Below are 53617 nucleotides of genomic sequence, written 5' to 3'. Positions count from 1 at the left end.
AACTCTCCCCTGTCCTGGCTGCTGGGGAGGGTTCATGGGGAGAACACTTCCTGGACTCTTCCTATCCCTGAAAAGGTGGGGTCTGAGGGGAGAAAAAAGAGCTGCTGATAATTTAAGGCAAGTGCCTTTTATCCCATGGAGCTGCTGCACTGGAGCCTTTAAGGAGATTACATTCCCCCCTTTTGAGGGGTCACAGTATCCTGCACTGGAGCAGGGAAAGGACCTGGAGACTTTCTGTGCTTCCCTCCCATCCTGGACCATTCAAATCCCTTCCTCAAGCACCATGAGATCCCCTGCAGCACAGAGAGCCAGCAGCCAGGACAGTGGTGCCTCACAGCAGAGACAGGGGGTGACAGGGAAGCTCCAGACACTGCTCTGTGACCAGTTTGGATGTGACCAAACACGCCTGTGGTCCCTGCTGGCTCCTGACACGTGCCCAGGGCTCAGCTCTCAGGGCACAGAGGAGCAGGTCAGCGCTGGCCACAATTCCTGCTGCCCACAGGTCCCGGGGCCATCAGCACGGGACTGACTCACATTTGGGATTGTGCTAAAGGCAATGAGCTGCTCTCTGGGCACTTTTCCAGAAGGTGGCACAGGGAAGTGGTGCAGCCCTGCTGAGCCAGGTGCCCTCTCCTCAGCCTGGCTCCCTTTGGACAAGGCTTCAGAAGCTGTGAGTTCCTGGCTGGACGAGTTCTAAAATCCATCTCTCAGCTCCTTCTCCCAAACACGTGTCCCTGTAATAGAGGAGTTTATCCTCTGATGGAATGAAGCAACTCAACCTCCCCTTGCATTGCTGAGCCTTTCAACCATCCTTTGATAAGCAGTGTGAGCACAGCTCCCTGGGCATTGCCACATCCCCTGGCGTGCTCTGCCCTGCCAAAGCTGACTTCCAAGCTGGTTATAAATTAGGCACCACGCTCGGCTTTCATCTGCTCCCCGAGAGCAGCGCATGCCATGCCAGGACAGAGGAGCAGGGCGTGGGCAGGGCGTGAGCAGAACCCCCTCAGCAGCCCTGCAGCAGAGGGCTGAGCTCTGGGGGATGACAGCAGACAATCCTGGGGCTCCCTGAGCAGTGACAGCAGCAGGAGCAGCACCAGCACCAGGCAAAGAAGGAGCAGAAGATGGGGAAGGGTCTGGAGGAGAAATCACATGGGAGTGACTGAGGGCACTTCTTTTGTTCAGCTGGAGAGAAAGAGCTGAAGTCAAACCTCAGCAGAGGGGCAGCTCTGATCTCTGCTCTCTGAGCAGGGACAGCACCCAGGGAAGGGCTGGAGCTGTGCCAGGGCAGGCTCAGGCTGGAGATCAGGGAAAGGCTCTTCCCCCTGAGGGTGCTGGCACTGCCCAGGCTCCCCAGGGAATGGGCACAGCCCCGAGGCTGCCAGAGCTCCAGGAGTGTTTGGACAAGGCTCTCAGGGGTGCACAGGGTGGGATTTTGGGGTGTCTGTGCAGGGCAGGGGTTGGATGGTCCTTGTGGATCAATTCCAGCTCAGGAGATGCTGTGATTCTCTGAGGCAGCACCGTCCCATCAATAGGACCACACAGAGAGCAAGGGGCTGTACACAGACAAAGAGGGGAGAAAGGCAGAGCTGTGGGCACAGGGAAAAAAAATGCTGCACAAGCCACCATGTCTGGAACCTCCAACTACTCCAAGACCATCCTGGAGGGAATGGAATTACCCAGACTGGAGCTTTGGGCCGGGTCAGAGCAAGGCTTCCCCGCACAGGAGCAAAGAAATGAGAGGAAATGTCATGTGGAGGGTAACAGAACTTCCCAGGTGAGAGCCTCTAGGTCTGTCATGCAAATCTGTATCTGCTGCAGAGGCTGAGCCTGCCCAGGGCGAGGAGGAGCCCAAGTCACTGGAAGGCTGAGGGAAACCAGTGCGAGCCACTGCAAGCAATGGCAGTTTGCTGCTCCCAGTGACATTGTTCACGTTTCATTTCACAGAATCCCAGAATGGTTTGGGTTGGAAGGGACCTTAAAGCTCATCCCATTCCACTCCCTGCTGTGGGCAGAGACACCTTCACCTATCCCAGGTTGCTCCAGCCTGGCCATGGACACTTCCAGGGATGGGGCAACCACAGCTTCTCTGTGCCAGGGCCTCATCATCCCTACAGCTAAAAATTCCTTCCCAATATCCCATCCAATGCCTCCCTCTGGCAGTGGGAAGCCATTCCCCTTTGTCCTGTCCCTCCAGGCCATTGTCCCAAGACCCTCTCCAGCACTTCTGGAGCCCCTTTAGGTACTGGAAGAGGCTCTAAGGTTCTCCCCAGAGCCCTCCCTTCTCCAGGCTGGATAGCTCCAATTTCAGCATGTTCTTTTCTCTGAGTTTTCGGATACCTCTGCCCCCCTGGGCAGACCCCCTGCCAGTGCCAAGGTTGGACACAGAACAACAAACCTGAAAAGTCCCTTTACACAGCACAAACAGCAGCTGAGTTGCCCAGATGTGGAGGTGGTTTCCTTATCAAACAGCTCCTTGTGGTGTAAGAGGATCTTTTCCATGGATCAAGGTGCTTCCCAAGGCTGCTGTCACACACAGCATCACCTTTCACTCAACTGGTGCTGCCCTCTGTGCCCTGGCTTCAAGGAGAACTCCTTGGACACCAGGAGCTCCACCAGGCACAGCAGGGTTTGGTTTAATCCCACACTGTGGCCCCCATGCTGTGTCCCATGAAGATCCTCACACCGGGGATCCAGCCCCCGCTGCATTCCCCAGATGTGCCCTCAGCAGGGCAGGGCAGGGCAGGGCAGGGCAGGGCTGACACCACCCTGCTGCACAGCCTTGGTTTGCCTTTCATGTCACCAGCCCCCAAGTTAAGATTAGGCAGCAAATCGTGGTCTGGTGGACACCTCCATGCAGCTCTGACAGGTCCACTACAGGGCTGGACAAGCTCCTGCATCCAGACATGCTCCCTGCAGGAAAAGTGCCTTGGATGGGAAGTGTCCTGCGAGCTGCAGCTCTGTACCCACTGCCCAAATCTTGAGAGATTTAGCTGAGCTGGGCCTGGCTGTGTTCCCAGCACAGCTGAGCCACTGCTGGGACACTGCAGACGATTTGGGAACACCTCTCACTTGTCCAGGTCTCCTTCCCTGCTGTGCCAGTGGCAGCACTTCCAGCTGGAGCCTTTGGGGTGCCAGGGAATGTGAGCTGTCAGTGTCCCCCTCCAGCCTCCACAGATCCCCTGTCCTGTGCAGGAAAGAGAACCCAGCTCTGAGGGTTCACACCAGGACCCCTACCAGGGGGGCACAGGGAGGACACCCCCACTGCCATGGCACCCAAACCCGCAGGAACACAGAACAAGGTCTTGGCAGCTGCTAACAGTAGAGCTTCCCCCCCTGGGAGCATCATCCCTGCACATGGAGGGAATGGCAGTCAGTGCAGATCCAGGGCCAAGGGGCAGAAAGAGGCTCCATCGTGTCCCCATCTTGTCCCTTTCTGTCCAGGTGTGCTGGAGGAGACCCATTTCCTGTCACTTCCCAGGAACAAACCAAGCAGGTCTGACCCTGCAGAGGGGGTGCTCCAAACCCTGCCCCCAGCAAGCCATGGAGCAACCCAGGACCCCGCTGGGCTCCCATTCTTCCTCCCCAGGAGGGTCACATTCCAAACCAGCTTCCTCCAGCACAAAGCATCCCTCCCCGGCCAGACATTTCCAGTGTGGGTGTTCCAGGACACTGGGGCTGGGATCACCTCCCTAAGGAACAGACCGTGCTATACAATCAATTAGTTAAATTAGTTCCTCTCGTGTGGCCTGAGCAGCTGCCCCAGGACTGCTCAGGGGCCCTGCTGGGACCAGCGGTGTTTAATGTCTTCACCAGTCGCACAGGAAGGGATCCCTCAGCAGGTTTGCAGCTGCACCCTCAGGTTTATAGCTGCTCCTGCCCGAATCTCCTCAGCCAGGAAAGAAGAGCTCCAGGTGAGTGATGCCAAGGGCAGCTCTTAAACGAGGCTCACGGGGGCTCAGGCGTCTCCAGGCTCTGAAGGAGCTGAATTCAGAGCCTCCCGCATGGCAAAACCCTCCCAGAAGCCGCAGGGAGCTCCGCAGTGCTCCAGCACCACCCCCTGGAGAGGAAGGGGAGGGATGGGCTGTGCAGCCAGGGTGGAGCTGCTCCAAAGGCTGCGCTCCCTGCTGAGTTCTGCGAGATCCGGAGGCACCTGGATCCAAGAGATGGCTGCAAAACTCGGCTGCCATTGCTCCAAATACTGCCGAGGGTCAATCCGGACCCGTCTTGCTCATCCAGCCCAGAAGCTTGGGCTGTGGACTCCTGCACCACAAAGGTGTTACCCTCCCAAAGGGAAAAAGAGCCAAATTCACTCTCATGGACTGCTTGGGGACTGCCACCAACACAGCCAGGCCCTGCCAGGGAAGGACTCCACACTGAGGGATGCACTGAAGCTCTCTGGCACAAAAGGCTCCCCGATGAGCTCACAAAACTCCCCACTCATCCCCACTCCTGCTCCCAGCAGAACCAGACCAGCATCCAAACTCCTCTTGAACGCAGCAGCAGCTCCCTCCAGAGAGGCTCCACCAAGAGCTGAGTCCTGGAGGGAAGGGACAGGGACACACAACTGAACAGGGCAAACACATGGACACGGACATTCTCAGCACATGGAGACCAGGAACCCGCAGAGGGTGAGGAGGCACAGCCGTGGTCACCATGCTGGATGGAGAAAAGCCTTTCCTAAGCAGGGTCTAAGAATGGAAAATTTAAAAGCAAAGAAGGTCCAGTGCATTCCTGAGTGAGATTTCAGCACTCAGAAAACAGCCTGGAAAACCCTGCTGATTCATGGCCAGACTTGACCTTGCTCCCCAAGTCACCAAAGGTCAGATGGAGTCCAAACAAAGGAATTCGGGGTGGGGGGGGACGATTGGTGCAAATGAGCCAAATACCCCAAGCCCAGGAGTTTCTTGTGTTTGGAGCTGCTTCCTGCCCCAGCAGGATCCACCCTCACCACTCAGGGGCTGAGAGGGGATTTTGCTGTAATGATGCTGGAACCTGTTCTCCAGCTTGTCCATGCCAGGCTGGCACAGGCACTGACCTCAGCAGCGACACCAAACCCAGCCCAGGAACACGGGGAAAACTCCCAGCGCTGGCAGAGGCTCAGCACATCACAGCACACCCTGTTCTGCACGGGGTGGGAGCTCCAAGCTCAGCTCATCCCTCCCAACTCTCCCAGCTCAGTCCAGCTCATCCCTCCCTTCCAGCTTGGGTGCATTTCTGTCCTCGGTGCTCACAAACTCCACTAATGGGGCACTGCTGTTCTCTCATGGCATGGGAATTTTGGGGAGTGGCTCCCAAGACCTCCCGAGTGCCAGCAGAGGCTGCAGTAGTGCCACACCCCAGCAGCAGCACTGGGACCTTGGTGACAGGGAGCCACAGGTCAGGGGACATCCTTTGGCCCTTACAAATAGCTCCTGGAAGGAGGAGCAGCCCCCCAGACTCACAGAATCTTAAAAAGATTTGGACTGGAAATGATCTTAAAGACCAGCCAGTTCCATCCCCCTGCCATGAAGAAATACCTAACGCAGCCACTGGGGTGCAGGGGACACCCAGCCCGTCCCTGCCCGCCCGAGGCGGTGCTGGAAGCGGATCCTGATGGGACACACACCTCTGTCCCTGTGAGATTCACGTGGATGCTCCCAGGCCCTCACCCCATCACCCTGGGATGTAGGAGCTGCCCTGCTGGGACTCCCCTGCCTTCTCCCCACACCTCACTGGTTTACAAACCAGGCTGGAAAATGAAGGTGCCGGTGCTGGAGAACAGTGGGACCCTGGGCAAGACCTGACCTCCCTGGGTGAGGAATGAACCCACTTGCTGCTGGGGAAAATTCTACCTCCGTTCCCCTCTGCACTGGCCAAAAACTTCATCCCTTTCCCCCAGCAAAGGGGGAATCTCCGCTGTCCCCCAGGCTGGACGCAGTGCCCAGGACCGGGAGCATCCCCAAGATTTATCCACAAACTGGGTGTGGAGCAGGTCCTGGACATCCGTGCTGGAACCGAAGCCAAGGAGCTGCGCTGGTGCCCCGGCCCAGGGGATGCTGCCGTCCGCTCTGTCCCGGTGCAGCGCCCGCGGGACAGCCGCCGCTGTTCCCCCCGGCAGGAATCCCCGCTCCACCATGAATTCCAGGAGATCCCGAGGGTGCTCCGGCCGCTCCAGCAGCAGCGCGGAGCTCTGGGGGAACTCGGACCGTTCCCGGAGCTGGGAGAGGCCGCAGCAGCCCCAGGAGAACGCCCGAAGGAGCGGCAGCAGCCCCGGCGGTACTCGGGGCCAGTGAGGGAACGGCGAGGGCGGTACCCCGGGCCAGGGGATCCCCGGTGCCCCGTGCCCGGCCCCAGCCGTCCCTGAGCACTCCCGGCCATGCTGGCTCCGGTCTCCGGTGACCTCGCGCCCGCTCCACCCGCGGTCACGGAGCTCCTCTTGCTGCCGCCCCACGCCCGAACCGCCACCTCTGTCCGTTTCTCCTTCTCTTTACTGTTATTTCCCCGCCCTCTCACCCCTCCCCAGCGGTGCTCGGCTCCTCCGGGACCGTCTCGTCCCGCGCTCCCTCAGAGATCGGCCGGTGCCCGCGCCTTTCCCGGGCCCAGAGCAGCGCTCGCTGTCCGAGCAGCCTCGGGCAGAGCCGTGGGACGCTCCGGGGCACAGAGCCGGCACTCCGGGCCCGCCGCTCCCCTCCGTGCCCGCCGCTCCCCTCCGAGCCCGCCGCTCCCCTCCGAGCCCGCCGCTCCCCTCCGAGCCCGCCGCTCCCCTCAGGACCCGCCGCTCCCCTCAGAGCCCGCCGCTCCCCTCAGAGCCCGCCGCTCCCCTCCGTGCCCGCCGCTCCCCTCAGTGCCCGCCGCTCCCCTCAGTGCCCGCCGCTCCCCTCCGGGCCCGCCGCTCCCCTCCGTGCCCGCCGCTCCCCTCAGAGCCCGCCGCTCCCCTCCGTGCCCGCCGCTCCCCTCCGTGCCCGCCGCTCCCCTCCGAGCCCGCCGCTCCCCTCCGAGCCCGCCGCTCCCCTCAGGCCGGGAGCCCCGCGCGGAGCCCGGCAGAGCCCATTGCGCTGCGGGCGGGGGCTCCGTCCTTGGGCCTCGCCCGCAGCCCCGGAGCCGCGGTCGGGCCTGGGCTCCCGGGAGGGACCCACAGACCCAGCCCGGTGCAGCCCCTGCCATGGGCCAGGGTGCTCCCAGCCCCGTCCTGCCCTGCAGTGGGCAGTCACAAACAGCGGCCCTTCCACCCTGGAGGCGATTGGCGGCAGGGGATCCCCTTTGGGCTGGGATCGAAGCTCACAGGGTAAAGCAGCAGCGGAGGATTTGCTGGAATTGCTGCAGACACCTCAGCGGGACCTGCAGAAATCGCAGCGTCCCGAGGTCCCTCAGCTCCAGTTCCAATTTCCATCAATCTTGGCCCTTGTGTTTATCAGTCAAGAAGCAAATCTGCCCTGCAGGTGAGATCCCCCTGCCTCCAGCCCCCAGGAGCTGGACGAGCTGCTGGAGGATTCCATGAGGGATGAGCGTGAACAGCAATCAGATGTGAAACTGCGGCACACAGGGATCCAGGAACTGACTGGGATTCCTCCTCCAGAATAAACACAGACTCAGGGTAGATTTCGCTGAATTGTGGTTTAATTTAATTATCTACTGCTGCTACATCTGTACAACATTGTACAACACGTAATCCGAAGGAACATTCCAGCCCCACAGCTGTGTTTGGCTCTGCTCTCTCCTGTCACAAAGTACCCTTGGTGCCCTGGCTGTGACACCCTCTTACAGCCAGCAGAACGTTTTGCTGTGATGGAAACCCCCGGCCACTGCAGGGGTCCCTCATATTTCTGGTCAGACAGGAAGGATTTTTCACCTCTTTCAGCACAAGGCAAAAGGCTCCCAGCAGTGCAATGAGCGGGGGTATGCACAGGATGATGCTGGGGGCGGTTCAGGACTGGCACAGCCTTTGTACAGCACATGCTGGGGGTTTGGGGAGTTGCTCTGCTCACACACTGCTTGTAGACTTACAGTCCTTCCCACTTTGCAATGGGAATTTCAGCTACCCCATGCCAGGCTGGTCTGAGATTTCATCTCCTGCCCAGACAAAATGACTTAGGGGTTAGATAATCTATTTAGATGCTACTGGTAGTAGAACACATGCAGAACTGCTTCTGCCAGATTTGGGAAACCTGCAGAGAATCACATGGGATCCAAAGTGTTTGTTTTGGCTTGAAAAAGCATATGTTAAAGGACCAGAGACCCCTGATGTCCAGAAATGTCCTTGTTGTGGGTGAGTGGTGTGGCAAGATGATCTCTTCCATCTGTGTTCTCCACAGAAAGTTTCATTTCGGCCAATTATTTTTCCTCACATCTTCTGTGTTTGTGAAGCTTCTAAGCTGTGTTTTAAAGGTCTCATGGATAGCCTGATCATTAAAAAAAAATAAAATACAGTGCTCTTAAAGCTTTTTTCCCTCAGTATTGATGACAATGCAGCATCATGTTCAAAGTACAATTACTGGATCTGAAAAATAATGCCCTCAGTCTATGAAGAACACCTGACCATAAATGCACAGCCTTCATATGGAGGAGTCCTCACCCAAACCTTCTCATCCTGGGAGCCATGCAGGGATGTTCTCAGCAGGGCCATGCTACAGGGAGGAGTCTGAAAGTGAGAGTAAGAGAGAAGCAGCTCAGGGTTGTAGTGAGGGAGATCAGAAATAGTCTGAAAGGCTCCCTGGGAAGGGGAGCTGAAATGTTACAGGGTCTAAAAGTCTGCAAGGGGGTGAGAGGGGTTTAACTGACCCATTTTGCCACTCCTGTAATCCCAGTGAGGTAATTTGCATTTCAAGAAAAATATCTGACTCCAAGTAAAGGATATTTCAGTGGATATAGTCACCAACAATATTTATCCATAAGTATATCCAAGAGTCTATCCCCAGCCTGTCCCACTGCCCTTCCATCCACATCAGGGTCCCAATAGCTCTGACCATGTCCCTCTCTTTCCTCCCTGTGTTTCCTCCCTTGTGTTGGCTTTGGCCAAACATCAGCTGTTCTCTCAGTGTTTCTCAGCACATTTGTCAGGGTCTTTATTCTGCAGCTCCTGCACTGGAGAGAAATCTAATCTTGGTAATATCCTACCTAATGAAGATGGGATTGTTCTTTCTAAAAAATTTACTCAAGCTCAGCCAAAACCTCTGGTTTGTGCAGAAATCAAGTGGTTTTTCCCATCTGCCTTTTCATTTCTGTTCTCTTTGGTACTTGTTCACGAGTACCATAATTAGGAATTCAGTAAGCCCAAATGTAGCATTCTTTTCAGCAGGTGGAGCTGTTTGGGGACCGTGTTTGAGGCCCTGGGCAGCAGTGACTGATCCAGCAGGGAAGCAGCAGTGCAGAGTTACCTTTGATGGCGAGGAAGGCTTTGCTGAAGGCACGGCCCATTTCATTGCTGGCTTCCACCATGTACTCCCCCTCATCCTGCTTGGTGACCCCCAGCACCACCAGGGAGCACACTCCAAAGTCGTTGGTGCAGAAGTAGTTGGGATCTCTGGATAGGTCTCTGCTGTCCTTGTACCATTTGATTTTGGGAGGGGGATGGCCCCCAACAGCGCAGCTCATGCGACACTCGCTGCCTGTCACCACGACATGGCACTTGAGCGGCACCAGGAACCTCGGGGGCTGGTTCTGGTTAACTCCCCTGTACTTCTGTGCTTGCACTCGAAACTCAGCTGTGAAAAATAAACCAAACACTCTCTCAGATACTGCTCCCAGCACCGCAGGGTTTGCAGGGGTTTGTTTGTGCAGTGTCTAGAATTCTGCAAATTGCCAGAGATCCCATGCACCTATAAATTGTAAGCTCTTCTGCTCCTCAGGATTACCCAACATTTAACTTTGAAGTCAGAAATTTTGGTTTCTACAATACTGAAGCCTTAAACTTTGCTGGGAATTCATTTTGGGGCAAATTTTCATGTCATAATGCCTGGGAATGAAGGGTCTGTCTGCACAATGTCCCTGCAGAAAAAGGACAAACCTTCCCTGCCCAGCTGGAATTCCTCAGGGCATCTCTGTGCATTCCTGTGGGCAACTGAATATTCCCAGGAGGAGAGACCCATTTGAGGGTGGGGTGCTAGAAGCAATGAAAGAAACAAAACACAACACAGAGAAATACCTGAAAATGTTTTACCCTTTTTTTTCCAGATCCTCCAGGGCTGCACAGTCTCTGATGGATCACTGGCTCCCAGGTCATTTTTTGCCACAACCCTGAAGTAATAATCCCTGCCTGGAACCACCCTGGTGAAGGTGAACTTGTTGTTGTAGATCAGGTCCCCCAGCACATGCCACAGACCCTTCTGGGATTCCCGTTTCAGGACAGTGTAATAGAGGTTCTTCTCCCACTGCTCAGATGCTGAGGGGTCCCAGGTCACTGTCACTGTGTTGGGCACATTCTCCTCCAGCTGGATGGCTCCAGGGGGCTGAGGGACATCTGCCAGGGGAGGGACAATGTCACAGCTGTAAGGGACAGTGGCACAGAACCCTAAAAACCTGTTGTATGTCTGGGGCTGAGTGACCATCCTGGTCAAAATTCCATTCCTTCTCCAGGCACACAAATGCATTTGCTATGAACTGAGCTGCTGCTGCACAATATCTGCACTTGTTAGTGGGGAGAGGAGGGTGGTACAGCTGAGCTGCTTCCCCTCCTGGGGAAGCTGGGAGAGCTGTGCTGTGTCCCACAGCCTGTGCTGACCTCCCTCCCTCAGTTTTAGTCAGTGGATTGCTCTGTCTGCAGACAAGTGAGATCACAAAGTGCCCAGACAATCTCATAGAAAACTGTACCTTGGTTCTCCCTTTGCCTGCAAGGCCAAACTGCATCAGAGCTCACCCTGCCAAACTCAGTTTGTGGCCTTCTGCCTATTCACAGTAAATAATGAAATCCCAGACTGCTTTGGGTGGGAAGGGAACTTAAAACTCATGCAGTCCCACCCCCTGCCATGGGCAGGGACACCTTCCACTATTCCAGGCTGTTCCAAGCCCTGTCCTACCTGGCCTTGGACACTCCCAGGGATGGGGCAGCCACAACTTCTCTGGGCAGCCTGTGCCACCCTCACAGGGAGGAATTCCTTCCCAATATCCCATCTAACCCTGCCCTCTGGCAGTGGAAAGCCATTCCCCCTTGTCCTATTCCTCCAGGCTCTCATCCCAAGTTCCTCTCCAGCTCCCTTGGAGCCTCTCCAGGCACAGGAAGGGGTTCTGAGGTTCTCCCTGGAGCCTTCTCTTCTCCAGGTGAACACCCCCAGCTCTCCCAGCCTGGCTCCAGAGCAGAGGGGCTCCAGCCCTTGGAGCATCTCTGTGGCCTCCCCTTGAATTGCTCCAGCAGCTCCATTTCCTTCTGCTGCTGGGGGCCCCCAGGGCTGGAGGCAGCTCTGCAGGTGGGGTCTCACCTGAGGGGGCAGAGGGGCAGAATCCCCTCTGCCCTGCTGCCCATGCTGGGGGATCAGCCCAGGGCATGTCCAGCTCTCACCCACCAGCACCCCCAAGTCCTTCTCCCAGGGCTGCTCTCAGTGCCTTCATTCCCTAGGACTGGAGTTCCTGGTAGATTTGTATGGATGGCAGTGAGTTACCTGTAATTTGAAGCTGGAAGCTGAAGGTTTCCCTTTTCCCCAGCCCATCCCCGAGCTCGATGCTGTAGGTGCCGCTGTCACTGATCTCAGCTGCCCTGAGCAGCAGCTGGGCGCTTCCATCCTTGGTGCTCACGGCAGCCCGGCTGGGAAGGGGGAGCCCATCCTTTAACCAGGTCACCACCGTCTCAGGAGATCCCTGGAAACAACATCACAGCCACTTGTTTCACCTCCAGACTGTGTCTTATGCCTTTAGTTTCATTATCTTACCCTAAATGTGTACCTCCATGACACAGTAATGTTTAGAAATATCCACAATGGATCTGAGAGCCCTGACCTGCTCTACGGTTTCTTTAAAGATTTTTTTCCTTTTTGCCCTTTAAGGTTGTTATCACAGTAAAGCATTCAGAACTGTCAAACAAGTTATGCCAGATCAAGGACAGATAACTTCAGGAGTTAATATTTTCTGCTTTAAAAAAAAAAAATCTGTTATTTTTGGAAAGAAAAAACATCCTCTAAGTCTTTAGTTCCATTGTGCCATCTTTGGTCTCTTCTCCCAGAGATCAGGAGAAAGGCCAGAAAATACACACACTTCATCACCCTCCTTTGGTATCCCAGACTTCACAGGATCATGGAATCATTAAGGCTGGAAAAGACCTTCAAGACCATCAAGTCTAACCCATGCCCCATCCCCACCTTAAAAGCACTGAGTGCCACATGCAGGTGTTCCTTGGACACCTCCAAGGACCAGGACTCCAAACCTCCCTGGGCAGCCCCTTCCAAAGCCTGCCCACACTTCCCATGAGGAAAAGCCTGTGTTGTTCCAAGCTTACAGCAAATTTCTGTCAGTGCCTGCCAAGTTCTCGAGTCACAGAGCTCAAGTGCTGCTGCTTGGTGAGACAAGCACAGTGCAGGTGTTGCTGGAAATGGTGCCCCAAGGCCTCCTGAGGGAGTCACAGGGAAATCACTGATTTGGGAAGTCTGACAGAGCAGTACCAGATGATGATAACATTGATAAGGTGAGGTGGACAGCACTGAGCCTTGTTTGCAGAGGTTAAGGAATGACCACATTGTCATAAAACACCAATGCCAAGACTGACAGCTCAATTCTAGCTTGTGTTTTCCTCACCCTGAAAGTCTAAACAGCACAGGCAAGCCAAATTATTTGCCCAGTGACTTGTAGACAAAATTCCATGACAAAAAAACAGTGGCTCAGTTTTCCTGTCTGCTATTGAGTGCATCATAAAACCAGGCAGGGAATTCCTCCAAAGCCTTGCATACCCACCTCAAAGGGAATCTTCACCTGGATGGGATTCCCTGCTTTTATAACCAGGAAGCTTTTCACTGTGTCATCTATCAGAAACCTGGGAGAGACTGGAAAACACAAAGATTACTCCCAAAAGGTGGATGTTGGTGCAGTCACTAGTGACAATCATGGTGTTCCACCCCCTGATGCCTCTTCCAGCTGGGAGAGGCTGGTAAGGAATTCACAGTGGGAAAAATCTCCCTGGTTCAGTCCCAGATTTACACCTTTCAAATTTCATTGTTATTTATTTATCACTATGACTAAACAAGGGAAAATGATGTAAAAATACATTCACAACAATCTCTGCATTCATGAGATGTCTCAGTGACAGAGAAATTGTCTCTTTGCCACACTTTATTGCATCACAGGGATCATCTTTTGTGTTTAAATGGTGTCTGGAAAAAGGAAATTCCAATGGACAATTATAAAATATACATGCAATACACAGCATGGAATAGCCACAGGAGAGCTGTCAGAGTTTATCTAAAATAGTATTTTTTAGCATTTAAAATATTTTCTTTTCTCTTTTCATCAATATACTACAGCATTTAGTATTGCTTTAAAAATACCAAATACAGTAGTGCTAAACTGTATTTAGTGTTTCCAGTATGGAACTGAACACCTGCTTTAGATGGATTTATTTTATTTTTTTATTTACTTTATTGATAAATGGGGTCTCCAGGCATATGCCAACATAGACATTTTCACTTAGGATCCAAGTTAAGGAAGAGGAACCCCTCACAGAATTATCTCATATCTGTAATTCTGCAATGTTCCCAAAGAGCAGGAAAAAAACAGAGCTGCAGATTGTAAATAAAGATGGAAAAGTGAAAATGGTGAAAACTTTCAAACTAAACGGTTAAGAAGTAAAATAAGGTATCCAAAAAAGCATAAAAAATTGTGAGCAAGCAGGAGTAAAGTACATATGGGTTCTGTCTGGTGACTGTGGTGTGGCTCTGCACAGGAGGCAGAATGTAAGTCCAAGGAGAAAGTGGAGTTCTGAGGTTGTTTTATCAAAAGGAGTCTCTAAATGAGCTGAGCACTGTGCACTGCATATCTAATATCAGTTAATATTGAGACTGTCCTGCTGGGGTGAGCAGCTAACCCCAAGGTGAGGAGGAGCACAGCTCATCCCATATCCCACATCCCATATCCCACATCCCATATCCCAGTATCCCACATCCCACATCCCATATCCTGTATCTCATATCCCATCTCCCAGTATTCCACATCCCATATCCCACATCTCATATCCCACATCCCACATCCCATATCCCATATCTCATATCCCATCTCCCAGTATTCCACATCCCATATCCCACATCTCATATCCCACATCCCACATCCCATATCCCATATCTCATATCCCATCTCCCAGTATTCCACATCCCATATCCCACATCTCATATCCCACATCCCATACCCCACATCCCATATCCCAGTATCCCACATCCCACATCTCATATCCCATCTCCCATATCCCACATCCCAGTATCCCACATCCCATATCCCGTATCCCATACCCCACATCCCATATCCCGTATCCCATACCCCACATCCCATACCCCACATCCCATATCCTGAGAGTGCCCCATTCCCAGGGCAGGGCCCCATTCCCAGGGCAGGGCCCCATTCCCAGGCCAGGGCCCCATTCCCAGGGCAGTGCCCCATTCCCAGGCCAGGGCCCCATTCCCAGGCCAGGGCCCCATTCCCAGGCCAGGGCCCCATTCCCAGGGCAGTGCCCCATTCCCAGGGCAGAGCCCCATTCCCAGGGCAGTGCCCCATTCCCAGGGCAGTGCCCCATTCCCAGGGCAGAGCCCCATTCCCAGGCCAGGGCCCCATTCCCAGGGCAGGGCCCCATTCCCAGGGCAGAGCCCCATTCCCAGGCCAGGGCCCCATTCCCAGGCCAGGGCCCCAGACTCACCCACGGGAGCAGCAGCTCCAGCACGAGTCTCGAGCTCCAGGGGCTCCCCGTGGCCGCTGGTGCCGAGGGCCGTCACGCGCAGGAGCAGCTTCTCCCCGGCCTGGAGGCCCTGGAGCCTGCAGCAGGTGCTCTCTGCAGGGAGGGTGAAGCACTTGGTCCAGCTGGAGCTGTTACAGGGCCTCATCTCCACCTCGTAGCCTTTCACATCATTCCCATCTTGTACTTCAGGTTTGTTCCATGTCAAGGTGACGCTGGTGCTGTCACTACTGCTCACTCTAAGGTCCTGCACTTGGCCTGGAGATTCTGGAAGGAGGAATTTTACTTAAACTACTTTTCTAAGATTTCTCTTCCCTTTTTCCAGTCACTGCCTGAGATTCCCCAACGTTCTTGCAGTGCACTGGATTTCCATCCTGCTGTCTTGCCCCACCTTGTGCCAGTTCTTCAGAGCTGGATCTGGCTCCTTGCTCATAGCAGCCCTGCAGTAAATCCACAGCACTCCAAAAACTCTGCAGCCCATCCTGAGTGTTCCTCCACACTGCTCATTACCCACACTGGGATCTGCCAAATCTTGGCTTGGACATCCTACAGGAAATCCTTCAGTTCCTTCCTCCAGCCGATTCTCAGCCATGAAACGTTCCCCAATTACTGATCCTTGTCCCCACACAATTTTACAGAGGAATTAAGAACATCTCCTGCCCACCAGTACCCCAAAAGCAGAGCACAGGGCACTCACTGGTGGGGTCCTGGGCAAAGGCGGCCTCTGAGGGGTCACTGGGCTGTCCTGTGCCTGCAGCATTGACAGCTGCCACACGGAACTCGTACTGCACACCCTTCTTCAGGCTGGTCACCTTCAGCTTCTTGTCTGCAGAGAGAAATGTCTTGCCTCAGGGGAGCTGTTCCCCATCAGGAAAGGTGACACAACAAAGTTGTGCCTTAGTCCAGGCAGAATTATGGACTGAAAAATTCTTAGGAATTGTAACAGCTGTCACTGATTCCCCTGCCACTGATTCCCCACCACTAGGTGATCACCACAGGTGCACGTGATCTTCTGGGATGTGTTCATTGTATTCCTTTCAAAATCAAACAGCCCTTGAACCACAGAATCCCAGAATCTTTTAGCTGGAAAAGACCTCCAAGGTTACCCATCACCACCTCGATGTCAAAGGTGTAAGATCCTAAGCAGCTCCTAAACCTGACACTTTTGCTTTTTCAAATCCCCCAGGCTGTTCCAGGAGTCAGAGTACCCACCTTTGACAGGCACCTTGGTGACTGGCAGCCAGGTCACAGTGCCCTTCTTGCGTTTCTGAACAATGTATCCCATAATTTGGGAAGTGCCAGTTTTACAAGGAGCTTTCCAGGATATGGTGATGGTGTCCCTGCCGGCACTGATGATCTCAGGGGGATCTGGGGCACCAGGGGAAGCTACAAAGAGATGAGGGCTTCGTTATTAGCATGTATGTTTTTATTGCAAGATAAAATAGTGTAGATAAAATTGTGTGTAATTTCTTCTTCCAGATTCCCCCAGGTATTCCTACAGATGTGCTTTGAAAACCTGGCTGAGACCTGAAGTTGAGTATCCTGTTCCCCACACAAACTGAATCCAGCATGGACTCTGTTCCTGAGTTTGGATTTCACAAAAGACCTGCTGTCATCAGGACTGACCATTCCTCTGCCAGTGGGGTGTGTCATTCCTACATGATACAACCAGGCAGCCTCATTCTTGCTTTCAACAACCTGAACTGGTAACAAAATGGATTTTCTTTGCTCTCTTGCTAAAGCTTTCAGGATACAGAACCATGGGAATGAGAATGGAGAAAGAAGACAACTAGAACTGAACATTGCTCTCTCTAGTACTGCATTTGTGCTCGTGGCAAACCTGTTCTAGTATTAAACTCCCTGAAGGATGAAGACAATATTCAGTTGTTTGGAGATGAGGGGAATGGAGTGGTCATGCTGAGAAGTGCTGCACATACAGAGACACTCCTTTGCCTGTGGAGTTGAGAAAAGGCCTCACTTTGCAGGCACAGTGGGAAAAATTCATCAAAGGATGATCTCTATCATTCTGCATTTCCCCCATGAAACTTCCTTTCCAATCCAGAATTATTCTATGACCAAGGAATAATTACATCTCACTCAGCATCAGCAGAGAGAGCCTACAGCAAACTGCTGCTCTTGCTGGGCAACCTCCACAGCTCTGTGTGAAGACTGAAGTTGAGATCTGTAGCAACATCCACAATGCAGTGACTTTGATTTGATGTCAGCTTTGATAATGAATTTCCCAGTTTGAATCATGAATTATGAGAAGTTCTCCTCACCTTTACCAGCAGCCTTGACTTCCCCCGACTCCAGCGCATCACTCACTCCCTCGGCATTCATGGCCCTCACCCTGAAGTAGTAGCTCATCTCTTCCTCCACTTTGCTCGTGGTGAAGGTGCTGCAGCTCCTGGGGGTTTCTCCCAAGGTCTCCCAGTCGTTCCTGCCCACCTGCTGCCTCTCTATGAGGTACCTTTGCACTGGTTTGCCCCCGTCATCCTTTGGGGGCTTCCACTGGATCGTGATGTTGTTGGCAGAGTTTTCCACAATTTTTATGGGTCCTGCTGGGGCCTGTGGCTTGTCTGGGAAGATGAACAGAGACACAGTTGGCTCCAGACCCAGACCTGCTCCTGGGTTTGGAGCAGACACTGTCCCTTGCTCACCAGCTGGGAGACTGTTCCTGATGAAATGCAGGCACAGTTGTAGGATGAGGGTGGAGCACATGAATTGCCCCTTCCAAATCTGCACTTTTTAAACTTTTGATGGAGAAGATGGGAAGCCATGCCCTTGCTCTCCCTTCTTGTCATAAGCATTGCATCTGCTCAGCTTGCTAATACAGGCAAAACATTTCTGGTGTCCCAAAGGTGCCCAGACTTTTATGGGAAGGCTGAATTGGACCTTGATATCTGTCTTGGGGTGCAGTGCAAGATGTAACCAAAAGAATGTATTCTATCTGCTGAAACCCACTGGGGCAGTGCTCTTTACCTCTTCCAGGACCCATCCTCCCTGCAGGGGGATCTCTTCTGCCCATTGAGTCTCACTGCATGGCTGATACAATTCCATCATCCCATGCTGAGATGCTCCACCCAGGGGAAGGAGCCAAGCATTTCCAGCTGTATCTCTTTGGAGACTCAAAACACCACAAGCAGCCTTTGTCCACTGGATCCCAGAGGAGACCGGACCCATCTACACCAGCACTGGACCTTCAGATTAAACTACACCCTTCTGTAAGATCACTGCTCCAACAGAACCACATCTGTCACTCCAGGAGGACTGCAGCCACCACTTAATCACACTGCTACCAACACCCTGACCAACAGGCTGGCAGGTTGTATTCTGACTGTCACTGCGTTGTTGGTTGTTTGGGGATTTTGGGGTTTTTTTTAAGTTTTCTTTTTTGTACTACTGCATTTTTATTTTAATTTCCTTAGTAAAGAACTCTTATTCCTATTCCTGTATCTTTGCCTGAAAGCACCTTAATGTCAAGATTACAATATTTTGCAGGGGGAGTGGGTGGTTTACATTTTTATTTATTTCAAGGGAAGTTTCTGCCTTCCTTAGCAGACACCTGTCTTTCTCAAACCAAGACAAAATCTTGTTTCACATTTGCATGTTGTATACAGTCACATCTCCCACAGTGTGTGAACATTCAAAACTCAGCTGCATAGGCCACGAAAAACCAAACTAGGTTTGTGTTCCCTTGTACTAAAGGGCAAGAAGCATCTTCAACCATCAATCCTGATTTGGGGGCAATACACAGAGTCTTGTTCCCCTCAAAATACCCAGTCACTCCAAATAAGGTTGTCAATGGATTCCCTGGCTAAGCTTTACAGTGAATGCCACAGGGAATGTTACAGCACCTTACCTATCACCACGAGCTTTAGGTTGATCTCCAGTGTCCCACTGTCGTTCTTGAGCCTGACTTTGTAATCCCCACAGTCCCTCCTGCTGCAGCTGGAGATGGACAGTGTGGTGCAGGTGTCTGTCTTGTCCACACGGATCCTGGTGTCATCCCCCAGCTCCATCCTGTCCTTCAGCCACGCTGCCCTGATGGGCCCTCTACCCTTGAACGGGATCCGCAGCTTCACCGCCTCCCCAGCCTTGGCCACCGTGGGGACACTGGTCAAGTTCTTCAGGAGTACTTTGTCCACTTGGGGAGGATCTAAGCAGGGAATACAAGGTCATTAAAAATCACAATTCAAGGAGGACAAGGCTCACCTTGGAGGGAAGGGATCCCCTCATGATGCTGCCAGCAATGTTTAGAAGCTCACCATACGTGGTTCTGAACCTTCAGTCAGTTGTACTTTGCTACAGGATAATTATCACAACATTTTGTGGTATCACACTGTCCTTTCACTAGAGAAAGCTTCTCCTAGGCAACACACTAACCACAAGAATGAAGAATCTGCCCTGATGTGGGGGCAGTTGAGGCAGCCAGCAGTGTGGCCTCTGTCCTGGAGACAGAGCCCAGAGCCTTTTACTTACCTTGCTCCCTTTCAAGGGAAAGCCTCAGCTGAGGACCTTTCTCTTATGGTAACTTGCTATCCCCAGCGTGCCTTTCCCTCATATGTGTATTATTTGTATCCCATTGGCCCTTCCCCCTTGCTCTGCCCCTGAGCCCTCAGATCATTGGCCCTGTTGCTCAAACCCACCCCCTGCCTTTCCTTTATAAACCCCTGCACCCTCTCACTCCCTGCTTCTTTGTCCCTGGACCCCTCTGGAGAAGCAGCAGAATCAAAGCTCCCTGTGGAACTCCATACAAGGACCTGACTGTTCCTTCTGGGCTGCCCAAGGAGCAGCAGCAGTTCCAGCAGCCCTTCTAAGGGCTATTGCTGAATCCCTGGGGCAAGGCAGGTGTGCCTGTGCACCCAAGGTGTCCCATAGGAGACACTTCCTGGGAAGGTAGCGGCATGACACCCTGATACAGCGTTCTGGGCACCCCAGAATCTGAGCTGCTGACAGAAGAGTCCCTAGTTAAATTCACAAATGCAAAATGAACCAACCTGTAAAAAAGCATTTCCCAATTATCTTGTAATTCTCTATTATAAAGTTGTCTCAATATCCATTGACATGTCTCTGAGTAAATATATTACATGTAAAGCCCATCTCATGCTGCCTTGGTGGTTTGAGTAGACTCACCTTCAACAAAAATTGAAGCTTCAGTTTTTACATCTCCACCTTCAAACCTGTATTTACCAGCATGAATATCTTCAGCTTTGTTAATGATCAATTTGTGGACAAGACCTTTCTTTTCAAAGACGACTCCATCCATGCTTGTTAACTACAAAGTAAAAGACAGAGACCTATCCTTTAAAAATAAAAGGAAAAAATGCAATCCAAACCTGAAGCTGGACAGACTACAATTTGAAATGCAGATGAAAAGACTTATGAATGCCATGCATGTTTAATGACAATATTCTGGTATTCTGCTGCCTAGAGAAGCTGTGGCTGCCCCATCCCTGGAAGTGTCCAAGGCCAGGTTGGATGGGGCTTGGGTCTAGTGGGAGCTATCTCAGCCCAGGGTGGGACTGGATGATCCTTAAGGTCCCTTCCAACCCAAACCACTCTGGGATCCTGTGAACCCTTCCAGGGCCCCACTCAGACTGCAGGTGACTGTCAGGGGGAAGGACACCCTTAGCAAGCAGAGCCAGAGAGCAGAGCATTGCCAGCCAAAGCCAGCAGCAAGCTGAAGGAACCCACCTTTAGGCCATCCTTAAAGCAGCAAGCTGAAGGAACCCACCTTTAGGCCATCCTTAAACCAGGTTGCTGTCACATTGTCCTTGCTGACAGTGCAGGACAGCTCGGCTGGCTCGCCCTTCAGCACTCGCACGGTTGCCAGCTGCTTGTTGAGGTAACAGCGTGGGACTGAACAGGGTGAAGGGAGGGAAAGAAGCTAAGTCTGTGTTACAGAGAGACACCTGGAGCTGAAAATGCACGTGCACATGAGGGGAAAAGAGCTTTAAAAAAAAAAAAAAGTCCTCTGGGCAGGAGAGGCTTTTTGCCACCTTGCTGTGAGCCAGCTGGGTACACTCAGTGCCCTGACAGACCTGCAGCCATCCCAACATCAACTGCATCCCAACATCCACCTCATGGGCAATGGATTCATCACAAATCACAGCATCCAGCTGTGGATTTGCTAGTTTATGTCTGTGCTAATTGTCTTGGCTCCCTCTACAGCCAGTGGAAAAACCAGGGTGTGGAAATACTGCTTCATCCTCCTCTTCCTCTGCGCTGACCACACACAGGGCTGCCCAACACATCCCCCTACACAGACCCAGGGACACTGTTCTCCATCCCTGCATTCCTCTTTCCCTTCCCAAATTCTCCATTGTCATCATAATCTCTTCTCTAATATACACCCCACTCCTTCCCCCTGAACCCCAATTTTGATGATTTTACTTCCTTGTATATTTATATTTATGGTTTACAATGATAATTCTTAACTTGTGAACAATCCCATGAGGTGAATATTCCCCTCTGATTATACACCTGAAATTTCTCATTCCTACAATTTTCATCATCATCATCATCATCTTGGTGGTGGAGCCACAGGTCTTACTCAAATGGCTGCAAACACATTACTCCCCTCTCACTCTATGCAACACCTTATTATTCCTGATGTTACAAGAGAAAAGAGCTCTTTGCATTATATAATCCCATATAAGCAGGCACAGAATTGTTCCCAGAACTTGCAAAACACAGTTTTTGCAGTAGGTGTTTGAAAAATAAAATGAAAGGTTCGTTTTTGAATTGGAACAGTATCAAAGAAACATGATGATATTCCTGGAAACTTTATGGGAACAGGTATGCTTGTGAACTGGTCTGTTCCATGATAGGTGAAACACAAATGAAGAGCTGAGACCTAATTTAGATAATTTAGACAAAGAAAGTAATTTAGGCCTTTAAGGCAGTTTGATCAGAGCAAACTGTGTAAGATCAAACAGTGGGAGAATTAGGAACAGATCGTGGGACAACCAAATTTCTACACAGAGTTGTGTTTATCTGAACCATAACATCCCATTTCTTTGCAGGATTAGGAATGTGAATATCAAAATGCAAAGACCAGGAGTCACCGGTTAACCACGTACCTTTGAGATCATCCAGGACACTCCGTCTCTTTTGTCCTGTGCTTTCCGTGTTGTTCAGGGAATCATTTGCTTTAAGATCCAGGTCAGGTTCCTGGTTTCTCTGATTTGCTGAAGGAGGTCCACCAAAAGGACCTGACATCTGGCCATAGCTCAGTGGACCTTGACCAAGCCCACTTGAACTACTCCCATCAACAGATCTGTCATGGGATTTACTCCCTGCCTTTCCAGAGGCAGAATTTGTGCCATAAAGGGAGCCCAACTGCCCGAAATCTCTGCCTTCTGCCCTGGCTCCTCCTGGACCTGACAGGGACCCTCTGTCACCAGCTGAGCCTTTGTTCCCTGGCCCTCGGACATCACCAGGAGTGCCCTTTCCAGTTTCACCTCTCGAAGATCTACCAGGATGTGCATCCAGCCCATATTCACCACGTGATCCACCAGCACCACCTACACCTTCTTTAACGTGGACTGAATCCCATTCATCCCCTCCCAAGTTCCCAACCCCACCTGCACCAGCCATGGCTACAGCTGAACCTCTGTCCTTGCCATAGGCAGACCCTGCACCCCACGGTGCAGAGCCTTCCCCAGAAAAGCCCTCTCCTCCTGCTCCACCTGCATATCCTGGAGCTCTGCTCAGTGTGCCATCCGTGCCACAGCCAGATCCCATCACTTCCTCACCCCCAGGAGGAAAATGAGCAGCTCCTGCCACAGCTGGGAGACCACCCTTTCCATAGGGACCCAAAACTCCCCCTGCACCACCAACACCAGCTCCTGCTCCAGCTGGGAGACCATCCTTTCCATAGAGACCACCTGAACCACCAACACCAGCACCAGCTCCAACTGGGAGACCATCCTTTCCATAGGGACCACCTGAACCACCAACACCAACACCAGCTCCAACTGGGAGACCATCCTTTCCATAGGGACCACCTGAACCACCAACACCAGATCCTGCTCCAGCTGGGAGACCATCCTTTCCATAGGGACCACCTGAACTACCAACACCAGCTCCAACTGGGAGACCATCCTTTCCATAGGGGCCCAAAACTCCCCCTGCACCACCAACACCAACACCAGCTCCAACTGGGAGACCATCCTTTCCATAGGGACCCCCTGCACCACCAGCACCAGTCCCAGCTGGCAGACCATCCTTTCCAAAGGGAGCTCCAACTTCTCCTTCACCACCAACCCCACCAACAACAGCCCTAACTGGGAGACCATCCTTTCCATAGACACCCCCTGCACCACCAACACCACCTCCAACTGGGAGACCATCCTTTCCATAGGGACCCCCAGCTCCCCCAACACCAGTTCCAACTGGGAGACCATCCTTTCCATAGGGACCCCCAGCTCCCCCAACACCAGTTCCAACTGGGAGACCATCCTTTCCATAGGGACCCAAAACTCCCCCTGCACCACCAACACCAGTCCCAGCTGGCAGACCATCCTTTCCAAAGGGACCCCCAGCTGCCCCTGCACCACCGACACCAACACCAGCTCCAACTGGGAGACCATCCTTTCCATAGGGACCCCCTGCACCACCGACACCAACACCAGCTCCAACTGGGAGACCATCCTTTCCATAGGGACCCCCTGAACCACCAGCACCAGCTCCAACTGGGAGACCATCCTTTCCATAGGGACCCCCAGCTCCCCCTGAACCAGCTCCAACTGGGAGACCATCCTTTCCATAGGGAGCTCCAATTCCCCTGGCCCTCACAGGACCAGCACCACCAACACCTGCTCCAAGTGGTTGACCATCTGGACCATATAAAGCCTCTCCAAATCCTCCTGCACCACCAACACCAGCTCCAACTGGGAGACCATCCTTTCCATAGGGACCACCTGAACCACCAACACCAACACCAGCTCCAGCTGGGAGACCATCCTTTCCATAGGGACCCCCTGCACCACCAACACCAGCTCCTGCTCCAGCTGGGAGACCATCCTTTCCATAGGGACCACCTGAACCACCAACACCAACACCAGCTCCAGCTGGGAGACCATCCTTTCCATAGGGACCCCCAGCTCCCCCTGCACCACCAGCCCCACCAATACCTGCTCCAATGGAAAGACCATCCTTCCCATAGGGAGCTCCAAGTCCCGCTGCACCAAGACCACCAAAACCAGCCCCAGCTGGGAGACCACCCTTTCCACATGGAGATCCAAGTCCCCCTTCACCAGCACCAGCCATATCACCAACACCTGCTCCAAGTGGCCGACCATCATACAAAGCCTCCCCAAATCCTCCAGCACCACCAGCACCTGCTCCAGCTGGGAGACCATCCTTCCCATAGGGACCTCCAAGTCCCCCTGCACCAGGCCCTCCAGCACCTGCTCCAGCTGGGAAAGCATCCATTCCATAAGGAGAGCCAGCACCTCCAAACCCACCACCTACAGCTCCACCAACTCCAGCTCCAAGTGGGAAACCATCCTTTCCATAGGAACCTCCAACTCTCCCTGCACCAGAAGCACCACCACCACCTGCTCCAAGTGGCTGACCATCTGGACCATACAAAGCCTCTCCAAATCCTCCCGCACCACCAGCCCCAGCTGGGAGACCATCCTTTCCATAGGGAGATCCAAGTGCACCTGCACCACCAGCCCCACCAATCCCTGCTCCAATGGGAAGACCATCCTTCCCATAGGGAGCTCCAAATCCCCCTGCACCAGCTCCACCAGCACCACCAGCACCTGCTCCCAGTGCCCGACCATCTGGACCATACAAAGCCTCCATTTCTCTTGTGGAATTGCCACGTGCAGCAGGTACAGCCCCATCTCCACCTGGAAAGCCTCCTGGCCCATGCAGTGAGCCAGATCTTCCTGCCTGCCCTAACTGACCACTGGCATGAGGTACCAAGCCATCCTTGCCATAGGGAGTCCCTGTTTGTCCCTCTCTGTTTATACCTCCATACATATCACCCACAGTGGGATGCCCATCCTTGCCGTGGTGGGACCTCATTTCTCCTGCCATTCCAGCACCTGCAGCATTCCCCCCAGCTCCAGTCCTGCTGAACAGATCATTCACACTGGCTCCCACTCCAGCTGAATCAGGATCAAGTCCACCTGGCACAGAACTTCCACCACTCAACCTTCCAGCACCCCCAAAACCAGCTCTGTAATTGGCATCACCTGAATTCCCTTCCTTGTCATGCTGGGAGCCCAAACCTCCTCCGTCATCCATGTCAATGTTAACAGCACCCAGCACACCCTCACCTCTGCCACCCACAGAATTCCATTCACCTGCCCCTCCTGCTGCAGCACCAGGACCTGACACAGAGTCCCTGCCATGGACAGCCCTTAACCCACTTCTGCCTCCTAAGCCTTTTAGTCCAAAGGTGCTGCCACCATTGGCTGCTGAGTCTCCACCTAGACCTGCTCCAGAAAACTGTCCAGACCCCATCTCTCCGTTCATGTGGGTTTTGCGTAGACCCTCTTTTCCCAAAAATCTTTGGCTTCCATCATCAGAATCAATGGAGTGTCCTTGGCCCCTGCCTTGGCTGCTGCCTTGAGTTGTTCTGTACCAGGCACTTTTCTCTGCACCAGAGGATGTGGAAAAGGAAGAATCTTCAGCAGCAGCTTGTTCTTGGCGCCGAAGCTTCCTCGCCCTTTCATTGTCTGCCATTGTTTCCTTCAGCCACTCAGATGTCTCCCTTTCAATCTTTTCTCCTTCATCCTGTCTCCTCTTTCCTTTGGCATCTGAAGTTGCATTGTTTCATTGGAGCAGATTTGCAATTTACAGAAAAAGAGGGGAACAAAATAGCAGAAAATCAATAGGGCATGCAGTGCATCAACAACCAAGAAAATGTGTTAGCACTTTCTGAATTTCATTCTAGGACACACACACACATAATACATTTTAATAAATTTAAAATAATTTCAAATCCTGAATTTTTCAATGCCACATTCAAAGAAATGTTAATTAAAGACAATTATTTTTTAGTTAAAATGCATTGTTTTTTAATGGAACCATGCTCATTATTACAAACAAACAAACAAACAAACCAAAAATAACAGAAAAATAAACTTCCAGCATGGCAGGTCTGATTTAGAGGGGCTGAGATTGTATGTGGGATTTATTAATTCCAGCTGCTTTCACCCTGCAGCTAGAGAGGAGTTACAGAATATTCCAGGCACAGAGGAGCCATCAGTTCCCACCCTGGAATGAGATTTCAGTGCTCTGGAGGCAGCTTGCACATCTGGATAATGGCTGCTTTAGGGATGCCCAACCTGAGGACTAAAGCTTTCAGATTTGTGAATAGCTTTGGATTAATCTGAATTCAGGCTGTTCTGAGAGCAGGTCACTCACTGCTTTGGTTTCCAGCTTGGGTATAATCTATCAGAGCTCACAACTCACTGAAATCCAGGGCCAGTTTCTTTCTTTCAGAAACCTACATTGCTTTGGAGGGGCCTTTGTGGGAGAGACCCCTCCTGCTGCTGCAGGAAGATCCCGAAGGAAACCAGAGTCAAAGGGAACCAAAGGAACCACCTTTCATAAGCAAACACGAGCCAAGTGGCTGTCAATGGGGAACAATGTGATTGTTCCCACTTTCCCAGCTTCCTCTGAGCTCCTTCCAGCATGTCTGACTCTAATTTGGAATGAAAAATATTATCTAGCAAGAAGAATGGCATTGATAGTGTAGAACTGAAAGTATCAAAAGCTCCCTGAGCCCCTTCTGCTACCTGTGATCGCTGGGACAGCTTCCTCAAAAACATGTGGGGAGATAGGGAGCATTTTTTGATAACTGATGGAAAATGTGCTACTTCATCATAGCCGTAGAGCAAACAAGCCAATAGGATTTGTCAGGACTAATTAAAAGTTGGTCTCATTTGAAGAGGAAGGAGGGTCTAACCAGATCTTCATTTTTTCAAAAATAATTTAGAATCACAGAATCACAAAATGGTTTGGATGGGAAGACTGATCTCATTCTACCCCTTGCCATGGGCAGGGACATCTTCCACTATCCCAGGCTGCTCCGAGCCCTGTCCAGCCTGGCCTTGGACACTTGGACACTTCCAGCCACAGCTCCTCTGGGACCCTGTGCCAGGGTCTCCCCACACTCCCAGCCAAGAATTCCTTCCCAATATCCCATCTATCCCTGCCCTCTGCCAGTGGGAAGCCATTCCCCCTTGTCCTGTCCCTCCATCCCTTTTCCAAAGTCCTTCTGCAGCTCTCCTGGAGCCCCTTTAGGTCCTGGAAAGGTCTTCAAGGTCTCCCTGGACCCTCGTTTTTCCCACACTGAACACCCCCAGTTTTCTCAGCCCTAATTTTGGAATTAGAGGCTCAGCAATTCATTTCCCATCAGAGCACCTTCTCCCTGAGCCATCAGCCAGTGAGAAGAATGTTTTGTGCCAACACACCACGGGAACAAGCTGCTGCCAAGCACTCACACTCCACGAGGAGCCAGGCGCTGGAGGAGCCCTGTCCCGCGTCGAGCGTGTACAGCCCGCTGTCCGAGGGCCCCACGTTCCTGACAATCAGCTCGTGGCTCAGGCCATCAGGTGTCACAGAGATCTGGTGCTTGGCACTGTTCTGGAGGGGGTGGCTCTTGTGCAGCCACAGGGGCTCGTGGCAGGGCGTGCACAGCACACACTGGAACCGGGCATCCGCGGCCTCGGCACAGCGCACGTCGGACAGCGGCTGCCGGAACCGTGCCGGGATGGCTGCGGGGAAAAACAAGAGCTGTGGGAAGGAAACAGCTGGCTCTGGGCTCCAAGGAAAACTGTTTCAGCTGAAGGAGGAAAGAACAGGAAGTTGTGGTGCCTCTGAGCATCGTGTTACTGAGAAAAAGGGAAAACTCGGGCGTGCTTCTGTGCCCCGTTCTGCGGAAAAGCAGAAAAGCAGATTTTTGTCTTTATCATTTTCTGAGACATTTGTACCTCACAGCACTGATGTGCTGCCAGTTTGTAGTTATTGATGTGTTCCTGCAACATGATACTTGGATTGGGTTTGTTATTATTCTGAGATTACAGAATAAGATGTAAGATGGGGTATGTTAGGGAGTATCACCCACAGCCACACTGGTGCTGGGACTCAGGTCTGCTCCCTTGGACTGCAAATGCAGCTCCTGAACATTTCATCACCCTCCTGAGTCTGAGACACAGTGTGAGCCCTTTGTCTCTGATGCCTGGCTCTGACATCCAGGAGAACACTGAATTTCACATAACATGAAATTTATGGGCATGTTTTCATGGTGATACATGAAAACAAAAAGCTAAAAGTGTGAGTGTGTAGATTAGAGAGTCTTTTAAGTCACTGGGTGAAAAAGTAAGTTTAGAGTTTAAACTAGTTTAGAAAGCAGAAGACAAGGTGGAGGATTTAGAGTGTTGTCTCTTGTCCTTCTTTCTTCTTCATGTTTTTCCTCTAGAGGTTTTTGGGCAGTGATTGGATAGAAAATGCCACAGTGCAGCACACAGGTGATGGGTCATTGGGTCATTAAGAAAAATAATATATGTGTCTATTGTTAATTGGATAAGAATAAGTATAAAGATAAAAAGGCTGCACAGTCTGGGGCCATTTTGTGCCATCAGAGCAAAAATGTGCCAGGTTGTAGCGATTTGAACTTGTGCAGAAAGTCTGGAGAGACCTGCCAAGTTTTGTGATAACATCCTAATAAACACCAGAAGCAAGATCCTAACGAGCTTTGGAGTTTTCTCCCTGACCCAGAGAACTGAGATAAACAGAACTCCCCATGAGGGGGTATTCTGAAGGAGCCCAGCCCAGAAGAGACTGGGAAATCCACGTGGGAGGAGAATTGCAAGCAGAAACAAAAAGAAAAAAAGTTTCACTCCTGCTCCTTTTCATCTGTTCAGACAGGAAGCCCTTGCTGGGCAGCACAAAACCAGCCCACTGTGGAGCTCAGGACTTACTGAGCTTTGCACTCGCTCCTAGACACAATTTTCCAGCACAAAAAACAAACTTTTGTCACAATTGCACATCACGTCCATCAAACTGAATTCCTCACCTTGAGCATCCAGTTCGGTTGAGAAGACAGGGACGTCCTCCACCCTGACCTGGTACACCCCTGCATCCTCTGGCTGCACATCATTGACAGTGAAATAATATCTTCTCCCAACTCTCCTCAGGCAGTGCTTCCTGTACTCATCCCCTGTCCCGTACCTGAGCCTCTCACCATCCTGAGAGAGACAGAGAGGAGAGGAGAGGAGAGGAGAGGAGAGGAGAGGAGAGGAGAGGAGAGGAGAGGAGAGGAGAGGAGAGGAGAGGAGAGGAGAGGAGAGGAGAGGAGGAGAGGAAGAGGAGAGGAGAGGAGAGGAGAGGAGAGGAGAGGAGAGGAGAGGAGAGGAGAGGAGAGGAGAGGAGAGGAGAGGAGAGGGAGAGGAGAGGAGAGGAGAGGAGAGGAGAGGAGAGGAGAGGAGAGGAGAGGAGAGGAGAGGAGAGGAGAGGAGAGGAGGAGAGGAGAGGAGAGGAGAGGAGAGGAGAGGAGAGGAGGAGAGGAGAGGAGAGGAGAGGAGAGGAGAGGAGAGGAGAGGAGAGGAGAGGAGAGGAGAGGAGAGGAGAGGAGAGGAGAGGAGAGGAGAGGAGAGGAGAGGAGAGGAGAGGAGAGGAGAGGAGAGGAGAGGAGAGGAGAGGAGAGGAGAGGAGAGGAGAGGAGAGGAGAGGAGAGGAGAGGAGAGGAGAGGAGAGGAGAGGAGAGGAGAGGAGAGGAGAGGTTGATGCTCCAAGCCCCTTGTTGATATAAATGAGTGAGCTCACAGTGCCCAGGGCTCTTTGCAGCACACAGGCGCTGTCTGGGCAGTGAATCCTGCACAGAGCAGGCCACCAGGTTCTGAAACTCAGCAAAACAACAGCTCTTGGCTACCCAGATGAGAGTCTAAAGCTTCATTAATACACAGTTATTGCAGCTACAAAGACAAGGCACTTTCTTGGCTTAGATTTCAGTATCCTTATAGCTGGATGAGCAGGAGAGTTCATCACTTTCTAGAGCACACTTGGGCTACATTGTCCAAATTGTGGCTCATAGACTTTATGTGATATATTTGATCCAGGGGATTCAAAGTTACTCTGTCCCCCCCTTCAGGGCATTCTGATTTCTCCTGGATTAAAGCCTCTAAACACAATTTGACTAAAAACTATCTTTCAGAAAAACATGCCCAGCACTGAGCACCTGTGACTCCCATCCCTGGGACTGTGGGTGCAGAGGGAATGTTTCACAACCCTGAGATCTTCTTTCACAGAGGGAGTTACAGTGCAAGAACACACTTGAAAAAGTGAATAAAATGTATGTGAAACAGCATAATTTCTGCAGCCTTAAAGACACTGTTGGGGTGATGGTGTTAAACTGAAGGAGGGTCAGTTTAGATATAAGAAAGTAGCTTTTTCTCATGAGGGTGGTGAGGCCCTGGCACCGGTGCTCAGAGCAGCTGGGGCTGCCCCTGGATCCCTGGGAGTGCCCAAGGCCAGGCTGGATGGGGTTTGGAGCAGCCTGGGCTGGTGGAAGATGTCCCTGCTCAAGGCAGGGGGTGGGATGAATTTTAAGGTCCCTTCCAACACAACTGTTCTATGAATTTCCTGAAGACACAAGGATGTCAGTAACTGACTGCATGCTCCATACCTGCATCTACAAACCCCCAGGGATATTGGCTTGGCTTGCAATGCAAGATGTAACTTGCATTCTAATTTATTCTATTAATATCTGTTAAAACCCACTGGGGCAGTGCTCTTTACCTCTTCCAGGACCCATCCTCCCTGCAGGGGGATCTCTTCTGCCCATTGAGTCTCACTGCATGGCTGATACAATTCCATCATCCCATGCTGAGATGCTCCACCCAGGGGAAGGAGCCAAGCATTTCCAGCTGTATCTCTTTGGAGACTCAAAACACCACAAGCAGCCTTTGTCCACTGGATCCCAGAGGAGACCGGACCCATCTACACCAGCACTGGACCTTCAGATTAAACTACACCCTTCTGTAAGATCACTGCTCCAACAGAACCACATCTGTCACTCCAGGAGGACTGCAGCCACCACTTAATCACACTGCTACCAACACCCTGACCAACAGGCTGGCAGGTTGTATTCTGACTGTCACTGCCTTGTTGGTTGTTTGGGGATTTTGGGGTTTTTTTTAAGTTTTCTTTTTTGTACTACTGCATTTTTATTTTCATTTCCTTAGTAAAGAACTCTTATTCCTATTCCTGTATCTTTGCCTGAAAGCACCTTAATGTCAAGATTACAATATTTTGCAGGGGGAGTGGGTGGTTTACATTTTATTTATTTCAAGGGAAGTTTCTGCCTTCCTTAGCAGACACCTGTCTTTCTCAAACCAAGACAGACCTTCCCCACCAAACCACAGCCACGCTGCTACCTAAGCAAGCAAGGATCTGCAGAAGTCAGACAACTTTAAGGCATTTATTTGCTCCCAGCCACTGCCTAGCAGTGCCTGGCCTAGTTCTTTCCTGTAGAACACTTGAGGGGCTGCTCTAGGCTGCTGCTGCCCAGCTCATCCCCCTCACCTTGAGCAGGTAAACGTTGCTGTTGCTGTTTTTCAGCTCCATCTCCAGGCTAAAGGTAGCATTTCCCTCCTTGTTGACTCTGATGTGTTCAAAGTTTTTGAGCCTGTGAATTAACTGCAAAGAAATATTGAAGAACCGAGTAAATGATAAAGCTGCCATGACAGATTCATCAGCATTTTCACCTGCATGAGTAAAGAAATGGAACTTCTTTAAAATATTGTCATAAATCACTGCCATACAACAAAATTTTCATCTCCAAAGCAATTTAGGAAGATTTAGCCTCTTTTCAGGAGCTGCAATTTGGTAAAAACGAGTGGTTTCAGTTAATTTTACCTTGTCTTGTTCACTCTCTGTGTCCTTCCTCATCTCCTGCAGCTTCCTCAGCATCCCACGGAAGTCAACAATTCCATATTTCATACAGATTTTCTCATAATCTCTCTTATCTGCATGCAGCAGCAGCTGCCATACAGCTTCTTTGTCCAGGGGCTTTGGTTTTGGTGCTGCAGCCCTGAGAACCACGGGGGAAACATTCAGACATTTTCACAGACAACAGGATGTCCTGCTTTTCTATCCCTAATTCTCTTTCCTCTCTCCCCATCGTTCTGTAGCTCATTTGGCCCTGGAGATGCAGGCAGGAAAGACTGGGACCCTTCCAGAGCAGGTTTTCTGCATCTGTAATGCAAATTAAATGGTGCCAGGGAACAGCTTCCACACTGCTGAATTATCACCAAAGGCTCTGACAGTTTGGCCCAGGCCAGGTAATTGGCCAGCCCAGCTCAGGATTCTGCACAAAGATCATTTTCAGCAAGGCAGAGCTCAGCCCCTGGGCACCCAGAGCCAGCAGGGCACGAAGAGCTGTCCTTTGGACAGGAGGATGCTCATGGGCTAAACCCAGGGGAGCAGAGAAACAAACCCAGGGGAGCAGAGAAACAAACCCAGGGGAGCAGAGAAACCCAGGGGAGCAGAGGAACAAACACAGGGGAGCAGAGGAACAAACACAGGGGAGCAGAGAAACAAACACAGGGGAGCAGAGGAACAAACCCAGGGGAGCAGAGGAACAAACCCAGGGGAGCAGAGAAACAAACCCAGGGGAGCAGAGAAACCCAGGGGAGCAGAGAAACAAACCCAGGGGAGCAGAGAAACACAGGGGAGCAGAGAAACCCAGGGGAGCAGAGAAACAAACCCAGGGGAGCAGAGAAACAAACCCAGGGGAGCAGAGAAACAAACCCAGGGGAGCAGAGGAACAAACCCAGGGGAGGAGAGAAACAAACCCAGGGGAGCAGAGGAACAAACCCAGGGGAGCAGAGAAACCCAGGGGAGCAGAGAAACAAACCCAGGGGAGCAGAGAAGCACAGCTTCCCTGTCAGAGCCCTGTGGTGCAGAGGAAATGCTCCAGATGAAGGTGGAGCCGTGTGTTTATCTCAGCCCAGTGGCAGTGCCAAGCTCTTCTGGCCTCACCACAACTCTGGACACAAGAAGTGTTGCCCTGAAGGTCTCTGGAGCTGATCCCTACCACCAAGAAACATCCAGAAGTGGGAGCTTGGCCCTGACTCCAGAGCTTTACCTCTTCCTTAGCAGCTTCTTGGAGTCCAGGAGTGTCTTCTTGAGCTCTGTTGCAAGAGTGGGGGAAACAACAAACAGCTGCTTCAAAACAAAAATCCCCAGCACTGTGAAACACACCCTCCCAAAGAAGATAATGCAGAATAGCCACTGACAACAGGTCATTCTGCTGAGGCCTTTCCTCTGGTGTTTTTTTCACACTTTGCCAAAAACTACCATGAAACTTAGTCAGTTCTCACTGCCATGTTCATCCTTTGAGTGCCAGGGAAGTTCAGCTCTCCCTAAGGGGCTTCCCTCCAGAGACACACTGCTTTCACCCATGTTAACAAGTTTGATCCAAATGTGTTTAACATCCCCAGATCCTCTTTTCCTTTCCTAATGATTCCACAATCAGTAACCAGAGCAGCCCAAAACGGTGTCTAAAATGATCACTTTAGCAAAAGGTAACGAGCAAGCAGACAGAGATGATAGAACATTGGATGCTCATTAGTCCTTCTCTTACTCCAGTCTTTACAAGTCTGGGGTAGCAATAGTGTGCCAGAGGATTATTCACTCTGCCCCCCCAGTGATATAATACACATGTAGATCTTTAACTTACCATCAGCAGCATGAACAGGAACATATTTCGCCTTCTTCTTAAAGCCAACTGAGCATTTATAAAAGAAAACAGAAGGAAAACAAGCCTTTGGATGAACAAGATTAACAGCACTGAGCCAACGAGTCATGAAACTGCTGTATCTGTGGGATCAAGAGGGAATCCCAGTTTTCCAGGATTTCCTTGTCAATCTGACATTTGCCCCCAGTAATCTCCACCTATAAAGGTGATATTTCTATTGCCATTGACTCTGTGCTTGCTGGAGACTCCACACAGAGAAGGAAAGCATTTTCACCCCACAATTTTATGGTATAAACAATGGGAGGAGATATCAACACCTTGTTTTGGAGATTGGGAGCCAGGGTGGAAATGGCAGCTGCAGATAGGTGCCTTCTAAACTGACTTGAGAGGCACAGAGGTGACCTGGACACTTCCAATAGAATCCATCTTCTGCTGGAGTGGGTTCCAGGAATATCAGTTGTATCTGAGCCACAAAGTGCCCATTTCTCTGCACTGACTACCAAGGGAAGCAGCAGCGAGGTCCAGAGACAGCTGCAGAGGGATGGATCCCTGCCAAAGGACTGATTTGTTCAACAACATAAAGAAAAGACTGAGGCAGTTCAGCACCAAATCCAGGGTGTTTGATTATGGACCAGTGAGCACAATTCCACTTTCTTCCCCCTTGCCTTAAAGCTCACAATGCCAGGGAGCCACAAAAAGCCCTCAATGAGGGGGATGCCAGACCTTCACAGCAAGAATAACCAGACAAAATGCTGGAGAGCCAAGCCAGGGAACAGCACAGCCCTGCCTGGGGCCCTGGAGCTGCCAGCCCTACCTTGGATGATCCTGAGGCCAGCGGAGCACGAGGCCTCTCCGTAGGCATTGGCGGCACAGCAGCGATACAGATCACTGTCATCCACAACCACGCTCCTGATCTTCAAAGGGAGAGCACACAAACTGCTCACACAAAGGACTGGGGCTCAGTTCACCTTCAGCTTCCCATAAAGCAGCTACTCAGTGGCACCTCAGAGGCTTCTTCTGCTCCCAGGAGGGCTCTAAAAAGCTTTGTTTGCTCATATTTGTGTTATCTCAGAGCTGGGGGTGTGTGGAATCGTGGAACACCCCGAGCCTGAAGGGACCCACAGGACCATCCAGTCCAGCTTCTGGAGAGGACACCCCAAAATCCCACCCTGTGCACCCCTGAGAGCTGTGTCCAAACACTCCTGGAGCTCTGGCAGCCTCGGGGCTGTGCCCATTCCCTGGGGAGCCTGGGCAGTGCCAGCACCCTCAGGGGGAAGAACCTTTCCCTGATCTCCAGCCTGAGCCTGCCCTGGCACAGCTCCAGCCCTTCCCTGGGTGCTGTCCCTGCTCAGAGAGCAGAGAGCAGAGATCAGAGCTGCCCCTCATCCCACTGCAGGTTTTTCCTATGCATTTCTCTCAGTTCCACAAGTCCTTTCTGAAATATTTGATCTTTACCTGCAGAATGAATTCATTTGTGGCACCATTGAAGGACATTTCGTATTTGGCAGAATCATCCATTGCTTTCCGTGTACGTGACCATTTCACCTCAGGAGTTGGGACACCTTTGACCACAGCTCTGAAAATGGCATTTTTACCTTTGAAGAGACAAGAATTTAGTTATTTAAGACAGGCTTGAACATGAGGACTCTCAGGCCTTGCCCTTATTTTATCAAGAGTGATTCCCAGAGTAATTTATGTTATTTAATGCAGAAACATTCTTAAAAGATAGCATCTTCTTTTGCACAGCAATAATTCAGGTTTTGCCTGTATTCAATCATAAAAGGCCTTTAAAATGGGGCATTAACCTGCCAGATGTGGCTGCTGACATCTCTGACCATCACTGAAATCAGAAGCCCAACAGCAAGTTCAATCCAGACTTGCATTTTACCTATGAAATGTCCAAACCCCTTCTCATCACAAATATTCTCTATAAAATCCCACTGTTTCTCCAGTCTTTAATTGGCACCACCTTGCACCCCAAACCCACCAGGCTCTGCTGAGACAAGGGAGGAGAAGAGAAGGGGGTTCCTGTCCTTCATCCCTGCTCCCCAGGAACCTCAGCACCCTGCAGCCCACCACAGAAATGTCTGAGAGCTTTCCCACTGCCCTGTGCAAACCTCTTCTCCAAAAGGCTCCAAAACCACGGGGAACACTGGAAATGGAGTCAGAGGAGTGACTTGTGTGGGTGAGTGGGAATAGAAATGAGGTGAGTTATCCATGGAAACACCTCAGGGTGGAAATGATCACTCTCTCTTATTTTTTAATACTTTTGGCCTTCATGTGACCAACACTGTTAAAGATTCTCCCTGGAGAGTCTGGCAATATTTCTCATACCTTTCTTGGAACAAGTTCCTGCCAACAGATCCTTATCAAAAGGCCTTTTCCAGCCTTTGAGATTGAGATGTCTTATTAAAGTCTGATTTCACTGATTATCCCTGTGTTACATTTTAGCCACCTTGGCTGCACTTTGCCACGTTTGCCATCTGTCCCAGGCCACCCAGGCAGGAGAACCAGCTCTGAGCAGCGATTATGAGAGAATTAAAGGTCCTCACGGTGCCTGTGCACAGACACAGAATCACAGTGACCGACCTGAGTGCACCAACAGTTTGTGTGGGAACTGCAGAGAACCTGCTGGAAATGGAGTCACTTGGAAAAGTGAGACAGGTGAAAACTGAGACAGGTGAAAACTCGGGTGAAAACTTAGCCAGGGGCCTTGGGTGGTGCCTGAAAGGTGCAGGTGGAGGAGGAGGAAGAGGGGCAGGTTCCACTAGAGGCCACCGTGCTCCTTTATAAAACTTCAGTGGCTCCTGGAAATCCACATGTGAGTGTGGAACACCAAAATCCAAGCTGCTGGTTCAGTCCTGGCAGGAAAGAGGTGCCACACGATGTTCTCAGGCTGCTCCCCACCACCACAACAGAAAAAAGGACTCACTGCAGGTGCAGAGAGACCTCTGGGAGGCTCCTCACTGATCTCAGTTCCTGGCTCGTCAGCTGCCTGCTCTGTGCTCTGGGCAAGATCCTTATGTTGGTCCTTCCAGAATCACCACACAGCCATGGAATGGCCTGGGTAGGAGGGACCTCAAAGTCCATCCCATTCCACCCCTGCCCTGCCAGGGACACCTCCCACTGTCCCAGGCTGTTCCAAGCCCTGTCCAGCCTGGCCCTGGGCACTGCCAGGGATGGGGCAGTCCTGTGCCAGAGCATGCCCACCCTCACAGGGAGGAATTCCTTCCCAATATCCCATTCTTCCCAATATCAACATTCCCCTTGTCCTGGCACTCCAGGCCCTTGTCCATCTCTCCTGGAGCCCTCGTAGGCACTGGAAGGCTGCTGTAGCCCAAACAGCACCTGCAGTCAGCACATCCCACTTTAAAAAGCAGCTGATTTTAGTGGTGAACACAAGTTCTTTCAACAGGAAAGCAAAAAACAAACAAAAAAAAAAACCCAACAACTTTTTCAATGTCCTTAATCTTTTGCTGAAAAATCCTTACAGTGAGAGCTTCCTCCAGAACTCACTGGATTTGCTGTACACGTAGGAGTTATGGTCTTGCAAACACAGTGACAGCTCAGGAGACCTCTGTGAGTACTGATGGAATTGTCTGCAGTGGAACAAAGACTTTGGCCCACACAACACTTTCTTTGTGGTCATGTCAAACCACTTTAGAAACTAGCTTGATTTAATCATGATAGGTGGGACATGGAGTCAAACCTCCAGATCCGTGGCTTTGCCTGTTTGTCAAGAGTCTCACCTTCCTGCAGTGTCAGAGTGAGGGGTTTCTTCTCAAAATCAGGTGTACTGCATCCTTGTGGAACATCATTCACAAACTGAGTGACAACAACTCCTGGGATAGAAGATTTCTTGAAGATTTTTACTAGAAAGGCAAGGAAAAATACATTAAATTGACATGTTTGTCCTTCAGAGAGAATCTCTCCACCTGCATTGCCTCCTGCAGAGCAACAACTGCTCCTGCTCCTCTTGGAGCACAAAGGTCCCACCCATTCCAGGGCCACAGGCTGTAAATGTGTCCCAAGGCTCTGGGATTCTGTGCTGGCTTTGCCAAAGTTGTGTCCAAGTGGGAAATTCTGCAAATTCCTAATGCAGGACCACCTCAGCTCACAGCTCCAGCAATGGTTTGGGCAGGGAAAGCTTTGCAAGAGTTCTTGTTCCAAATACAAAATCTGGCATGAGAAACCTGCTCAAAGAAAGAAATCAAACACAAAATCTGCTGCCAAGTCAGAGCTGGAGGGTCAGCCCCTGCCATCTCCAAGCTAGAGAAGCAAGCTGGGGTTATTCCTAGGGGTTCCCATGGACATGATTTCTGAACCTGAGAGAATTTCAAGCTCTCAGGGGCTGATTGTTCCCAAGGAAAAGCCTTTTGGGAACTGTTCCCTCTCAAGGATTGTTTGTGTAAATAAGGTTTTACTTTCCCAAAACAAGACACAAATGTTCTGAGAGTGTTTTCTCTCTTGTCCCACCAATGGGATGAGGGAGGTGTTGTTCCTTCTGTCAATCAGGATAACCTGCAATCAGAACACCTTATAAATGGGTTGAGAAACCCCAAAACAAGGACTTCTCTGCCTCATGAGAAAACCTGTGTGGCTGTGTGTGATTTCCTGGAGCCCTCACAATACCTCGTGTGGTACCACTCCAGCTCCCCGGAGCTGTGTCTGCTCTCTCACCTGGCTGATGGCTGCTCATGATGCTTTGCTCAGCCTTCTGGGGTCAGCACAAACAGATCACAAGTTCTCCTTTGAAAAAGACAAATCATTTCATTATTTACAGTTTGCAAGGGGAAGGACAGACCTTAACACTGCTGCCTTTAGTGAAGGTTTGCCCTTCCTCTCTTGCCACACCCTTGCAGCCAAGTGAAGACAGACCAGCCTGCCATGCCCAACACAAACTGAGGATGATTAGCAGGGCTGAATGGAAAATGCACACATCCAGTAGCATCCCTCTGTGTCACCTGGCTTTCCTCTGAAGACCTCCTCTCGTGTTTCAGGCAAACATTCACCACATGGCACTCACGTGGTGGGCTCTGATGGATAGCAAGAGCAGTTGCTGAGAAGAAAACCACAGAGATGGATGTCTAAACTGGGGCATGGAGCAGAGGTACATCCTGATCTCATTCAGCTTGGTTAAATTAGCAACAGACCTGAGAGCAGACAAGAAGCCTTTAGAAGGGAATGGTGAAGTGTGAGCTTGGCATTAAGGAGTTATTGTTATGGATCACTTGGGACCTTCTGCCAAAGGAGTCTCTTTCTCTGTATTTTAAATTGGACAATGTGTAATGTAACACATTCCTGCCTTGCAGCAAGCTGGGAAAGCAGATTCTCTGTCATGTGAGAGATGCTCAAGAACTATAGAGTTACTGCAGCCCTGAAAGAGCAACTGGATTGGATTGCCTGTGGCATTAGTGCTGCATCTCTGTTTACCCTCTGCACTCCTGGCAGCACAGGGACACAGGAACATGCAGCTTCCATCAGTTTGGAAATGCACAGGGGCTTTGGGAGCACACCTGCAGCAGCATTCATCCAGCTGAGCTCTGACACCTGATGAGAACACAGGGGATGACCCCAACATCTCCTTGTTCAGCTCCAAGCTGCATTGTCTGGGTGAGAACTGGTTTCAGCTAAAGGTAAGAGCAAACTTAGTGAACTAAAATAATTAGTGCTGGATATCCCATAGCCAGGCCAAAGAGAGTTTCACTCACAGTACCCCTGGGTCAGCTTCTGAACCAAAATTTTTCTTGTCATTATTCAGCAGCTGCAAAGAACCACAAACACCTCCCTGCAAAAAATCACTGGCTCCACTTTGTCCTTACCACAAATCTTGTTTTGGGGCTCTGCACACCCTACAAATCTCAGCAATAGCTGACATCTCTGTGAGCCTCCCTGGAAATGCAGCACTGGGAAGAGCAGAGGCTGTGTGAGCACCAGCCAAAGCCTCTTTCCTGTCCCCTCCTGGCCTGGTCTGACCTCTGCTGCCCCCTCCACAACAAGGGGTTTGCATTTCATCTGTGTGCTGCTGGTCTGGCACATCACACAGCTCTGCAAACCCCTGGGAGATGTCTTAAAACTTGGGAATGAAGGGCATGAGGAACCTGTGGGAAGGAAAAGACACAAAACTGAACTGAAAAGAAGCTGTTTCCAGGGCAGGGCATTGCACAGTGAATGGCTGGGATTTTGAGAGGCTCTTGATCACCCTCCTATGGATTTAACTTGTCCTCCACACTACTGAATCCTATTAACAACAAACATAATCCCCTATTGCTTCTTGTGTCTTCCTAGCCATGTCACCACTCCTGGAGCTGGAATGTCTGATGCTTACAGCACTCAACAAACAGAAGGACCTGACACCAGCCTGCAGCAGCTTTCCCTAAGCTCTGTTTATGTCACACTTGCATTTATTCTTCGCTGCTCCTGACTCCTCCACGCTGGGCAGGGCTGAGGAGCAGCTGCCCTGAAACACAACGTGGTCCAAATTCAGCTGCAAGGCCTTTCCCTACATCTCCAAATGTTTCATCTCCAAATGTTTCATGTCAGAATGTTTCGTGTCAGAATGTTTCGTGTCAGAATGTTTCATTCTCAGCCTGGTGTGGCTGTGGACATGTGTTACCACAACAAGCAACTGCTGAGAGAGGGATAAATTCAAATCTAGTTTGGTAAAACCCTCAAATACTGACAATGTTTGCACAGGCAGTAACAGGCCTCATCTCTCAGTGCACAACATGCACTGTGTGCATTATGTATAAACTGCTGAGTTTACAGAGCCTTAAAGATCCCAGAAATTCACTTGGATTAAAAATAATCTCCTGTGAGTCCTTAAACTCCTGTGAATTCCTGACTTGTGGAGAATGAGAAGGAAGCATGTTAATGCCACACATTGACTGCAGGGTTAAAATAACAGTGCTGGATATGAAGGGAACATTCCTTCAGTGTAATGAATCCAACCACATTGCATTTTCCAGTGTCTTGTGTATTAAATAAGGACCAGAAAATAACACCCTGGTTGGCACAGAGTCATTAACCCTACCCCTGGTTACTTTTAGATTTTTTGCTCCCTTGTTACATGAATGACCATGGTTTTGTTCTGACTCCAGTTCAATCTAGAAAAAAAAAAAAAAAAAAAAATCACAAAATTTTTAAAATGAGACAGCAAAAGCCTTCCAAAAATTGTCATGGTGTAATTCATTCCTTCACTCACAGGTGCTTGAAACCTTGGTGTGCACATGAGGATTTATTCAATGGAATAAATGCTTCCAAGAGGGAGTCACCCCTCCCCAGGTGAGTGCTGCTGACAAACACCCCCAGCACGAGGGGCTGGCACTGGAAGCAGCAGCTCAGCACTCTCAGTGCTCTGTGAAACACATCCCTGTTGTTGAATTAGCCTTGTTCAATTATCCAGCTGGCCATTCCTCATCCCAGGCAGAATTGTGTCCGCTCTGCAGCTGCAGGGACATCCCCACTGGAGACAGAGGAAAAGCTTCCATGGCTCTGAGTGCAGAGCTGGAGCGAGCCCTTGGCTACTGACAACATTTTCAATGTCCCAAAATAAAGCAGCAAGGCTGGCAGGGTGGGAGGGTGCCCTTCATCCTGTGTGTTCATCAATCTGTCTGGATGAGACAGAGCAAGAGACCATTCCCTGTGAGCCTGACTGGACACCAGGGCTGGGCCATAAATCAGCAGAGTGAAGAAGCGAAACATTTGGGAGTCAGAGGATTTGTAGATCTTGGGGGTGTCACAGGGAGATATTTATGGGCTTCAGACAGTGCCATACTCAGACAAGGTGTGACATAATTGCTGGCAGACTGCTGAGCAAAATTAGCCAAACCTGTAGGGAAGTGAGACGCAGTGAGTGTTCCATGGGCTCAGGATGTGCCACAGGCACTGCACGAGCACAGACACAGCGGGGACAAAGCCACGAGCACAGACAAACCAGCAATAATAAAGTAGTCAGCAACAGAGGCAGCATTCTCTTTCACAGGAGTATGTGGCATGGAATATCCCGAGCTGGGAGGGACCCACAAGGATCACATCCAACCCCTGGCCCTGCACAGACACCCCAACAATCCCACCCTGTGCACCCCTGAGAGCCTTGTCCAAACACTCCTGGAGCTCTGGCAGCCTCGGGGCTGTGCCCATTCCCTGGGGAGCCTGGGCAGTGCCAGCACCCTCAGGGGGAAGAACCTTTCCCTGATCTCCAGCCCTAACAAAGCTTTTCTCTTTGTAATTATCTTTGAATTTCTCTTTGTAAATGATAAAAATCAGGGCAGTTGTGACACAGAAAATGTTCTAAACAAAATGCCAAATTGTTGTGAGCTCAGTCACATTCTAGCTGTGCTTTACCCCAAAGGTCCAGACACTCAGTGAGTATATTTCACCTAAAATTTCTCTTTTAGCTTTGGATTGGCTTTCCGCAGTTTTTTGTTAACTTGAAGTAATCTTTTGAGCTTGAGTCTTCCCATTTCAGATGAGTTTTAATGAAAAATTTCAAATGCTTTGGTTAGAACCACAGAACCAAAGGCAAACCAACTGCAGGAGGGAAACTTGATGAAAACTCCTGAGCAAGTCACAGAGGGGGAACGTCACAAGCTCTCCAGTGATGAATGGAGGTCTTGTGCAGAGAGAGGAGGAATGCCCAAGGATCAGATTTTGTGTGACTTATCCCTCTGGTAAATCTATACCTGACCTGATCTTCTCCTCTGCTCCAGGGATTATGGACACCACCAAAGTGCTTGCTCAGGATCCACAGACACACAAACTAAATACCCTGTGTCCATTTATGTATGAAAGTGGCACTGATACCAAAGGCCAAGAGGAGACACCTACCATCCCTATTTTCTAAAGGAGAAAAAGCCATTGAACCCCAGCAGCAAGCAGGACAGTGAATCCAAGTCCCTTTGGAGCAGCAGGGATGGGATGGCAGCAGCAGAGCTGCTCAGGCTGTGCCTTTCTGTGGCCACAACACTCCCACAGGTTTTTCATGACAGAAACAGGCAACAGATTTACAGGAAATATCCCAGAGCAAACACAAGAGTGTCTCACTGCCAGGAAGGAGGGATAACACATCCCTGCTCACTGTCCAGGATGGAAACCCTCAGGAATCCCAGTGCCACAAGTCCCCAGTGACAGCAGATCTTAGCCTGGCATCTTCCCAGGGAAATCCAAGGAATCAGTGCACCCCAGAGGCACAAACACTGCTCTGGGAGCCCACCACTCCCAGAACACTTACAGCCATTTCCAGACCCACTGCAACACAAATTCACATTATTCAGTGTGACAACAAAGGTGTCACTTCCCAGTTCTGCATCACCAGTGCCACACACAGCAGTGCTGGCATGGCCAGACTCACCCCTCCACGGGCTGAGCTGCTGAGGTGATGCTCTGGAAGCCACTCCTGTGTCTCCAGGTCCTTTGTTCACTCACAGCACAGAGCTCTTCATCACCCAGCGGCTCCGATGGCCCCAGCTGTCAGTGACCTGTGGGAAGGAACACAAGCCCCTTCTCAGTCTGCTGGAAATGGTACTGAATGGCAAAAGAAACAACAACCAAACAAACAAACAAACAAAAAGGAACAGCTGTTGTCCCCGTCCCAGCTGTCCCCTCCGACAGAAGGTGAGGCTGTAGGCAGGAGCTGCCTGTGTCTCCACACTGAGCTGAGGCAGCCCTGGGGGCTCACTATAGCCCCAACTCCCCCAGCCCAGGGGAGGTGCCCTGCAGCCCTTGGCAAGGCCAGCCCCAGGCAGGGCCAGCCTGGCCAGGTGTGACCATCACTCAAGGCCACACTGCATCTCCAGGGCAGGACCTTGTGCCTCCAAGAAGGACAAACACTTGTGCAGCTCCAAGGAAAGGACAGCCTGCACACCAGGCTGTGCAGGACACACCAGCAGATGCGCTCTCAGGGGCCACGAGCTCTTAGGAGATCTCACAGCTCCTTAGCAGAGAAGTAAAAACACTGAATTATTGCATCTGTGTGTGGGTCAACCATGCCTGGGCTTGGCCCTCAGCCCAAGAGTCCTGAAAGAAATCCTGTTGCTCCAGAAGAGCTTCACTGCTGCAGCCAAAGGACACAGCTCAGTTTGCTCCTTTCCTTCCAGCACAGACACAGGCTGACCCCTTTCCCTTGAGCAGCACACAAAGCTGCTCATTCACCACAGGAAGGTTCCCTGACCATGGCAGAGAGCTGGAATTAGATGGTCTTAAAGTTCTCTTCCAGCCCGAAGCACTGTGGGATCTCTGATTTCCATGGACAGGTTTCCCACAGAAATACAAGTTGAGTGCATTGTGAGCCCAGATCTGCCCTTGCAGACCTTGTGTTCCTTCCTCTGCTCAGAAAGCTCCCCTAGAGCAGGTTTGGCTGACAGAGATTTCCAGTCTGGGCTGTCTCCAGCCCATTCTCCTGCGAAGCTGGCTGGCCTGAGGGCTCCTCTCACTCATCCCAGCCCAGGAGCCCACAGCCACTGCTTTCCTTTCACTGGGGGAATAAATCCATATTAAATCTCACGTTCAGTTGCAGAGGAAGGGCTGGCTCCAGGAGGTGGCAAGAGAAGGGTTTTTACCATGGTTCACAGGCGGTCTGGCCTGGCAGAAACAGAAGGTTTTTCTCTGGTTTCCTGTGAGAAGATGAGAAGTTTAAGATCTGAGGCTAAGGGGAAGGCAGCACACAGAAAACCCTCGGTGCCACAGCTCAGACTCCTGTTAGATTGCATCAAGAAGAAGAACCACAAAGAGCACGATTTCCACTAGTCTGAGAAAGAAAATTCTCACCTGGCTATCAAAAACTTCTCCCTTGCATGGCTGGGAATCACCATTTCAACCAACAATTGAAAAGATAAATGTGAAAATTAAATTCTGGAGTAATTCTCTTCATTCCTTTTTTCTTTTCAACCATTGTTGCCAGCGACAGTGTTTAAACTTTCCCAGTTCACAAGAAAAGCATGTTGACAGAGGAAATCAAACTGATGTCTGGGCTAAGATCTTTCCGTTCTACATCCCCTGTTACCTTTGCAGTGATATAAAATAGATAGTAGAAGCAATTACAAAGTCAAATATAAACAATTTCAAAGTTGAAAAGCCAAAAAAAGAAGACTACAATGATCTGGGAAATCTGGAGTGCTGCTGGGAAATCCTCTCAGTAGCAGCCAGTGTTTCCTAGCGATGTGGGACTGTGTTCCTCCTGCTTTGGACAATGCCCACCCCAAAGATGCTCCCTCAGACATCAGTGCTGCTGGTCCAGGACAGCACTCTGGGGCTCTGCTGACTGCATGCTGCACCTTTAATAAACCCCACTGCCAGAGGAGTCTCTAAAGAGAGTAACACTTTGGGTAAGCCCTGGAATGCATTTACCTGCCCCTACTGAAACCTGAATTCAGCTCTCCTCAGCTGCAGCAGGAGCAGGCTTATCCCAGAGGGCCTGAGCTGTCCAGAGGCACTGGGATTTCTGCTGCTCCTCTTCCTGTGTCATCTCCTTTCCAGGCATTTGCTCCCCACAGGAAAGTGCCAGTGCTGTGCAGTCTCCATCACATTTAGCTGTTGGGTCTCAACAAATGAGGAATTCCTAATTAGACAGACAGTGGGGTCTGACGAGTCCCAGGAGAGCCACAACTGCTCGTGTGATCCCACAAACCTGGTCATGCTTTGCCTCATTTCCAGCCCTGGTTTTACAGTTTTCTTGGGGCCTCACCTCCAGAGGGACTGATCATTTAAAACCATCTGCTACAGAGCAACCTCCTCCAAGAGCTTGACCTTCTTCCATTTCACAGCTTGTTTTCCACCCACCCACCCACCCAAGGCCGTGTTAACCCCTGTGTGCCAGGGCTGAGCTGCCAGGTGCCTCTGGGAGCCTGCAGGATGGCACAGCACGGCTGGGATGCTCACTGGGCTCTGCTTCTCCTGCAGAGGAAACGTGATTTTCCCTGGAAGAAAGTCCATTCACCCAAGGAAGGGCAGTGAAGAAACGGCAAGAGGCGACAGCTGAAGGACAGCTATTTCAGACTGAATTTAAAACTCTGTTTTAACTGGGAACAAGACTCTTCCAAGGTTCTGTTTGCCCTTTTTGGAACACTGCTGTGAAGCCTTCCTGCTCCGAGCAGTGACAACTGGCGCAGCTCTTCCTACAGACTTTGGTGCCCACATGGCTCAGAAGGGACAAGAACTCAAGAAGACTTGGTAGGTCCAAAATCCTGTCTGGATTTTCAGTCCATAAAGAAATGACCAAGATCAAAAACCTGTCCAAGACACTGCATTTCCCATTTCCCTGCAGCCTGGTGGACAGTCCTGACTGCACCAAGGGTGGAGGTGGTGGCAGGGAGGCTTCTTTGGGGCAGAAATATTCACATTTGAAATGATGTGCAGAGCTCAGTGCTCGTGTTCCAAGTCCATCTTGACATAACAGCAATGAGAATCCCATAAATGCTGCACAAGAAAATGGGCATGGGATATGGAATAAAGGCCAAAATTCAGTGGGGATTACAGGTACCTGTAGCCCTCCAACCACCCAACACACCAAATCAGTAAGTCTGGCACTGCTGGTCATGCTGTGGGTGAAGGGACATTGTTCAGATCAGGCCAGGGGCCAACTGGGTGACTGGAGAGCATTTTGGTTTTCCCAGGAGAATGCCTTGCACCAGGATGAGGAACAGTCACACCAGGCATGTGAGCCTTTCATACCCACAACATCAGAATTTAAGTAAATGTGATGTTGTAACTACTGAGTGGTTGCTGCTCTTTTCAGTGGGAGATGCCCATTCCCATTCCAGACCCTCAGCACCAGCTCATCCACATTGCAGAGTCCAGGAGAAACTGGAGTGACTTGTTTCAGGCTCAGACCTGTGGTTGTTTTCCCTCCCCACCTGACTGACAAGGGGTTTGCTAGCATGGTCCAGGATTTAGTTGGAGCCTGGCTGCCTTTAAAGCCAACATTCCCACTTTTCCCAGTAACAGCTGCTCCCATGACTATCTTCCCTGCATGTTCCAGTCCCAGGGCTGGGATTTACTGTTTTCCATCCACAAAACAAAACAGTGGCCAACAGACATTTAATAAAGCCTCACCAAAAATGTGATTAAACATCAGCTTATTGCCAGGCATTTCCTTCCACCAGGACTTTCCACCCACCTTAAGAAACTGAAAAGAACAAGGGTTTAAGCCCCTCTGGGCTTTAGTGAATGCAGGGAACGAGGGGTGCCTGTACAATTTCCATTTGACCCTGCATGGCCATCGGGCTTTGCTCAGAGTCCATCCCCAGCTAAAACTGAAATGTGTGTGTTGGGAGCACTTCACAGACACCATCTCCAGGGCATGCAGAGGGTTAATAAAGCTCACAGCAAATTAAACAATAAAATGCAAGCAGAGATTGCAGACTTTATCCATGTCCCCCTCTGCCACAAAGCAGAGACCCCCCAGCTCTGAGCTCTTTATGTTGCTGCAGGATTTATTGTGCCCCAACCTGTACGTGGTGACAGATGAAACAAGCCCCATCCTGGCCCGAGCAGCTGCTTTCGTGTTTCATTCCCTCATGTGCTGGGAAGTTTGACAGTAAAATAAATGGTAAGAAATCGTCTCTGGAGCCTCAAGAGGCCACAGCATGTTCCCACTGTGTGTGTGGGACAGCAGAATTAATGCCAGCACTTTCCTGGTGCTGCCTGACCAATGTCTGGCACCCACAGAGGAGCCTGGGGACTCCCATTTCTGGGAATGCTGCCCCATTCCTTCTGAGGTTTCTTCACTGTCACCCTTCATCCAGCACTAAAATATCACAATAAAATAGGTGTCAACTTGAGCCAGAGAATTACACCAGCACCCAGAGGAGAAATAACCAACAGCAGAGAATTATAGAATCATAGAATGATTTGTGTTGGAACGGACCTTAAAGCTCAGCTCGTTCCACTCCCCAGCAAGAGGGGGAACACCAGGATGCTGAGACCCCCTCCAGAAAACAGAAATAGAGAAAAAACAGAAATACAGAAAAACGTGGGAATAGAGAAAAAACAGAAATACAGAAAAACGTGTGAATAGAGAAAAAACAGAAATACATAAAAACGTGGGAATAGAGAAAAAACAGAAATACAGAAAAACGTGGGAATAGAGAAAAACAGAAATACAGAAAAACATGGGAATAGAGAAAAACAGAAATACAGAAAAACGTGTGAATAGAGAAAAACAGAAATACAGAAAAACGTGTGAATAGAGAAAAACAGAAATACAGAAAAACGTGTGAATAGAGAAAAACAGAAATACAGAAAAACGTGTGAATAGAGAAAAACAGAAATACAGAAAAACGTGGAAATAGAGAAAAAATGGAAATACAGAAAAATGTAGAAATAGAGAAAAACAGAAATACAGAAAAACGTGTGAATAGAGAAAAACAGAAATACAGAAAAACGTGTGAATAGAGAAAAACAGAAATACAGAAAAACGTGGAAAAAGAGAAAAACAGAAATACAGAAAAACATGGGAATAGAGAAAAACAGAAATACAGAAAAACGTGGGAATAGAGAAAAAATGGAAATACAGAAAAATGTAGAAATAGAGAAAAACAGAAATATGGAAAAATATGGAAATAGAGAAAAAACAGAACGAGAGGGCACCCCTCTCCTGTCACCCCCACGTGTTCCATGAGTCCCGCGGTCACACACAGGGGTCACTGAGCCCCCATTTCTGCAGGAATCACGCTCCCAGGGTCTGTCTGTCCGTCCCCGGGCAGGGTCTGTCTGTCTGTCTGTCCCCAGCAGTGTCTGTCTGTCTGTCCCCAGCAGTGTCTGTCTGTCCCCAGCAGTGTCTGTCTGTCTGTCCCCGGCAGTGTCTGTCTGTCTGTCCCCAGCAGTGTCTGTCTGTCTGTCCCCAGCAGTGTCTGTCTGTCCCCAGCAGTGTCTGTCTGTCTGTCCCCGGCAGTGTCTGTCTGTCTGTCCCCGGGCAGTGTCTGTCTGTCTGTCCCCAGCAGTGTCTGTCTGTCCCCAGCAGTGTCTGTCTGTCCCCAGCAGTGTCTGTCTGTCCCCGGGCAGTGTCTGTCTGTCTGTCCCCAGCAGTGTCTGTCTGTCCCCAGCAGTGTCTGTCTGTCTGTCCCCAGCAGTGTCTGTCTGTCCCCGGGCAGTGTCTGTCTGTCTGTCCCCAGCAGTGTCTGTCTGTCCCCAGCAGTGTCTGTCTGTCTGTCCCCAGCAGTGTCTGTCTGTCCCCAGCAGTGTCTGTCTGTCTGTCCCCAGCAGTGTCTGTCTGTCCCCAGCAGTGTCTGTCTGTCTGTCCCCAGCAGTGTCTGTCTGTCCCCAGCAGTGTCTGTCTGTCTGTCCCCAGCAGTGTCTGTCTGTCTGTCCCCAGCAGTGTCTGTCTGTCCCCAGCAGTGTCTGTCTGTCTGTCCCCAGCAGTGTCTGTCTGTCTGTCCCCGGGCAGTGTCTGTCTGTCTGTCCCCAGCAGTGTCTGTCTGTCTGTCCCCAGCAGTGTCTGTCTGTCTGTCCCCAGCAGTGTCTGTCTGTCTGTCCCCAGCAGTGTCTGTCTGTCTGTCCCCGGCAGTGTCTGTCTGTCTGTCCCCAGCAGTGTCTGTCTGTCTGTCCCCAGCAGTGTCTGTCTGTCTGTCCCCGGGCAGTGTCTGTCTGTCCCCAGCAGTGTCTGTCTGTCCCCGGGCAGTGTCTGTCTGTCTGTCCCCAGCAGTGTCTGTCTGTCTGTCCCCCGGCAGTGTCTGTCTGTCTGTCCCCAGCAGTGTCTGTCTATCCCCAGCAGTGTCTGTCTGTCCCCAGCAGTGTCTGTCTGTCTATCCCCAGCAGTGTCTGTCTGTCTGTCCCCAGCAGTGTCTGTCTATCCCCAGCAGTGTCTGTCTATCCCCAGCAGTGTCTGTCTATCCCCAGCAGTGTCTGTCTGTCTGTCCCCAGCAGTGTCTGTCTGTCCCCAGCAGTGTCTGTCTGTCCCCAGCAGTGTCTGTCTGTCTGTCCCCAGCAGTGTCTGTCTGTCTGTCCCCAGCAGTGTCTGTCTGTCTGTCCCCGGGCAGTGTCTGTCTGTCTGTCCCCAGCAGTGTCTGTCTGTCCCCAGCAGTGTCTGTCTGTCCCCAGCAGTGTCTGTCTGTCTGTCCCCAGCAGTGTCTGTCTGTCTGTCCCCAGCAGTGTCTGTCTGTCCCCAGCAGTGTCTGTCTGTCTATCCCCAGCAGTGTCTGTCTGTCTGTCCCCAGCAGTGTCTGTCTGTCTGTCCCCGGGCAGTGTCTGTCTGTCTGTCCCCAGCAGTGTCTGTCTGTCCCCAGCAGTGTCTGTCTGTCTGTCCCCCGGCAGTGTCTGTCTGTCCCCGGGCAGTGTCTGTCTATCCCCAGCAGTGTCTGTCTGTCTGTCCCCAGCAGTGTCTGTCTGTCTGTCCCCAGCAGTGTCTGTCTGTCCCCAGCAGTGTCTGTCTGTCCCCAGCAGTGTCTGTCTGTCCCCGGCAGTGTCTGTCTGTCTATCCCCAGCAGTGTCTGTCTATCCCCAGCAGTGTCTGTCTGTCCCCAGCAGTGTCTGTCTGTCCCCAGCAGTGTCTGTCTGTCTGTCCCCAGCAGTGTCTGTCTGTCCCCAGCAGTGTCTGTCTGTCCCCAGCAGTGTCCCCCAGCTCTCTCTCCGGTGAATTCGATTCCCGGGGCTCGTTCCGGGCAGAGCTCGCCCGATCCCGGCTCCAGGTGCGGGGCAGCCCCGCTCTCACCTGCGGCTGTTCCGCGCTCTCCTCTCCGCCCGAGCTCCGTCCTGTGGCTCCCGTGTGGCTCCCGTGTCCCTCCCGTCCCTCCCGTCCCTCCCGTCCCTCGCTGTCGCCGCCCTCGCCTGTCACAGGGCTGTTATCCTGCCACACATCCCGGGGATTGCGATTTTACGGGCACCGGGCACCTGCCTCCCATTCCTTGTTATTCCCGTCCGTCCCAGCAATGGTGCTGAGCAGATCTGAGATGAGCGCAATTCTCCAGCGCTTCTCCAGGCAGTGCGGTGATGCTCTGTGTGTTTCGGGTTGTGTTTCCTCTGCACAGCAGCTCCTTACAAACTTCACACGACTGAAAGGCTGAAATGTTCGAAAGGAAACTGGCGTTCAGCTGCTTTAAATCCCATCCCACAGAAAAGTAGGGTCCCTAACAGAACAGGGAAATTGAACTGCGGATAAAAGTGAGCAGCCAAGCATGGTTAAAGATAAGGCTTCTTCACATACACTCCTTTTTTAAAATAATTCCTTGAAAAGTCAGATTTCTAAGGGATGGACAGAGCCCTTCAGGGCAGCAGCTCACAATGTTAAAGTGAATTTATCTCACAGAGTTAATGTGAATTTATCTCACAGTGTTAATGTGAATTTATCTCACAGTGTTAATGTGAATTTATCTCACAATGTTAATGTGAATTTATCTCACAGAGTTAATGTGAATTTATCTCACAGTGTTAATGTGAATTTATCTCACAGAGTTAATGTGAATTTATCTCACAGAGTTAATGTGAATTTATCTTACAGTGTTAATGTGAATTTATCTCACAGAGTTAATGTGAATTTATCTCACAGAGTTAATGTGAATTTATCTCACAGTGTTAATGTGAATTTATCTCACAGAGTTAATGTGAATTTATCTTACAGTGTTAATGTGAATTTATCTCACAGAGTTAATGTGAATTTATCTCACAATGTTAAAGTGAATTTATCTCACAGTGTTAATGTGAATTTATCTAACAGAGTTAATGTGAATTTATCACACAGAGTTAATGTGAATTTATCTCACAGTTAATGTGAATTTATCTCACAGTTAATGTGAATTTATCTCAGAGTTAATGTGAATTTATCTCAGTGTTAATGTGAATTTATCTCAGAGTTAATGTGAATTTATCTCAGTGTTAATGTGAATTTATCTCAGTGTTAATGTGAATTTGTAGCACACCCTGAGCAGTCTGAGCCTGCACTCCTGTTACACAGCCAAGAGCAGCTGCTGTTACCTGCAGTCCTTTGTAGCCCTTTGCAAAAGAACCAGCTTTAACAGGGAATTAGGAGCAAAAAGGTGGAAATGGAGATCAGACACCTCAGCAGACTTGTGCTGGTAAAGGCTTCCTCTGCTGTGAGAATTTATCCAGAGTCACCTGGAGTGATGGATGGAGATAAAGAAGAGAAGAACAAGAGAGGCTGGAAGCAGAAGAGCCCAGGCAGGGAATGCAGATGTTGCAGACAGAGTTTCCTCAGCAGCCAAGGTCTCCCAAAGGGTGAAATTGCAGACACTTCAGGTGTTCCCTTTTCCCTTTTCCCACCTCAGGACAGTCCCATGCTGGGGAAACACCAGTGCCAGTCATTTCAGAGGCCAACACTTCCGGGCAGACATAAACACATCCATGCTTCTAAAAAGCAGATCAGGATCAAGTTCAGCTTTCTCTGCCTCGTCCTTTCCAAGAAGTCAGTGTCCCTGTGGGAGAGGCTGTACCTGGAGCTCCTCCTGCCTGGAATGTGGGCAAACCCCAGCACAAAACCTGCCTGGAACCACACCAGCCTCATGCCAGAGGCAAGAACCTACAGCAAACATCATTTCCAAAGGTTTTGCTTCCATCCCGTGAAAGCAGCGTCCCCACATCAGGCAGTGCTGTGCCCTGAATAAAAGCGTCCCTCGGGTGCAGCACTCCTTCAGGAGCACTCACTGTGTACAGGAACAGCAGGGGCAGGAAGATAAACCAGCAGCAAAACAGCAGGTTTGCCTGTAATGTACCTTCCAAACGGGAATATAATTCCCTAAGTTTTACTTTAGATTACCGAGATTTTTGAGTTCAGATTCTCGGTCCCTTGGCACCACAGGAGCCAGCTGAAATCTTCTCAGGGTTTCCTGCCTTGCCCCTCCATAGCTGAGCATCCTTCCTGTGGAGAGAGCTGGGGCACAAACTGCTGAGCTTGTACTGTAACAGATTTAAGGCAGAAAGTGCAGGTGACACATCCCAAAGGATCACATTTATACATCTTTATGCATCTTTAGTCAGCAAAACACAGAAGGTCCCATTTAATGTGGTAGAAGAGAAAAAACATCTGCTTCAAAAAAACAGAGAAGTACTGACAGCTCAGGAGATGCTGAAATCGTTCTGGTAACTTGAAAATATGTCCCAGTTATGAGACACCCCAAAGGGCAGCCCTAATGTGTTTTACTCAGTAATCCTCTGACATGGCCCTTCCCAATAAAACAGTGTGAGGATTTGTAAGCCTGGGCATTCCCTTGCCTCTAAAAGCCTCATAAAAATGATTTCCTATCAGACATGTGAGAGACTCCACTGAAAACCCACCAAACATTGCATCTGAGCTGACCTGAGCATTCCAAATCTAATTTCATCCCAAATCAGCAAGTGGTTATTGCTTGTCTCAGAATGGCATTTGTCAGGAATGAAAATTCTTTGCCAAAATAAACCATTCAGTGTTATTTATGACAGAGACAGATTCTGTTACTCTCCCATGGAGTATTACCCTCAAACACTGCTGGCTCAGGCAGCCAAGGCCATCCTCTTTTAATGTTTGAATGCAGCCATTAAGTTGTCTTTTAGGAATTGTACTGAGGGCACAAACCCCCCTCACTTCCCCATCAAATGAGGACAAAACCACAGAAATAACCAGCTAGTGCATAAAGTGTGGGAGCTGTGAGTGTTGGCTGTGACAGAATGAACACAAATCCCCTCTGTGCCCTTCTCAAGCTTTGTGCTCAATGCAGGGTCCCAGAGGAGTGGCTGTGGACACCAGAGGCAGCTGTACACATTGTCACCATTGTCACACCCCAGACAGACCCCTCAGCACCCTGTGGGGACAGGGGTGTCCCACACTCACACACCACAGCACTGAGCTCCACACCAGCCCAGAGCACCTCTCTGAGGGGACAAAGATCTGGTTTTGATGACATTTGCCACACAAGAGCAGCCAGCCCGTGTGACACATCGCAGTGTGTCACACCTGAGCTTGTACAGGTGTCACCTTTAAGGGCCACACTGCTGCAGGGAGCACTGCAAGTTTGGCTGTGGAGGGGCTGATCCTGTGAAGCAGCAGCTGAGTGACCTGTCCATAGGCAGGAGCTCAACACACACCTGGACATGCAGAGAAAGATCTGAAACACAGAAACTCTGCTTGGAGA

The 53617-nt window shown here is 50.7% G+C and overlaps 1 protein-coding gene across 2 annotated transcripts; it reads right to left on the bottom strand.

Annotated features, from left to right (window-relative positions):
- Positions 1–7599: 7599 nt before the first annotated feature.
- Positions 7600–50284, bottom strand: IGFN1 (immunoglobulin like and fibronectin type III domain containing 1). Of its 2 annotated transcripts, XR_015774560.1 has the most exons (26): positions 50209–50284; positions 42916–43042; positions 38244–38312; positions 37313–37435; positions 35019–35158; positions 34378–34477; positions 33546–33593; positions 32952–32997; positions 31721–31895; positions 31388–31501; positions 28881–29052; positions 27307–27579; positions 21919–25614; positions 20571–20695; positions 19970–20111; positions 18696–18992; positions 17113–17412; positions 16046–16219; positions 15531–15659; positions 14798–15100; positions 12853–12941; positions 11571–11766; positions 10136–10435; positions 9354–9680; positions 8552–8617; positions 7600–8378 (listed from the first exon to the last, which is right to left on the bottom strand). XR_015774560.1 is itself a non-coding variant. In XM_088067215.1 (25 exons), the coding sequence occupies exons 3-25, from the start codon at positions 38260–38262 to the stop codon at positions 8604–8606; spliced, it is 7302 nt and encodes a 2433-aa protein (XP_087923341.1). In that variant the 5' UTR covers positions 38263–38312; positions 42916–43042; positions 50209–50284; the 3' UTR covers positions 7600–8603. The 2 variants fall into 2 exon arrangements, 1 of the variants encoding a protein (XP_087923341.1); XM_088067215.1 differs by having other exon boundaries at positions 7600–8617.
- Positions 50285–53617: the final 3333 nt, after the last annotated feature.

This window comes from Pseudopodoces humilis, chromosome 26 (genome assembly GCF_049639895.1).
Source record: "Pseudopodoces humilis isolate 2021_Gansu_Grassland_sample_001 chromosome 26, ASM4963989v1, whole genome shotgun sequence".
Taxonomy (NCBI): Eukaryota; Metazoa; Chordata; class Aves; order Passeriformes; family Paridae; genus Pseudopodoces; species Pseudopodoces humilis.
The sequence above is the reverse complement of the archived record's forward strand: the minus strand, read 5'-3'. Positions and strand labels throughout refer to the sequence as shown.

What these genes read in the sequence shown, in the direction of transcription:
- IGFN1 (XM_088067215.1), bottom strand. An exon ending in CGCCTGGCTCCTCGTGGAGT is followed by an intron (nt 25,615 to 27,306) that starts GTGAGTGCTTGG and finishes ATGCAACTTCAG; the next exon opens with ATGCCAAAGGAAAGAGGAGA. An exon ending in CTTTGCCCAGGACCCCACCA is followed by an intron (nt 15,101 to 15,530) that starts GTGAGTGCCCTG and finishes TCCTCCTTCCAG; the next exon opens with AATCTCCAGGCCAAGTGCAG.